Source organism: Sylvia atricapilla, chromosome 3 (assembly GCF_009819655.1).
Source record: "Sylvia atricapilla isolate bSylAtr1 chromosome 3, bSylAtr1.pri, whole genome shotgun sequence".
In the NCBI taxonomy this organism is placed as follows: Eukaryota; Metazoa; Chordata; class Aves; order Passeriformes; family Sylviidae; genus Sylvia; species Sylvia atricapilla.
The window spans coordinates 102009074-102078201 of NC_089142.1; the positions used below are offsets into that span (position 1 = coordinate 102009074).

Consider the following 69128-nt stretch of genomic DNA (forward strand, 5'->3'; position numbering starts at 1 on the left):
CTTGTTAACACCCTAGAGTTACCCAGGAACATGAGTCAGCAATCAGCTCTCTGTCATAGCCCAGTCCAAACTCTGAAAGGCAGAGTTCTCTCTGCTTGGAGATAGTAATGACCAGGAGGGGTGTTTCAGTGAAAATGACCCTTTAGAGGGAGGTTTGCTGCTTTGAGTGATTGGCTTTGATGTGGCAGAACATGAAGCACACAATGTTTTTTTATGTGTGCCTGAAAACTCAACTTTGGCAAATTTGGAGGGGCTATAATATTCTTTACCTGATCAGCTAACACAGATGTATAAATCAATGAGTTTTAGGGTAAGCAACCTCTGGTCTTTTCCCCAGGTAAGCAAGTATATTCCCACAAGCATGCTAACCCGGTTTTGGCCTTGGTAGCAATCAGCTTTTTATGTGTTTTTCCTCTGCAGCTGAGCTGCACTTTCAGTGCTGTACTGTGGTGTGTGCACACAAAGGACACAGCTCTAGGTGAAGGAATGATGATCATGCAAAAAGCTACTGGAGAATGCCAGGTGTCTGACATTTTATGGGCCTGTGGAGTGGTGAAAAAGAGCTTTTCTTACAGCCTTCCTCTGCTTTTTGCTCCTTGCAGTGTTGTCAGCAAACCTCACTGGTTTGGAAGGAGTGGAGATGAGCTGCCAGTTGCTGTTTCTCACTCACACTGGCCTGAAGCCTGTAAACATTCCTGGGGTAACCACAAGCGAATTTTCCACAGCAAAGGCCACTAAAACTGCAGTGCTTGGGGAAAGCTTCAGAATGGGAACTAGGATGGAGTCAGATACTCCATCTGTTTTAGTACCAGTGTCTTGAGCTGAGAAGTGCATGCAATTAATAAATGTAAGTATTTTTATAATTTATTTAATAAATTTGAGTATTAAATTCATTCAATTAATACATTTAATTAATTTTCATTTTTTATATATTTTTTCTTTTCATTTTAATAACAACGAACTAGTTCATGGAGAGGAGTGAACTTAGAACACTGAAGTATAGACTACAAACCTTTGTTTAATAATTTCTGTTAATCAACAGAACAGTCTTTGTAAATTCAACAGTGGAAAAATTAACCTTGTTCACATCCCCTTAGCATCCCTTCAGCCCACCTCCTGGATTTGCTTCTAGTCATTCAGCTGTTGTTCTGCTTTGAGGTACTAAATTAACTTTGAGCTATTGTGTAAGAAAGAAGGAAGTAGGCAGGAATCCCTGTGGTGTGACACTGGGAAAGGACTGAAAAGACACAAACATGCAAGTTCTGCTGTTTGTGGAAACAGACTCTTTTTCTTCCTGTTATGTATGAAGTATTTAAAACGGTCAGTTGGCAGGTACACATTATCTTCAATGGCATGGAAGTACGCATCTTGTACAATCTGGCCCTGAGACTGTCAGCAAGGCAGTCATTTCTCAGTGACAAAAATCTCACTGTGACACAGCTGCAATAGTCAAAATTTCCTTTTCCCCAGTGGACTCTCAGTAGTCTGATCTTTGTTAAATGTCAAGTGTGGGGTTTAATTCTGAGTTTCCTGGCTCTCACGTACCTCCTATTTTAACCAGCTTCAGAAATGACTGCTGGTATAGTTTTATCAGGTGCTAACAATGAGATGCTGATAAAAGGGAGCGTAGTACACACTTAGAGACTTGCCCTAAATACTACAGGCAAACTTAATCTTCTGGCTGATAAGGCAGTTCACAAGAAATAAAGACTACAGTGTGTAGGCTACAGTGGTGGGGGTGCCAGCTCTGCAGGACTTCCTCATTCTGGTGAGGGAAAGGAAGTTTAAAGACTCAGCTGTCCACCTAGTATGACAAATAGGAGCTGCTAAGATGTGTGGTTTTTTTGTAAGTGCCACAGCTTCCTTGGCAGTTCTGTTTGCTGGAGCTCCTTGCTTTTCCAGGAGCCAGTGGTGTTCCCCACTGACAGAGTTTTTCTAGTGGCAGGGACTTGGCATGATCCAGTGGGGTGAAATCACAAAGATGGCTGTTTTCTGCATGCTGTAATATTGCATGTGCTCCCACTGCTAAATAAAGCAGATCTGCTGATGGTTTGCGTTCCACAGCTCAGCTCCAGCTCCAACCCCTGCAAGGAAATGAAGTGCTGCCTTCCAGGTCACAGAAGGCCCCTAGAGAGTGGTGGGGAGTCCTTGGGGACAGATATGACTGCCAAGAGGTAGCCCAGCACTAGAGTAGAGTTCAGGGTTAGTTCCAGCTCAGGGTGTAGCTAGCCTTGCTTGTGCAGTGACCCCAAATGCCCAGGCCTGGCTCAGGAGACACTGTAAGGGCGAGGAAGTCACTGCTGTGCCTGACACAGAGCCAAGGGCTCTCCCTGTGGAGACCTTTCCCACCTCAACTGCCAGAAAAACAAAGCCCTCTTGGCAGTCACGGGACTTCAGATTGATTTTCCTCCTTTTAGTGACTTCCTCCTAAACACATCAGTTTGCCCTGAGTAACTCTGAAGTCCGAAGGCTCTTAGAAAAAACTCCCAGTTTATAGTGAGGTGAGGGGATCCCCACGACCCCAGTCCTGGTTTGGCTGGGTTGCACGTGGCTAATAAATGAGATGGGTACGCTGGATAACTCAGAGATAGGATTTAATGCATAGACCGTAGGGGTGTGGTTAGCCTGGCATTTTATAGGGTTTTACCTGGGGACAGGCATCTAAATTTGGTTACAGGGCAGGGCCTTGACCCTGTAAGTCTAAGGTCTTCAACCAGTGGGGCTTACTCTATTAGCATCTTCCTAAAGTCCCACCTGCCAAGGTCTCAGGTTTATTCCCTCCGTGTAGGGAACCCGGGCTAAGCTTTCATCTGGCTTAGCCAGGTAAGTACCAGTCACATGAGTCTCTCTCACAGCACGAGTGCCACAGAGCGCGGGCAGCTCTCTCTCAGCTCTCTCTCCCCTGGCAGCGTTTCCTCTCACTGCCTGCCCAGACGGTGACTGCGCGGATCCTTGCCCTCTGCCCCGGGATGTCTGCCTGTGCCGCGCACACGCTCTCAGGCGGCACCGCTGTAATTCTCTTTGCTCCAGAAGGATCCAGCACGTGTCCGCGACACTCCCTGCAGCCCCAGTGAACAGTCAGGATGTCTGTGTGTGTCGGTTCTCTGTAAACGTCGTTGTCACCACGCCGATCGCGCCTGGTGCCGAAGCGATGCGATGCCCTCCCTGAGTGTGGCTCACATCCCGCTGCTCAGCTTCCACTCCGCCGCCTGTTCAAGCTCCTCGGTTGGGAGCACACAGACGTCCTCGGTGCATGTCCTTCGGAGGAAGGCTGGCAGCTCATATCCCGCGGGAATCGCCTTGGTTTATTCTCAGCCCGCGCTGTGATGTTTGCAATCTGCAGCCGCACGCTCATTGCAGCTCAAGCCTTGGGCACGCTGCACCTTTGCTGGGCGGCGGTGGAAAGCATCCCATGTTCCAAGGCACGGGATGGCGCCCCTGCCCAACCTCGCCAAAACCTCTCCCCTCTGCATGCAGGGCGATAAGTCCGAGCTAAACGCGCTTTGACCAAAGCCCAGGCGGGAAGGTTTTGGAGTCCACCCGGCGCCACCCGCAGCCCCTCGGGGGCGGGCCCGGGCCCTGCGCAGCCGCCATGGGCGGTATCGCTGCCGCTGTCTCCGGCTTCCTGCCCGTGTGCCGTGCCCGTGTGCCGTGCCCGTGTGCCGTGCCCGTGTGCCGTGCCCGTGTGCCGTGCCCGTGTGCCGTGCCCGTGTGCCGTGCCCGTGTGCCGTGCCCGTGTGCCGTGCCGGTGCTCCTCTCCCGGCAGACCGCTGCTCGGGGCTCTCCGGCCACGCCTGCCCCCAGCCGGGAGGCCTCTGCCCGCTTCCCCTCGCCCTTCGGCGGCCTCGGGCCGGGAGGGCCCTCGCTGGGCACGGCAGCGGCTCTGCGGGCCCGGGGCAGCCCTGCAGCGCTTTTGCCTGTCCCCGTGTTTCCGTTCCTTCTTCCCCGAGCTCGGGCTGCTCTTGGGCCGCTGCAGCGATGTTTCCCCGCGGGAGGCGGTGAGGGGTGCGCTCAGCACGGCCAGGCCGCGGGTGCTCCGGCTTTAACCCGCACCGTGCCCCGTGTCACTCTTGTTGCCGTTCTGAAATAACGCTTGCAGGAAAAGTGGAAAGAAAGGAGGCCGGGAAGAAGAGAACCCCCCTGACCTGCTGAGCAGGGCGGCTGGTAAGACCAGTGCCTCCTCCCATCCTGCTGTATCCATCGCGTCCTGCAGCAGTGCTGCCGGCCGGGCAAGCCTGTGCAGGCTTTTGGGACATTCTTGGTAGCTGTGCAGTGCCACCGGACGAGGCAAAACCGTCCAGTTTCTGCCTGAAAGTATGTCTGTCCTGAAAATCGTCGAGATAATAGCAAAGGAGATAGTGTTTGGGTTTTGTGAGCCTGTGCTGTGCTCTACAGGGTGGGTTTTGTGGCCCTCTGAAAACACATTTCCTGGTTGAGGTTTGACAGAACAGGCTGTTGACATCAGGACCCCCACCTCTAGATAAACCTGGTGGGGAAATACCTGCTCTCCACGGGAAGGAGGGAAGGCTGCCAGCTATTACTTGCTTCTCTGCTTGATGGGTTTTGAATAAACAGCCCACCTGTCAGGTTTTTGTCAAGAAACTCTTGCCTTTACTTCCAGGATGTACCAGCCCCTTTCCTGGAGGTCTCCACTGCTGTCAGAAGGTTCAAGGGCATAACTACATGTGTTCTGCTTCCTAGAAAAAAAATTTTCCTCTGTACCAGACCCAGCAAACAGTGGAATATGTGATGACTGGCTGTTGACACTGGCTAGCATATGCACTTTGAAAGGTCACCCTGTCCATCTGCCACATCAGCTGGTGCAAAGCATCCAACTGGCCTGTTTGTTTCATTCCAGCAGCCTGGGCTTGGCAAACCGTGAAGGAAGATTAAGGGAATCCTGAAGCAGCAACAGACTGTTTGCTCCTGGACTTTGTCCAAGGGGACTGTTTGCACATCAGGTATGGCACAGAGGAATTAGTGAATCTCTTTCATGTATCTGCAGGCCCAGGGCTGAGCCTTTTCTCACAAACACCATCAGTTGTGGTCTCACCATAAGTTTTGGGGATAGGACTAGAGGGAGCTAATCCAGAGGAAAACTGTTTGGTTTTTTTTTAAACTGCTTTGTTTTATCTAAGCCTGATCAAAAGATGGCTGCACTTGTTGTTGGTCCTGTTGTGGCAAGACAAGGGGAGCAGCGCAGGCACCTGGCAGAGACATCCAGGGCCACTGCAGCTCCCATCAGTGCTATCACACCAGCAGCTCCTATTGCTGTAATTTGCCTTTTGCCCCTGGAGAGATAGAATTCATTTGGCTTCTGGTGTGTGTTTTGGGGTTTTTCCAGAGCAATGAAGGGAATAGGTAGTTTAGGTCACTAAAATACTATTCTACCTAAAAGTAGCACACATCATAAACGCAGTACTTGAGGAAAGTTTTCCTTCTCTGTGTTCCTTATGCACAGATCATGTATGTTTTGATGCATGAAGAGCAATAGAGGAGAACTTTCCTTCTGTTGGGGGGAAGATGGTTGTTTTGTACTTTGTTTTGGTTTTAACCTTCCACTGCCCTTTGCCTGGAAGCTTTCTGTGGGTGCACAGACCTTTTCCCTCCAAGGCAAGGCAGCTGCTCTTCTCTGCTATCACAGCCATCATCTCCCCTCTCTTCATTAGTGAGTTGGCCAGCATTTTGCAAAAGTCAGAGGTGTATCTTAGTTCCAAGTTTACTCAGCACAGAAGCACCTAAAGAATTATGTTACTTTTTAAAAAATCTGCCTGGGGGTATTTATTTTTTTCAGTCCTAATGCGTTGTGGGGCTTTCTTTCCCACTTTGGCTGTCACGTTCCTTACTGATAATACCCTCCAGACAAGCATTTGTTGTCTTCATTTTATAGAAAAGAAGATAAATGTGAGCCTGCAGGGTCACACGCCATTGCCTGACCACTAGATCTGGGGCCTGAGGCTGTACTTCTGGGAATCGAGATTTGTTGTGGTCTCCTAGTTATCCTACTTTAGGCTGAGGGCTGTTATCTATGGGACTTGCTGTTGTTCCTTCTTTGCATCTCTAAATTTGTTTTTATTTTCTTAATTAAAGTCTGATTATACTAGAACAGCTCATAAAGCAGTACAAAAATGCCAGATCATTCGTGTTGAACCTCTGCTTAGATTTTCATGCTCTGAAAACCCATCTGAGTGTCATTTCTGCCTGCAGTGTGGGACCATGGAAGGAGAGGAGACGTCACCAAGTCACACCTCAGAGAGCAGCACATTGGACCTCCCCTCTGGCTGTGACCTAGCAGAGCACTTTCTGCCTCCACAGAGCTCTGAAATCAGCCAGGAGCTTTATCCTTCTGGAGATGTTTTTCCCTCTCCACCCACAGGTAACAGCTTCTCCTTCTCTATACGCTCTTTCTTTAGCCAGTGCTTCATCTGTGTGGGCAGTGTGTTGCTTGACTGAGTCACTGCAGGCTGGTACTGGTGCACCTGCCTGTCATAAACCACAATTTTACCAGGGCTGCAGTCTGGTAAATCCAGCTGGGCAGATCCTGTGGGAGCTGTGGATTGATGGAACATGGGAAAGGAGCTCAGAGGATGCTGTCAGCTGCTCATGTTCTGCAATACTCTTCATGTTTCATGTGTTCTCGGACAACTGATAGAGTAGTCCTTCAGACACCAGGAGTAAAGACTGTCTCAAATTGCCATAGTCAGTAGGAAGAGTTTTTAAACTTTTCCTTGTGTTTTTCATGTGCTCCTCATGAACTCAGGATGTGGCCTCGTTACCCCATTATTTTAATAATAATAATTATAACAATAGCTGAGTCTTTGCTTATGCTAATGACAACAGTGTGGTGAAGACTGCGTCAGTTCAACTTTAGTGAGACAGCAGTTTCCTCACTGGAAAGAAGACTGGCTTCTGCAGAAGTGGCGTTTTAGGTCAGCCACTACTCCAGACTCTTAGCATTTATGGTATAAATTATATATCTGGAAAGATAAGGGACAGCTGGCAAGAAATGTGACATCAAAATGTGCTGGCCCAGTGGCACTTCTTGCCATATATTCATGCTGGCTGGAATGAAGGTTCTAGTAATTATATTTAATATTGGGGGGTAGTAAATTCTGGTCAACAAATAATTTATGGAGAGGATTTGTCAGGACACCTGAGCACATGAAAAGTCACTGACAACACTTCTGGTTGCTTTAGAATTTTAAGTAATGTCAAAGTACTTCTCTTTAGATAAAGTGGTTTTCTTTGGCCTGCTTCTGAGAAATTAGCTTGAAATTCAACAGGTGAGTTTCTTTCAATGGGAATTTCACTATTTTTGTGCTAAACAGGTAAGCAATGGGATCTGCCAAGTGATGTTGCCTGATTGTCTGTGCAGTTGCCTTCAGCTTTAGGTATGGGACATCCAGAACTGTAATGGGATCTGCCAGCAGTAAAAACCAAGCCCTGCTTTGGTTTTCCACACAGACCAGGAAGTCACATGTCTTTTCTTAGTAGTGATGGGAACCTTCTGCTGTTAATTTCTGCTGTTAGCCTCTGCTTTAAACCACAACACGTCTCACATGCCATGATCCACGTTGCACTGGAGCAATAGCACATCTGGTTTGAGGTTCTGCTTTATTTTTGTGTGTAAGAGTAGTGACCAGCACTGCAAGGAATGTCCTGAGCCAGCCTTTTCCACTGTCATGGGAGAGGAGGATGGAGAAGCTGCTCTGCTGGTGAGATGGGCTGGGAAGCATTTGCCTGCTCAGGTTTCCCAAGCCCTGTGTCACAGGTATGAAGCAATCCTGGGAGCTGGGAGGCAGTTCCTGGGATGTGTTGCTCAAACACCATTTAGTGTGGCTTAGGGCAAACTGGCTTTGATTGCTGTGTTGGATGGGACACCTGGAATAACTGCAGGAGCACTTGGCAGCCCCAGGAATGTCTGGGGCTTAGTGGAGCAGCACATGAGGAAATGACAGTGCTGGGGAAGGGTTTGTGGTGCCTGTGTGGAGCAGGCAGCTGCAGCTCAGCACCAAGGTATGCTGAGAGGTCACATCCTGCCTCCTGGCTGTCCCCAGCACCTCCTGGTGCCAGTGGGGATTCCAGGTGTGCTGAGGAGAGCAGATGGGGCCCATGAATCCTTCCCTTCTTTGCTTGCTGTGGGGAGTGCTCCCAACTGAAACCACTTAGCAATAATTGTGGGAGGCTCCCTGTGCTCCTGGAGTGAAATAATCCAAGTGTCACAGGATAACCAACTCATGCTCTGAACATCTTGGTTCTTTTCTCCTCATAATAGCCCCTAACAAATATACATACCCACTTAAACCCTCTCTCTTGATGCAACTTCAACATCCCAACCCACTGAGTTTGGTCACTGTGGCAGAAGGGACAGGAAGATGGTGTTAGAAACAGTCAGCCCACGTCAGATATTCTTGGAAAAGCAGCTTCTGCCAAATGTATCCTGGGAGAGGAGCTCCTTTGCTTGTTTTTTTTGTCAGGAGACACTGAGAGCTGCTGTGGCACCCCGTGAGTGAGAGAGGAGTGGCTGTGGGTTGCACCCCACAGTATGACCACCAGATTGGATCCTGGGGCTTGGGCAGGATGGGTGAGGATCTTCCTCAGTGATTCAAAAACATTTCCAAAAGACCCACAGGTCTCTGGGGATGTGGCAGCTTCCTTAGGAATGCAGCTGACTGGCAGGACAGGCTATTTTCTGCCATCTGCAGCATGAGCTGGGCTGAGAATGACTGAAGTCCCCCACCATCCAAATGGTAATGGGCAATTCTTGCTGCCTGAGGCACCAGTGACAGGTTTGAGTAGTCTGGAGAAGCTCCATCACTTTTAATAGCACAGTAGTCATTAGCCATGAGGACAGGGCCTCCTGAAATCAGGCATCCTGAGGCAAGAAAACAGTAGTCCTGTTGGAATATTACTAAATATTTGTGTGGAGATGAGGCTTCTGCTCTTGCAACAGCCATTCAGACCTTTAGCTTATTGTTATGGGGAGTTCCAGGGTCTACGTGGTGGTAGACTGAGAAAATTACATGGGATCAGTAAATACTTCAGTATGCTTCATCTTTTTTTTATCCCATACTAAAAATAATTTTAAAAAATCTAATTGTTTATCATTTTTAATCTACATTACTCAGTTGCACAATATACCAGGAAGACCTTAGCACTTCCTCTGGATTAAGAGAAGTTGCCAGCAAAAATTCCTACTTGGCAGGCAGCACTCAAGTGTATGTGTGGGAAAGCCTTAAATTATTTGGATTAATATTTCATAGGAAGCTAATAAAGATTGTTTCCAAAGAAATAAATCACTGAAAATGTGGCTTTTCATGTAGGGCACTGTAGTAGAGAGTACCAGGGACAGTGGGAAAATACTATTTACCTGGAAAAACTGCAACCTAAGAGAGCACTAGAGAATAAACAACAGATGTGCTCCACAGATTGGTAGAGCACAGGGCTCTGCCCGTGCTCTGCTCAGGCTGAACTGGAAAAATTCTACCGAATTTGGAAGCCATCAATTTTACAGGCAATTGGGATTCCTCTGGAAAAAAGCCAATGTTACCTATTCCCAGTGAATTTGGGTGCCCAGTTTTGTGCTGGGTTGTTGTGTCTTTTTTTAACAGCTGAGGAGTGGTGCTAATGTTGGTGCACGTGTTCTGACTTGTCCTTAAATGCTCTCTCCTCCATGTCCTCTGGCCTGTCAAGTGTTACTTAATCTGTTTTGCAGTAGTGGGTTTATGTTTCCTGAAGAGATCCAGCGTGACTTGTGCTTTTCCTGTCCAGGACTTGTTCCCAAGTGTTGATGCAGAGGCTGAAAATTAAAGGAGTGTGTTTTGTCACATCAGCAGCAACCTTTCAGGGCTGGCTCTTGGGAGGTTCAGGTCAGCCCAGAACTCAGTGCTCATTACTTGGTGTAGAAATTACACCTTGGCTCTCTGAGCTGCCACTGCTGCCAAATTTCCAGAACAGGTTTTTTGTCTGGCTAGGAGCTTTTGTATATCTCTTCCAGAGGTCTGTGTAACTTTGTAAATCCAAAGCGTGTGTGATGTTTTAAATCACTTTCAGACTGAGCTGAAGCTGAGCTAAAAACTCCATAACTGCACTCCAGATTAGATACAGAAACTTCTGATAGTCTGCTTTGCCTGAAAGATATGGCTCACCCTGAGAATATTTTACTTGTTGGTTTGCTCTGAAGGTGAAGAGAAGGGTGCTGTTCAAAGGTGATTTGTGATGTGAGGAGTCTTCTTTGACTGCAGGAAGTTAACATGCAAACCCACTTCATTTTGAGCAACAGAACTAATTATTATTAACCACAGAACACCAGAATTAATTTTGTTTTTAGACCAGTGTTTTGGCTTGAAATTGGTTAAGCACAGTGGCTTTGATGAAGCCTAAGTCCCTGTTTTGGGAATTGCTGGATTTTTACTGGTTTTGGTTTGTTTCCTGCTGCCCTCTAGTGCTCAATGTTCCCCATTTCTGATTCCACCAGCCTGGCAGGCTTAACGCTTCAGAGGGCTGGTGGCTTTTTTTACGTGAGTGTTTTTAATCAAGTACCCTCTCAAATGTGACCAAAATGCTAGATTTTTCTTAGACTCGAGTCTTATCAAGAGGACAAAGAAAGGCAAAATGTTTCAACGCTGTTAATTTTGTATAGTTGATGCGGGGCAGTGGGCTTGAAGTTGTGCAGCTCCACTGAAGTTCTGGGCAGGCCCTTCAGTGGGTGACTCCATGGATCTGGTGAATTTGGCATCATGAACCTTCCAGGCATCTCTCTGTGGTCCGGTTGTGTTGAGTACTGGGTGAAAAGGCAAGGTGGAATTTATGCCCACTGGCATAAAAGGAATACAGGGGAACTGCCCAGCACACGCACCCAAAAATCCCCAAAACTCTGGACACCACTGGGTCAATGTAGGTCTTAGCTCTTGTGTAAATTAATTTTTCAGGGATGTGCTATATAAAGCATCCAGCCAGAAATAAATCCTAGAACAGAAAAAGGCAGTGCTTTATTCTTCACAATCTGAGGAAGCAAACTTGTCCTTTTTGAGGAGAATTATAGCACTGTGCATACATTACTAAGGGAGAAAAAAGTGCCTTGCCTTTTAGACGTTAATGCTTCAGAGTACCTCTGTGTTCTATGAAAGAGAACAGTTTGTATTAAACCATTATAATTAGAAATAAACTGCTGAGAAAATGCTTCAGGAGCAGAGGCAAGGAATTGTACTACTGCACTGAAGTTGTCAGATTGGATTCTGTGTTTCTCTGCATGAAGGGGAGCTTGGGAGTTTGTCCCTTGGGAAGGAGAATTTTTTTTGCTTCTTATTACCCTGCTCTGATTTTGATTGGTAATAAATTAATTAAATTTCCCCAAGCTGAATCTACCGTGATGGTATTTGGTGAGTGCTCTCTCCCTGTCCTTATTTCAACTCATGAGCCTTTTGCTGTATTTCTTTACCCCTGGCCAGTTGTGGAGGGGAGTGTGGCTTAGGGGACATCTGTGGTCACCCCATCAGTGCCAGACAGTGGCTCCTGCCAGGTGTGTAGAGCTCTGTCTGCCCTCTGGTGGGGCTGGGAACTTTTAATATCACCTTGTTCTGCCCCATTTTTTCCTTAGCTTTATCTAAAGTGTCACCCCAGCCTGGACTTTTCAGTTCTCCCATCACAATTATCAGTGTTTGTCCATTGCTGTGACCTAATCCAATTCAGTCTGCAGTAATGTCATTATGGCAGTTGTTCCTAAGGTAGCTGTGAGGCAGCTTTGTGTATGTTTGTGCAAATGTTGTTACATCTTACCAGGCCATGAGCATTAATCATTTAAATGAGAAAGAATTAAATACTATAAATAAATGTCAAGAATTCATTCAGTGGGCAAAAGTGGACAAGAGTTTGTTAAATTCTTTATGAGTCATTTTTCATTCTCTGAAATGCAGATGTGGAGTCCTTTGAAATGGAAAATTATAATTTGGAACAGAAGCTGTCCAAATATGGGTTTTAAGGGGGAATAATAAACAAATTCAGCATCACTGGCAGCCACTACGATGCCATTAAGTATTATGAGAACAAAGAACAATTTCTAAGCTAGTAATAGAAGACCTCAGGAGTTCCTCCTGACCAAGGCACAGACTGATGTCAGGCTGGGGTGGAGATGTTTTTGGGAAGCCAGATGCCACTGTCTCTCTGAAGCTGCAAAATACAGTGCAGATGTGGCTGAAAAGGTGCTCCTTCCTTCGGTTCCTCCTTAGTGGGCTTCCCTGGGCTTCTCCATTCTGTAAATGTCTGTTTGTCAGGTATGTCTGCAAAGTTTCTTCTGTGCTTGAAGCTGCTTTTGTAGTCCTGCTGAGGCTTCTCAAAGCCAAGATCTCTGTTCCTTGCCCCTGGAAGTCAGTGCAAGGGGTCTATGGAGGGACTATGACTCCTGCAGACCCTCCTATAGTGTCCAGGTTAGACTTGTCCCATTTTTCTTTCTGCTTTTAGAAACAGAAGTATCTTTTATAGGAAACAATTTCAATGAAACTCCCAGTTTTCCTGAGCAGCTGGAGAAGAGAAGCTACAAAGCAAATCTTGAGGCCTGTGAGCCAAGGTAGTCATTTTACTAACAAATTGCTCCAATAATGCAGTAATGGCACTTGTGAAACATCCTCATGTGTGCAGGAATTGTTTTGTTTTCTTTGGAGGGTAAGAACTGCTGTGCAGCTGACACACCTCCACAAAATGCTTTATTTTTTTTCCTGGAGAGAAAGTACATGCCATGAATCCTTAGTAATTGAAATAACTCTGGAAAGCTGCAAAGAGCTGTGGCTGTTCCTGTTCCCTGGACGTGTGTTCATGGCATCTTTCCATCAATGTTAAATTCTGTGTGAGGCTCCCAAGATGTTGGCTCCTTCCTTGTCTAACAGAGTTGCTCTTTGCAGCTTGGTGTTATGGTTTTGTTGTAGTGCAGGTGATGCAGGAATGACTCAAGATGATCATTGGGCGTCTGTGCTGAGCAGCCAGCAAGTGGCTAAACGTGGAATTCCTGTGACACCATCGTTATGTAAAAGCAGCATTGCCCTTCCCTGCAGTCTGCAGAACCTGCCTGGGTGTCTCAGCTCCCTCACTTGGGTGTGGGTGGTAAAGATCTGTGAAAGTGCCTTAAAATGGCGATTTAAATAACGGGGGATGTCAGGCTAGGGCAGAAGAAAAGGGTGAATTGGCTTGGAATGCCGTGTTGAGCATGAGCCCAGCCTGTGGCAGCCCTTAGGGATATTTCTTTGTGCTGTGGGGTTAGCACCAGTGCTTGGGGAAAAGAAATACCGTTTGCATTGGCCAGAAATGCAGCTGTGCTCCAGGCAGAGAGCCCAGGTAGATGATGGTACAGAGCTTCCAATAAACTCTGAGCTTCACACATTTGTTCAGATGCTCTGGGACATCGCACCTCCCATCCAGTTGTGAGTGGTGTTTGTGGTTTAGAGGGCAATTTGATGCTCTGCTTATACACAACACATAAATAAGAAATATCACTCCTCAAATCTCTTTAAAAGTTCTTTTTTTTTCTTAACTCTATCAGTAAGATTTCTACTTTTTTTTTTCCCTGACCTGATTCAAAATGTAAGGATTTTGTCTTGTCATTTATCAGAATCAGCTGTCCTGATACACAAAGCACCTTAATTTTGGGCACCAGTGATCAAATATGCACAGCCTGACTTTTATTTTCACAGGGAAACCTTCCTTACATTTAGGTGTCAGTCATTCAAATGTTTTTTCTGCCTGTGACTGTGTGGTAGGACAATCATCTAGAGTTTATTGGACCCAAAAGGCCCTGCACTGGCAGTTGTTGAAATGCAGCAACAGAAAACAAGATACATCTGCCCTGATTGCTGTGGTCCCTTATTGCCTCTGAATTTACTCCCTGAATTTGAAGCTTCTTTAGGAGCTGCTGTGAACTGGCAACAGAAAAACCACATTTCAGGGAATCCCCTGTGCCTAGTGGCAGGGAAGAGAACCAAAAAGTTATAGTGGTGCTGTTTACATGAGAAGCTGTGCTCTCAGGATGCTGCTTAGTGTAGAGGCCAGACCTGCTGCTGTGAAAGGATGCAGATTGCTCCTGCCCAATTTTGCCGTGGCAGGTTTGGAGTGAGCTGAGCAGGAGGCTGTGGGCAGGGTGCCTTTGTGCCATATCCCTGAGTGGAGCTCAGGGGGGATGCAGTGCCAAGGTTGTGGGAGTCCTTGTGGAGTTTTCCCCGGATTTGTCTGCAGTTATTTGGTCCCTGCTCTCAATGTTTGCTGGTTTCCCCTCTGTAACATCTGGCTTGGATGGAGCCCAGTGAAGTGTTCCTGAAGCCTCACAGCTCAGACTTCTTTCACCGTTTACCTATGGGGCATCTGGCACTGAATTTAAATTAGGTCTTTGTCTTAATTCGAGCCTCATTTTTCTTCTCTCTTCCTCTGGTTTACTTCACTGAGCTCACTGGTGTGCAACTGATGAGGCTGCAGCATAAAAATAGTGAGTCATAGCCCCTTAGCAGCAGACTGCAAGTATAAAATACAGCACAGCATCATCATCCGCAAGATTTTTTTGAAACGAAACAACACAGGCCAGTGATTCAGCATCAGTGTGGGTTGCAGTACATAAAGTTTGTCCTGGAGCCTTCCCGCAGCTGGTTTCTTCCCCTTCATTTCATGAAGTTTAACAACCTCTCCACCCCACTGCCCTCCCATTCTTTGTGTTGTGTGGATTCCATAGAAGCTGGGCCTCATGTGCATGCACATCTCTGTGCCTGTGAAGTCTCCTCCCAGACAGGCGGAATGCCCTCAGGATGAGCAGTGCTGCTGCCTTTCCAAGCCTCCATGCTCAGGGTTTCTCTGTGAAGGGTGGTGGCAGGCAGCTGGGTATTTATTGCTGCAAGAAGCACTGGCAAGGAAATGACAATAATATTTTGAACTGTGTGCTGCTTGCTGTTCTTTTCAGCCTGCCCAGGGATTTTTGGCTCTGCTCTGTTGGTGTTCTCTCTGGGTAGAGGTGGAAGCAAGTGAGGGTTGCAGTTTTGCAAGTTCCCTGTACTTTGGAAATCTAGCACTGCCTCTGTCAGAGAGGTTATTTTACTCCAAAAGTTATTTGGGTTTGTGAAGAGGGTATAAGGCCTTTGCATTCCTAGGTGCCTACAGACTGCTTTAAGCAGCTTTAAGTAATAAAATGATGGGTGTTAGTACTAAAGGAAAGCCCAGCTTTGTACAGATTGCAGTGCCTGACACAAAAAAATTTGGGGTTTTGTGTATGTTTTTTTGGTGTTGCTGTTGTGCTTTTTAGTTAGTTTGTTTGTTGGGGTTTTTTGATTTCTTAATCTGAAAACAGGAGACAAAAAGAACCTGAATGACTAAGCATGGGAAAACAAAAATATACTATAATGTCTTCTAGATGAGTGGAGGCTTTGGTACTTTCACAGGGGTTTGTTTTTATACGTGTATTTCTGTCTCAAAGAATGATGCAAACCTTTTCTTTTTTTCTATTTTTAAAATGAAATTTAAGCCAGTAATGATCTCAAGAGGAATCTGAATGTTGGTTCTGCATCTGTTAAATGAAAAGGAAAGGCAGCAGAATCAAAGTCAGTCACTTCTTACACAGCAGGTAATTAGATTATAAAACTCAGTGCCACAGGAAATCATTGAGGCAAAGAGCTCAGCAGTGAAATAAAGGGAACTATGCACTGATCTGGGTGATAAGAGCGAGCTCAGTCAGTAGTTCTGGCTGATACAAATGCTGCTGAGATATTGAGTACATCTGATGGTGTTTCAAGGCTGTGGGGGAGCAGCTGGGCAGTGGAACAGGGAGTGCTGTGGAGATGATGGATGTGGACATCCTGGCCCTGGTAGGCCAGAAACCATGGGAACATAAAATGGGAATGTGAGAGAGGAAGCAAAAAGGAATGTGGTGCTTTATCTTAGCAAAGTCATGTATGACTGCACCTGTAAGATTGTGGTGAAGCAGTATTGCTAAGAAACATTATAATGTGGTTATTGCTTGGCAGTGGAAAATTTTACCTAAAGCTGTGAGAGTATATAAAGTGAGCTCTGGAATCATTAAAATGGCTTCTTACATGCAAACAGTGGAGTTTCATCTCTACTAATCACCAGCAGAGGTTTTTATTAATGAATTGCTGGCTGATTCCCAGTGTCAGCTCACACCCACATATCCCCACCACGACACTGCCACTTAAACAGACCACAAGTGGAGGGGACATGGCAGGCTAGAAACTGATCTAATCCTGCCTGGCACCTCCTTCCTTTCCCCTTTAGAAAAGAGTATTCCTGTTCTACAAGTGGCAAGGCTGGTACCAATGCTTCACTAGGTACAGCTCTTGCCCTCACTAGACTGTACCTCTGAAAATAAATCCTTGGATAAGATGCCCAGAGTCAGGAGCAGGAGGGGATTGTTGGACTAGAAAAGCAGCCAAGGCAGAGTTGAAGGAGGGGACAAACCTTTTTGGGGTCTACAGCGTGGGTTGTATTTGTGTATGTGTAAATTTTACAGTGGCATTTTACTTTATTAATGAATAACTCTCAGATAAACCAAAAGTACAGTAACTTGTACAGACCTCAGGAGTTATCCTTAATATGCTGACCCAATGCCTAGCCCAAGTCCTTCTTTACTATTGATAATAAAAATTTCTTTTGAATTCAATTATTGAAGCAGTTATTGTCTATTAAGATTGCAAAGAGATGTATCATCTCTACTTTTGGTTGTGTTGCAGCACGAGTGGGATCTGTTTCATGGTATCTCACCATTGAGTTGCAATTTCTTGGAAGGATGAGCATTCTGCTGAAGTGCTGAATTGAAGCAGAACCTGATTTGCAGAGCTACCATCTGCATTTTCAGCTGAATTTAACATTGCTCTACATTGCTGCTGCTCTGGATGTCTAATGAGGTTATTTCTAGGTTAATTTTTCTCCTGGTGCAGCCTTAATTAAAATGTAATGAAGGCAGCAGAAGTTGCAAAAGAAAATAAGTGGAGAAGATCCATTTGGTGCTACACCAGTGCTTTGTGGTAGGATGTTTGGTACAGCTGCTAATTATTATTTTGTGTGAGGCACTTGGCCAGTAGCATTTATGTGTGTGTGTGTGAATGATGTGCAGAGCCTGTGACAGCATTCCAGGAGTGAAGGTAACTCCAGTGCCTGAGACACTGAGTTTGTGCCAGTGGCTTTCATGCCTGGGTTGGATTGAATGGAAGGAAGTATTAGGATTCTTAAGCCCAGCGATCTTGGAGTATAAAGGGAAATATATTGTGGAGAAATCACCAACTGCTATTAGCTTTTAACAGCCTGCTGGTAGTTAATGGAGACAGTGATTTATTTCTGATTTAACTCCAGCTGGTTTTTTGTTTTGTTTTGTTTTTTGGGGGGTTTTTTTGGGTTTGTTTTTTGATTTTTGGTGTTTTTGTTTTTTTGGTTTTTTTTAAGAATCATTCTTTTGCAGAAAATTAAAGCAAAAATGAGGTTGGTAGTGATGTGATACTCAGACTGAAGGCATCATGCTCCACAATTAGCAACTGTGAGCTGATAACCGACCAGGGTGAGTTAGACCCTGTGTGGTGAAAGAGGGTGGTCGTGTGTTGGCAAATGAGATTCTTCATGCAGAAAACAAAATGCTGGCTTTGCCTGTGCTGTTCCCACACACTGCACAAAATAGTCAATCCCCTAAATTCTCCAGGACTTCTCTTTTATTGGCAATACCTGCCAATGAAATATTTGCAGATGAACCTTTGGTTATGGATTAATTAACTGCTATCTTTACAGCTGCTTAAGAGTTAGAATGAGGGGATATAAAACCTGATGGTGTCTTTCAGGCAGTAATCCATCTTTTAAAAGTGCATGAGGCTTGTTTTAATACTTCAGTCTAATGACCTTATTTGTTACATGCTTTGTTTGCCAAAATATTTCTCCCTCTGTCACAGAACAAAGGCACTGTGCTGTTTGTAGATGCCAGTGCCCAGCTGTGTGTTGAAGTGTGGAACCCTGTGCTTGCTGGGCTTATACCGATGGTTCCCCCTCTCTTGATCCTCCTGTCAAGTAAACAAACCACTTTAACCACTTCTTAATATGATTTCAGAAGGGAATCCTTCAGAGAGGGTCTGGCAGGAGTCTCTCACCTGTTGACTACAACCAGGATTTGCCTTTCCAAAGCAGTAGTAAATGAATGTGTAGGGATCAAACTGAGCTGAATGCCCTTGCCATGGAACAAAGCACATTATTTCATGGCTGTGCAATTGGAGCTAGAGCCAGATTTGGCCTCCTTGGAAATACTACAATTCTGTGTGCCACAGCATCCTGCTCATCTCAGTTCCTGTGGGTTCTTGGGGCAGGTATTAAGGCAGGAGTAATCCTCAAAACAGTTGGATGGCCAAATTTGAGGGAAGACAGAAGGCTTCCTTTGCTTTAGCAGTCTCAGTGAAGGTATTTACTTGAACCTCCCAAGCTTTGTGCAGCCCTGCCTGGCAATATTTGGGCCCTCCCTTTCTCCTCACCTCTCAAACAGAGCTCAGGAGCTTTTCTCAGCCAGTAAGTCATTATCTTGCTGCAGCAATCTGCTTCCCTCACTTGATTATTGCATGAGAAAACAATCAGGCTTGGCTGCTGCTTTGGAAGCTGTTACATCTGGTAATGTGTCTGGAGTTTTCCTTTTGCAAAACACTGCTGATTGGCAATTTGAAAACAGTTATTTCTGGGACCAGTGGGTTCCTGTGGATTTTTCTTCAGGACACCATAGTATCCCTGATGGCTCTTGCTGTAGTGACAAATGAAGCGACAGAAGTGACTGATTTAACTCTTGGCTGTCTTCTTCTATAACACTTTTCCCATCCTTGTTCTCCCTCAGCGAGTGTTTGTGGGAGCGTCTCTGGCCTCATTAACATTCATGTGAATATTCCCTAAAGCTCAGTGCAGTCTTTAAAGCATGTCCCTGTCCAAAATGTGCTTTGGTGCATATTAAAGGCAAAAAAAACTAAGACAAAAGCAGGGCAGCAAACCTTGGTCCAAAGAGCTCTCTTGAGGAGGGCAGGTGCATCAAAAGTAGCTGCAATTTCTGTGGCTTCTTACTCTCTGGACAGCTCCTGAAATCCTACTACTCATGGCCCTTGATGTGAGGGATAATAGTTAATTCAGGGGATTAATTGGAATAAATCAATAAAACCTGAGGCACTTTTTCTATCTCTCCAGAGCTCCAGACACTAAATGCACTGCAGATAGAGGGATGTGATGCTTGGACAAGGGTTGAAGCCTTGCTCTAGTCACCAGTGACCTGGGAAATGGCATTGGGAAAGTTAACATGGAGATGTTGGCATCTCTTGCTGAACACTTTCCCAAGTGTGGATTTAGAGTATTTCAGAATATTGTTACCTAGGTGTTCTGCTCCTGGGGTGATACTGCACAATGAAACAGCACATTAGCTGTAAGGGAGTGTTTTATTAAAATACTTCTTCGCTTGTTTCCTGGCAAGAAGCTTTCCAAATATTCTCCCTTTCAGATGTGCTCAATAATCTGTTCATCTTTTTTCACAGTATTTTTAATATTTTTACAAAACTGGCGAGTGTTTGGGTTTTGGTTATTTTTTTAAAGGAAATTAAATTCTGTTTTCAGCTAGGGGCTTTTCATTAGACTGAGTCTGCAGCATGTGTCTCTAGCATCAGTATCAGCCTGATACTGGGCTATAATTGACTTTTTGCATTCTGTCTGAGCAGAGTTCTCCTCAAAACCTAAGATGTGAGGGAAAAAGTGATTTGTGCAGATGGTCTTCATAAAACAAAGATTATATCTGGAGCTGTCACAGAATTGCTCTTACAGATGCATCTGCTGCAAATAATTACCTCTCTTGAGCCCAGTAAGTTAATCAGTGTCTTCTGTTTGTGTCTGCAGTGAAAACAATTAAAAGCTCATTTCCTGGTTTTTAGGTAAACTTAGAGATTCTCTGAGTTTTAGGGGTAATTAGATTTGTTTTGATGTGTATCACAGTCCAAAGTTCCTGTTGGACAACTAGCTGTCTGTAATACCATTTACTTGCAGCCAGGATGTAATTTCTTTTCAATCACTTTTTTTTTTTTTCCTTGGGATGGTTTCTGCTAAAGAGTTCAAAATCCTTTTGTCTCCTCTCATGTAAGTTGCATTGAAAAAGCTTAGGGCTCATTGTATAATCATAAGAAACCTGTATTGTCTGTTTTGTTCACTATGAGTGGATTTAAACAACTTTTCCCGTGCCTCCTTTTCCTCATGGCTTGGCAGGAGCATGAATTGTTGAGCCAAATTGTTGAAAAAAAAAAAAGGCTCAAAAAAACCTCCCAAGGTGTTTTAAGCTCTGTAGTACGTGGTAGTGATGGTAGACTCCTAAAAAAGAGGTGACAAGAGCACACCCCACGATATTAACCTTGCCTGCCTCCTTTAGGATGGCTTCACTTTGCTCTTAGATTTTGGCATTGGATCACAAGTGCTGTGTCACTAAAATCCACCTTTTGTCTGCACCTCTGTGTGAATCCCTTAATCTCTGAACCGTGGCTACGCTGTGCTGCAGCAGACTGGCCTCTCCTTTTTTTTGTTCTAAAGTCAGAGTGACAGCAGCTGCAGAGAGGGCAGCAGACAGATATATTTGTTTTATTTTAATTCGCAGTGAACCTTTGTTTTATCCTGATTCAGTTGCTTACTCAAGGGCACCAGGTTTTCTGTGTGTGTGCCCTTTATGCATTAAACATTTTTCCAGCTCAAGGCAACATCAGATATATTTCCCATTGTCTTTCAAGAGTCACGACTAAACTTCAGCAGTGAATGTGGCCAAGGGGAAGTGGAAGAATGTAGAAGTGGGAAGTGGATTTGTCTGTACAATGGAGGGAATAAAAAACTCCTGTGCTGTAAACATAGAGGCTTTAAAACCTCAGAGCTGAGGGGTCTCCTGAATATCAGCTTTATTTTCTGACAGCTGTTCCTGACTTAGTTTAATTAATGGTAAATGCACATAGACACCATTTTTGTAATTTAATGATGTTCAAGTCCGAGTCACTTTTGAATATGAGCATTTTCTGGTACGCTCTTGTATGTGCAGCTGCCCCTTCTCTGAGGGGCTCAGGTGTATGTTCTGTGCAGAAGTGTCCTCTTGCAGAGGTGCTGAGCCTTTCTGATGGCTTGTGAGGAAATTAAAGAGATTAAAGTAGCAAATTGTCAAGGCAGTGGAACACAAATGAACTGCTTATGTCCTCACATTGCCCACATGTGATCTAAAAACAAACCTATTCAGTAGCCTTTGAAGACAAATCCCAAAATTTGAGCTGAAAATGTTCACTGAAGCCTTTCTTTCAGAATTCCATTTTATTTAGAGATAAAACAGATGTATTTGTTACAGTCACGGAATCCAACCTATTTTAATTACCTGCTCTTTAGGCCTTTTAAAACAAACTTCCTGAGCTGGTCATGAACTTCTTGAGATTTAAAAAAAGTTAAAAGAAAATTACCCCGAGGTGTGATCTAAATTATGTGAGCTGTCAAATCCCACCCACCAGCCAGTGTCAAATAAGATCCAGGAGATCTGAGCTTGTACTGGGACACAGATGGCAGGGGATCTCCAACTAGGATATAGGAATTGCCCAGTGGTAAACTTCCCTTTTTATTTGAAAAATGGACTCTACCTTGACTGTTAAAGATCTGTTTCATCTCGTACACATATTACACAATGTTATCATTAAATTTAATCATTACACAATTTTATGACTGAATAAAAACATAAATTCTCAGGCATTCATTATGTTAAATATTTGCTTTTTCCTTTGAATAGGTGAATGGCCATATTAATATGGTTAATACTATTAATTCTGTTTGTATTAATGTTTACCAGGAGTGCTAATCTGTATTATTAATTCACTGACATTTTTGGATGTGGTTGCACCTGTGTTCTCATCTGGATGACAGACGAACAATGGGAATTGCCAAATGCCCCAATTCCATCAGTTGCTTCATATTTAAAAAAAAAAAAGAGCTGTGGAGTTTTGGGAGTCTGATCATAAATTCTGGACTTGCTGGTGTTTCCTCATATCTACTTCTGCAGTCTCTCTAGCCCTTACTCAGAGAACAAATTCTAAACAAACACAAGCATTACTCATCTCCCTGCTCTGTAAAAGTCATACAAAGACTCCCACATCACCTTGAAAAATAGTTGGAGAGTGGTTCTTTCGTATTTGTAAATTATCAAAATATTTATACCTGCAAATATCAGATGGGTTAAGTTTTTAATGGTTTTCCTTCTTTCCCTACCTTGCTACTTGTGTGACTGTTTTTGAATGAAGTATTTTCAGTTAGGCAATCTTAGGGTGTCAGGTGGGTGAAAAATGTTTCATTTAATAAAGGAACAGTGTAGTTCTCCTAGCTTGCTCTGGTTTACCTGTCCTTTTATTCACCTTATTTTGCAGGAATGAAATTATTTTTCTCTTCCCAAGTATTTGGTTGCAGTAACTATCACTAACCACACTTCGTCAGTAGTTGAAGGAGTTGCTAAAGAGCTCTGAGCAAGTGCTTCACACACAGCACCAGGCTCTTTCCTGATGAAGTGCCCTCCTACGAGAGACATCCTGTGTGATAATAATATGGGATGGACAACGTAAGGTTTGTTTTATTTTGTTTGCTTGGTAAACAGGAGTTATCTCACTTGCCTTCACAGTTTACCCAGAGCTGTGTCCGCAGTTAATTCAAGTGAAATGTTTGATTTGGGGCAGAGCTGAGAGGTTTGGGTGCACCCAGATCTGCTCATGCCTAAGAAGTTTTCACAAAAAGCAGGACTAATAGGCTGTGGAGTCAGGTAAAAGGGTGTAAACAAGTCTGCAGTGACTGAAACCTTTTGCTGTTTGCCCTTTCTTGCCAAGGTGGGAAATGCCTGCCTTGCCAAGCCTTCCTTGTGACTGCCTGAGAGGACAAAGTCAGAAGATGGGCATGGAGACTTGCCTGCTCAGTGCTTTTTCTTCTTTATAGCTTTTGAAGTCATACTCCTTGTCAAGGACCTGCTCCCTTCTGCTCTGTACCTAGGTTTTCTCAGTCCCTTCAGAAGCACTGAGTATCTCAGAGGGAGTTGTGTTTAACAGAGTTTTCACCTTCCTCTGCCTTACTTGACTCAGTTCTCTACCGCTTCTCATTTTTGAGCATTTTTCCTTCCCCACAGCAGCTGTTTTACAATAAATCATCTGTGGTACTCAGGCATCAACTCCACATCAGGATTCAGGTCTCCAAGAGCAGGCCTTCCCATGAGGATGAGCACTGTCAGCACTACAGCTCATAACTCTTCTCTTCTCAGAAGTATTTATAAGTTTTATAAAGTCATACTCCTTGTCAAGGACTTTCTCCCTTCTGCTCAGTACTTCAGGTTTTCTCAGTCCCTTCAGAAGCACAGAGTATCACAGCCATGGCACCATCTAGAAAAAGTTGGGTAGGCAAGTGCAGCCCTCAGGGTTCACTCCTAATATCCTTCTTAGCTTATCACCATTTCCAAATTCACTTTTCAGGTGCTTGGTTTATTAGCCATGGAGCAATTCCTGCAGAAAGCTGGTTGGTTAAATGGCAAAACAATTCTGTTCAGAGCCCAATTTTCTCTCAAGCTACTTCTGATGGAAGAGATTTTCTGTGATTCCCAAAACAGCATGGGGATAATTAAGCAAAAGCCCTTATGGTTCTCAAACCTCCAGCATTTGTGAGTAGTCTATAAATGTGCCCATTGCTCTAGTCCAATTTCTGTTCATTGCCTGAATTTTAGTGATACTGCAGCAAAACTAGATGGCTCAAATATTTATTCAATATATACCTTTAAAGCAGCAAGCCAAAATGTCACAGACTAGTGATGAGAAAATGTCTCCCAAGTTATTAAACTTGTATATCTTGTTTGCTTTTCATTGTAGTCTGTGCAGTTTGCATTTTCTGTCTCTTGAAAATTTCCTTGATGACTGTTTGATGTATCTGACACTGATTTTTTTTCAGTGTCAGGCTATTTCATTTATTAGCCTGTGCAAAGCTGGTAGGTGGAGATTGGTATCTTGCTTCCATTCTTATTTTTGAGTCCGTTCTTTTTTCATTTTTAATCAGTGTCTGGTGCACAGGCTCCTGCTGGCCATGCCGAAGAAGGAAACCCCAAGCTGTGTGATCTCACAGCCCCCATGGCTGGAGAGGATGTGGGGCTGCTCTTTTCTGGACATCTCTGCACAGCCTGTTCAGTGCTCACAGCCAATATCAGGCCTGCAGGGACACTGGGAAAATGCCTCTTTCTGCCTTCAGATTTCCACCAGGATGTCAGTAGTTGTCTTTGCCTTTGTACCTGCTGTTTACCTGTGCTTTTTGAGATTGTTTGCAGTTTTTATTCTTGTATTCCTGCTAAAAGAAGAGCAAGCCTTTCTGTGTTTGTCTGAGGTGCAGCGTATTTCTAGGAGCATGACACAGACAAGAATCGTGGTTTCAAAGCCATCTTATTGCAAGTAAATTCAGGAAACTATCTCTGCAAATGTTCTTCTGTTGTCCTTTGTGAAAGATCAGTCCTGACTGGAGGTAAAGACCTTTGGTCTGGAGAGGTACAGCTGCACACATTCAGCTGTTTCACTCCCATCTAGAGGGAATCAGGCCATCTCTGAGCATTTCTTGCAGTATTCTGCTTCTGCCCTTAGATAAAAATGAAAGATCAGGATCTTAAAATCTGATAACCATAATGTACTCTCTTGTTCTTCTGCTGGAGAACTTGCAGTGATCTGCCTCTGAAGAGTTAGTAAAGTTAAAGCTTAGATGGCATTGTTTTCCACAGAGCTAAAATCTCTGTGTCGTCTTTTAAATTTGGTATGAGAGCGTCTGTGTAGTCAGCACTCCTGAAAATCAATGTACCAATCTGAGATCTGAACCTAAGTTGGTACAAAGTTTAACATATTCACACAAAGGCACCTAGGAGACACACAAGTCTGTAGGTTGCAGGGGTGAAAAATTGAGAGGAAGTTGTATTTAACAGAGTTTTCACCTTCTTCTGCCTTACTTGACTCACTCTCTACCTCTTCTTATTTTTGAGCATTTTCCCTTCTCCACAGCAGCTGTTTTACAATATGTCATCTATGGTACCCAGGCATCAACTCCACATCAGGATTCAGGTCTCCAAGAGCAGGACTTCCCATGAGGATGAGCAATACCAGCACTACAGCTTGTAACTCTTCTCTTCTCAGAAGTATTTACAAGTTGTATAAATTCACCTACGAGACAAGAGGGATGCTTGAAAAATACCTTGTTTTGCAGAATTTTCTTGGTCAAGAAACTGCATTTCTGCCTATGACTCTCAGCTCACTGATGTCCACATGTGTGCAGGGCTGAAATGCCTGAGAATCTCTGTAGTGTGACCTCTGTGTGTGTTTGTGGGTGTTCAGATTAATGAGTTGGACTTTCAAGTGTTGTGATGGCAAGGGAAGGGAGAGTACACTGACCAACCTCTCACCCCAGCTCGTTTTCCAAGTTCACACAATCTGGAAATGAAGCAAATATTTTGCTGAATTCTATATAATGCATCAATCTTCTAGTCTGTTCTTCTTACTAAAGAAACACTGTCATGGCAGGCTCTTCCCCTTGTATTTTAGCTGTATGAATAGCATCATTTCCTGTTTTTCCAGGCAAACTGTCATAAACATCACTCTCCAAGGAGATGCAGAAGGTGGAATGTTTGTAAACTGATGGTGAGACTGGAGCAGTTTATCTCCAGTGAGAGCTGCCTGCTTATTCTTGCCAAAGGCATTAGCTGGAGATTATTGGTCCTCTTGTTTCCTGAAAATGTGTGACTGAATGAGAGACAAAGTATTTAGTGTATAAAGAAAGGATATTGCTTTGGGTTTTCTTTTCAATAATTGCACGTAAGAGAGATGCTTCCTCAATAATACTTGTAATCTAGGGCTGTTTCCTGTCACTGCCAGTGGCCATTACTGACTATTTCAGAATAAGTGGCAGTTTTCCTCTTTTTATGTCAGCCTCATCCTCAAAATGGTGTTTACAGCTTTCAATGTACTGCCTGTTGGGCCCCATTCTTGCCTCTATTAAAGGATTTGTTAAAGCCCTGAAAAATGGGATTTAATAACGCTCCCAGATTTTTTTTTTTTTTCTGCTAGCCTGGTCTATGATCGCTATTACTTATCCAGATAGATTTTCAACTTTACTTTTAATTTCAGCTCACAACTTTATCAGTTCTGAATGACCACATCAGCAAAATGTCTAAAAATTCAGTATCTTTCCTTTGTGAGCCTTGCCAAAAGCAGGAAGGATTTCTCCTTGTTTGTTTTTCACCTCAGAACCACGAAGAGTATTGTCTTCAGAGCCTCTTCCTCTCTAGGAGAGGAGTCCTTGGGTGACTCGAGTTCCCAAGGGTCTTAGTTCTTGGCTGAAGAGGTGGGCCCAGCAAAATCCTTTTCTGAATTCTGGAGTTTCATCCCTCTTAGTAAATTACGGTTCCTTTGGAAAATGCTTCTTGGGTCAGAACGAGCTAACTCTGCAGATTCATCTAGGGAGAAATGAGAATAGACGAGACTGGAATTGACAATTGCTAGGCTGGGAAAAATATATAAACTGAAATAGTTGTCATTTGCTTCACCTGTGCAATGTAACTAAAGGGAGAAAGCTGCTTCAGGATCTATAGAACACAGATTTCCTCCATAAAAATTTTAAAAATGTTAAACAGTGAAAATCAGGTAGGCAAGATTGTTTCTCACCTGTTTGAAGCTTTTATTCTGAAATAGGATGAGTTTAAAGACAAATATGATCTGGGGCTAAATTAGAGCCTTCCATAAATTAAAAAAAAAAAAAATACTGCAAGTCACAGATTCAAAGAAGGAAAAATCCCTCATTTTACTAAAAAATCCTCCTGCTCACAGGAAGAAAATCTGATTCAAATGGTGAGTCTTCCCTGTGGGCAGAGCAGTGCTGACAAGGGACTTGGCATGTGTGGACAGTTCTGATCTTCAGCAGCAGAGAAGGCTGAGGCTTGGCTTGGGGCTGCTGCTGTTGGATTCTGTCTGTCAGAGCTTGGAAGCCCATTGGGGTGTTGGGCTGTGGGTAAGGAGAGGGTGCTCCAGCACAGCACTGTCTGTGCACGTGAGCTTGCACATTGCTGTTCTTACAGTCACTTCCCCGTGCTCTCCTAATGCCTAATTAACAGCTGAGCAATTAGCTCCAGAAGCCTTAGCGGAGTTTCCTCTGGGAAATTGGTGCCTTTACACAGACACGGTGAGTCAGGCTGAGTTCTCAAGGCTTTGTATATAACAGGAAAGCAGCAGATAATTGGAGTTTAATAAAGCCCCTGGATGCCCTCATCTGCTGGATAATAACTTCAATTGACAGTTGATATTTTCAGCTATGTAAATTTTTAAAAAATCGTTATTTATGTTTCAAAGAAGGTTTCCCCTAAATAATAGGATCTTTAACCTTAGATCTTAAGCAGTGTTTGAGACAAATAGGGTGCTTAAGGTTTCTTACTGCCGTGAGAATCATATAAATTAAACCACTCTAAGCATACCTGTTTGAAGAGTTCTTGAATTTGCTGTTTGTATTTTTTAGAATAATTAGGAGCTCCAAGGGAAGGAGTTACCTGGTGAAAATAACATCTCAGGCACGCCAGTGTTAGGTTGCTGCCCATCCCTTCCAAGACACCTGTGATCTTTGCAGTGGCACAAGTCCCTGTGTGCTGCTGCACTTACAGCAGCTGCTCACAGACAGTTTCATCCAAAGCCCACTGCTCTGGGGCCTGGCTGAGGATGTATCATCACCCTCAGGCTCTTGGGGCACAGCTCTAAGTGATGCTGGTTATGTTCTGCTCCTGCTTCTGCCCATCCCTACTGCCCTGGCCTGTGGGGCCTGGTTGCTTAGAGACAGCTCTGTGAGGTGGCAGTGGTGTTTATCTCCTGGCCTTCAGCAGATAAGGAGTGTTAATTTGTAGTTCATATTGTAGCTGATTTTCTCTGTGGTTTATTAAATCCAGAGTGTTTAAGCTGTGTGTTCTCAGAGAGCTTTCACTGAGCTGAGGTTCCCAGCTGAATTAAAAGCTGGGCTCAGCAGGCGTTGGGTGTGAGCAGGGCAGGGTTTAATACCAGAGTGACATTTGGAAGAGTGTCTAGGGGAATGCTCTGTGCTTGCATGCTGCCTTTCAAGAGCACTTTACCATTTGCCAGCCTTTTTATTTTCCTTGAATTTCAGATTCCTGAGGGGGTTAGACTGAAAGGGAAGAGTTTTTCTGCTTCCCTAAAATAACTGCTTACGTCTCATTCCACGCAAATTGAAGCCCCCCCCCCAACTTTTCACACCACAAATGTGCAGCAGAAAGAGGAGAAAAAGCAGAGCCTGACTCAGTACTGGGCCATATCCAGTGCTATTCCTCTGTCACTGTCTCCCTTTTCTACTCCAATCCCCAAATTCCTCCCCTTTTTGCTGCTGCCTTTTGCCCACCCTCCTTTTCAGCAGGTCTCCTGTCAGAGCAGAGGGCATTAGCAGAGCTCTTGGCCAGCACTCAGACACAGCCACATGTGCCACTCCTGTGGGCTGGGGGATGCACAATCCAGCTGCTTATGTCATGTGTAAAGCAGAGTCTCACAGATCCCATCCTGTGAGCTGCAGATGACAAAGCTGCTTTGTGTGGCACCAGGGAGACAGCAAAGTAGCAAGGCTTATTATATTCTTATTTTCACTTTCAGTTCACAATTTAAATACCCACAAGGAACAAATTTGCTTTGCTCATAACAGTCTTTTTGAATGATAATGTCGTTGGAAATTTCATTTTGCCTTTGCCCAAGAAGACAACAGCTGTTTTCTGCAAGGCAGAGAAATTGTAATCTCTACAATGATTCAATACTGTGCACCAAAGGCTTTAGGGTCTGTCATTTACTCAATGTGATAAGTGTTTGTGCAGTATTTAGAAGATTGATGCTTATTTTCTTCATACTTGTCTTTTTGGTGCTACTCCAATTCAAATGTGGTGATAAAAATCCTACAGTGGAAGTGTCTTTCAGCTCATGTAAAGGAATGTGATCAGCAGTTCACACATGGGTTTTTAACTGTTGTAATCAGAGGAAATGTTCTTAATGCAAGCAAGGGCAATAAAATTTGATCCTCAGATGTGCAGATTTGCAGTTTCTGAGTACTCAGGTGAGTGATTCCTGGCAGGCTAAAGTGCTTTGTGGGATTGGGGTAGAAAGAGCTCCTGCCAAATTCTCCTAAAATTTCTTCTTTCTTCCCTGAGCAGAGAGGAATTGCATTCCCATGATGGTACATGCACTCCCACTGGAAAGCAGCCAGGTGGAAAGAAAAAAAAAACCCACAAAAATATTTTTTCTATGCATCAAGTATCTCAAGTGCTCAGTGCATGTAGGGAGTTCAGCTGTGACATGGGGCCTGTTCTCACCTCCTGTGTACATGGATTCATCCCTGAACTCATGGGAATTGGCACAGCTTTGGTGCCAGCTGGGAGCTCTGCTCTATCCAAGTAGAATCACCTCTCCTCAAGCTTTCCCATGCCATGTGGACATGTCTGATGGAGAGGGAAGAAGGGAATTGCTCCTTGCCCTTTCCCATGCCATGTGGACATGTCTGATGGAGAGGGAAGAAGGGAATTGCTCCTTGCCCTTTCCCATGCCATGTGGACATGTCTGATGGAGAGGGAAGAAGGGAATTGCTCCTTGCCCTTTCTCATGCCATGTGGACATGTCTGATGGAGAGGGAAGAAGGGAATTGCTCCTTGCCCTTTCCCATGCCATGTGGACATGTCTGATGGAGAGGGAAGAAGGGAATTGCTCCTTGCCCTTTCCCATGCCATGTGGACATGTCTGATGGAGAGGGAAGAAGGGAATTGCTCCTTGCCCTTTCCCATGCCATGTGGACATGTCTGATGGAGAGGGAAGAAGGGAATTGCTCCTTGCCCTTTCCCATGCCATGTGGACATGTCTGATGGAGAGGGAAGAAGGGAATTGCTCCTTGCCCTTTCCCATGCCATGTGGACATGTCTGATGGAGAGGGAAGAAGGGAATTGCTCCTTGCCCTTTCCCATGCCATGTGGACATGTCTGATGGAGAGGGAAGAAGGGAATTGCTCCTTGCCCTTTCTCATGCCATGTGCACGTCTGATGGAGAAGGAAGAAGGGGTTTTCTAAGAGCAGGGTGAGGGCTGTAGCAGCTCTCAGGGATGGCATCTGCGTTTACTTGTAGCTCTTCATGACAACCACATCCCCTTCCTTGGGGATGATTGCAGTCACCCCAGGCAGATCCTGACAGGCTGGTGGGCTAAAGAAATAATGCAATCTGTGAGAGCTTCACTGTGCTTGAACACAGTTCTGCAGAAACTCAAACAGCTGCTTTTTCTGTAAGTGCAAATAATAATATTGCTGTGTTGTTGCCTCACTGAAAGTGGCTCAGGTTCAAAGCAGGGGTTGGTTATGTGCTTCAGGCAGTAGGGTTATGTGCTTGGACCAGATGGAGCTTTTAAATTTTCATCAGCAGGTTTATAAACACAAGAATATCCTTTTATCTGTGCCCAGCTCTTTTACTAATTAGCTGCAAATGCTGAACTTCAGTTAGCATGGAGTGGAGGAACAGATGAAATAATACACATCTTTACTCATGATTACCCATCATGTGAGAATGAAATAGACATTAATAATTGTTTTAGGTTTTTTAGGGCTTTTCTGTTGGTGCTTTTTCCCCCCCTTTCGCACTCGGTTGTATAAATGAGTGAAAATAGCTAAAAATAATGAGCCAGATTGTCTGGTGATGAAATTTTTTTGCAGGCAAAGAGTGAGAGTTTTCAGCCTTGCTCATCTTTGCCTTGACTCCTGTAGGTGTTGGGCCAAGCCAACACAAGGGTGTGTGACAGCTGTGTTGTTAAGTTCATCATGGAAGGATTTTACAAAGGCGTTTATAAAACTACATTTTCTGCTGCTGAGATGTGGCCCGAGAGGTCTAGGCTTTGAAGCAGCACTGCTGTGTGTTATGACAGAAAAATCCCAGCTTTTCTGAGGGGTGCAGGTGCATAGAGAGGTAAAGGGATTGATGAGTTGAATGCTGCCTTTGCCTTTAACAGCATGTTTGCTGCCCTACAACGAGTGCTCTGTGTGTGCCCCAGCTGAGAAGCTCTTTGTGGAGCCTGCAGGCATCCAGCTACTCTTCTTGTTCCCTGTGGTTCATAAATCATTCAGGAGATTTGCACCTTTCAACAGCAGCAGCAGCTCTTTAGAGGGCATCGAGGAAGGATCTCTGCCTTAACTGATAACTTGTAGGCAGGAAAAGGTCCGGGTGTATTTTCAGACATCAGTCTTGGCACACAGTTTGAGAATGTGTTGGGAAATTGTCAGGAAAGCTGAGGAAAAGCACCACTTTATGACGTAGGGGTTGGTTCTGGGAATTCTGCATCCAGCTTTTCATGTCATAGAATCACAGAGTGCTATGGGGTGAGAATGGACCTTAAAGACTACGTAGTCCCAACCCTCTGCCATGGACAGGGGCACCACCCCTAGGTCAGGGTGCTCAGGGCCTTATCCAACCTGCCTTTGAGCACTCCCAGGGCTGGGCATCCATCCCTGTTGGCTGTCTTGCCTTAAGAAGATTTTGTTGGAAAAGTAATCCACTAAGAGGATAGGACTTACTGTTGGGAAATGAACCACTAACTGAAAGAGGGCTGTTCTCACAAAAATGATAATGGAATATGTTCTGAGTAATCAAACCCCTGAGACACCCACTGTCTATCTTTGGTAGCTTGAGCTTCAGCATAAGGATGTCAGCTTTATGGGCCATACTGACCTTGGAACAGAATGCAGTAGAATCTCTGAAGTTGGAAAAAACTTTAAAATCCTTGAGTCCAACCATAAACCTCAGGCTGCCAAGTCCACCACTGAACCATGTTCCCAAGTGCCACATCTTCGTGTTTAACACCTCCAGAGATGGTGACTCAACCACTTCCCTGGGCAGCCTGTTCCAGTGCTTGACAACCCTTTCTGTGAAGAAATCTGTCCTAATATCCAGACTGAGGTGGTAGGAGAAAGGCAAAGCAGCATTGCTGAAGTCTCCCCTGACGACAGGAAACCAACAGAATTTTTCATTTCCCAAGCCATTCAGGCTTGGTAAGTGGAGCTGGAGGCAGCTGTTGCTCTGTCACAAAATGTGGCTGTAAGCAGGAGACAGCAAAAAGCCAGCAGGACACAGGGGGCTGCAGTTGCCACAGGAGTCCAAGTGCCACTTGATTGAATTCTCAGAGATGCATGAGGCTTCAGTTCTCACTTAAGGGTTACTGAGGAAAAATGGACCTGTTCTCTGATCTGCCGTTCTCATGCCATGGCTCACTGTGAAAAGGAGGCCATCAAGCTTTTCTTTGTGCTGCATTGGAAGTGACACATTGCAAGGGGAGGGAAAGTTCTATTTAAAATTGCAAAATCAGAGATGAAGTGCAATTGAGGAGAAAGATCAAAGACAGGAAGTGGGGACAGGAAGAAAGAGATGAGGTACAGCGTGGCTGCACAGACAGCCTAATTTCATGTTAATGAATCCCTGCTTAGGAAGGGAAGGGTGGCTCTTTGTGTACCAGTAGGGAAAAACATTCTTCTGCCACCACACTGAGACACCCTTTGAACGTGCTCTCCTACCAAAATGAAGGGCTGCACCCTGCTTCACATTTCACAGAATTAGCAAAGACCAAGCTGCTTTCTGCCTGCCCGCATCCTGCTTATGTAACTTGCAGATGAGGCTGTGCAACCTCTGGCTGAGCCCTGGAAAATTTCCTTGTCGGTGAGTCAGGTGCTTGGCAAACTGGTGCAGTGGGCTCTGAGGTGAGATTGCACTCACAGGCACTACCTGGCTACCAGAGCACAATTCAAGGTCTCTTTTTGGAACTGCTTCCTCCTAGAAGCTCCCTGATCATCCTGCTCTTGTCACTGCCAAGTGTCCCTGTTGTGCTGTATTAATTAGTGCAAAGCATCACCCTTGATTGCTTTAAAGCAGGAGAAAAGCACAGCCCTGACTGTTATCCAGAGATGTGGGTCAGAAAAAAGGAGAAGAGCCAGGCAAGAATGAGTCCTTGGCCTTTGCATTCATTTTATCCATAGAAATTCCACCAGGATTGTGGGGAGAGCTTTTAGTGCAGTGGGGCTGCAAAGGTGGGATTTCATGGGGAAACCCAGAGTCCCCCTTCGCAATCCTCTTTCTAACACTCCACACGTTTTCAGAACAGTGTTGGTTTGGAGGATGTGAATCTGCCTGAAAGCTGGAGGTCAGGGCTGCACATTGGTCTATAGGAGTAAAATTGAGAACTGTGAAAAGTAAGAATTAGACCCAGGGACAAGGGAAAAAACTGAAACAGATGCAGAACTGTGTCAGCTGCAAACCAGACTTCCTTGTGGGACAGCTGTCATCTCCAGGAGCAGCAGATCCCAATTTCCACTCTTTGGAAGTGTAACTGAGAGGAGACAGGAGATCTGTACCACCAAGTAGGTCCAGTCGCTTCAGTGTCAAGGCTGGGACACCTGTGAGGTGCCCAGATCTGCCCATCTTACACCAATCTGTGCAGGAGGGCCCTGGGGCAGCCCAGCTGTGTTCAGAGCAGCACTTGCTTTGCTCATGCAAAGAGCCTGTTTGCCAAACTGCAGTGGGAGAGGGACAGAAAAAGACTTTGCCACAGGAATGACCCGGTGACTAATGAGTTTCATTGATCCTCTGCTTGCAGGAGAGAGCAATTCATCATCTGCAGCTCCTGCAGGCTCCTCTGCTGAAGGCTCTGAGGGAGCAAACGTGAGATGTTACCCAAAAGCAGGGCTGTGTGAGCCCTCTGAACCTAATGACTCTGTGTTCTCATGGATGTTTGAACATGATGGTGCAGAAAATCCCAGCATCAGGGACTCTCTGGATGGCTTCTACAAAATGCATTGCAGAAAGCAGCCACACAGAGAGGATCCAACCTACGAGGCTGCCTCACGGTGTCTGTCACAGAAGATTTCAGAGCTGGAGCAAAAGGAGGGGACAAAATATGTGTCACGTTGTCTGCAAATGGCCCAGTTGGTCTTGAACAGAGATGGATGTAAGATCTTTCCAAACCACCCCCCTTCTGCTTGCTTTTCAAAGCCAGCTGAAGGGGAAGTGTTGTTTGAGAACAGGAGGAGGATACCTGGGCTCTCAGATGACATCCTGCAGTTCCTCTTGAAACAAACACAGGAGCAACGTAGCCCTGATGGGTCACAGGAGAAGTGAGCAGAACACTGTTTGTTCCTGTCATCAAAGCTTTGCTTCCACTCCAGAAAGAGAAGACTTTCCTAGACATTGTCCTCCCAGCACCACCCTCAGGAGCAGCTGCCCCATGGAGAGGTTCACCCACAGCACGCCTGGCTCTCTGAAGGGCAGCACTGCATCAGGAGCATCCCTGTACCTGCTTGGGACGTGGGGACTAATTGGGATTAATTGGTGACTAATCATGCAGTATTTGTTGCTGGGACATCAAACATGATTTATATCTACCAGGCTTTTAAACTGGCCTGCATCCTTCCCCCAGGTTAACAGGGATCCAGCCCAAACGCAGCCCCTGGCTGGGCATGGCTGTCCGAAAGTGCTGCTGGCTGTAACTGACTGTTGGGGTGACCTTGGCAGGGTGTGCCCCAGCTCCACAGAGGGAAAGTTGAGATTTTGTTGTGTACATTTGCCTCCACAGGGTGCTTGTTAGCTGTGTGTTTTTACCTACAGATACATTACCCCACGGTTCATGATTGCAATGCCGGGTGAGTTTTTCTAACCGAAAAAGTGTGTATGTGCATGAGAAAGAGAGAATACAGCTCTGGGTGTGTTCTCTGACAGTGCTTCTGTCCTGTTTACCTCCCTCCCAAACAACCTTCAGTTCCTTTCTGACTTTCATGGTGGTGCTAATGAGATCCCAGGGGGAATGTTCCCTTTAAAATGAAAGGGATCTCTCTGAACCCAAAGAGGCTGATGTCAGTCAGCAGCAGAGCGATGAGCCCACACACAGCCACTCAGAGGTTTCTCTCCTGGCTGGATTGCTGCTTTGTAGCTTTACTGCCTCTGCCGGGCAGATAAATGTCTTTGTGCCTGTTTTCCACCCACTGGCCTGTCCCCTGGAAGAGCAGTTTGCTGTGGTGATGTTGTTTGCTGACTGGGGAGGCCGTTCTCCAGCGTGGGTGTGAACAGGGAGGCACAGAGTGCCAGAGGAAGGGATGTGCTTAAGGTGACAGCAGAGGGGGGAAGGGAAGGGAAGGGAAGGGAAGGGAAGGGAAGGGAAGGGAAGGGAAGGGAAGGGAAGGGAAGGGAAGGGAAGGGAAGGGAAGGGAAGGGAAGGGAAGGGAAGGGAAGGGAAGGGAAGGGAAGGGAAGGGAAGGGAAGGGAAGGGAAGGGAAGGGAAGGGAAGGGAAGGGAAGGGAAGGGAAGGGTGAGTGGGGTCTCAAAGATCACCATCAGTGTAGTCACTCCAAGCGCAGTGCTCACACCAGTTTTGGTGTTTGATATCCAGTGTTTGCCAGCCCAGCTGCTGAGACCTCTCCTCACTCCCTGTCCAAACTGGGCAGATCTCAGAGCGGGTGTTTGTGTTCCCGCCTGTTCCATTCCTCCTGCAGTCCCCTATTCCTGCCTTGCTGCCCCTGGCAGTTTGGCACAGCTGCTGTGCTCTGCAGGTGTTTCCAGCAAAGGCAATGGAAACTTGGCTGCTGCCTTCAGTCAGAGCAAGAGGAAGCCCAGCTGGCTGCAAGTTGTGGCCAAAGTCTTAGTTCTTGGTGTAATCTCTCTTTACAAATAGATTTATATTGGAAGTGCCTGGGTTTAGTTTTCTGTCCTTGAGTCATCATGGAACCAATACATTTGGCTTTGTGCTGATCCTGCTGGGTGTGTTGCTTGCTTGTTTTATGGCCCAGGTGTTGTACAGGTGCTGAAAGGACACACAGAATATTGGAGCAGACCTTCAGCTGCTCCCCCAGCATTAATCAAGTTAATGGTGCTAGGGGGGGAAAAAAAGAGTTGAGGATGCAGCAGCATTTCTCTGGTAGCAAACACACCCACAGGTACTTGTGTATCAAAATCCAAATGAAAGCCTCCTGCTGCCAAAAGCTCTAGAGAATGGGAATGTCAGCTAGTTTAGCCACAGAAACAGCTGGAAAAAGCAAACATGCTCCTGAGTGGGCTCTGTTGACAGATGCAGGGAGATACTGCTGAGGTTGTACAGGGAAGAAGGAAGGTCTTCAGTGTGAATCACACATCGTTGATTTTAAATTTTGCCAGTGTTCCTGCTGTTCCACACAGTTAAATTAGCTGCTGTGCAAAACCTCTGAACTGCCATTTTAAGGGAAATAAACTCCCATGAAGAGAGAGATGGAGAAATCAGAGGTCTGCATCTGAATCTGTTTAGTTGCTGTATTTGGCTTTTTGATGAATTGGTCAGTGCTTAGGGTTACCTCTAAAACTATCTGGTCTCCTATTCAGACTTTAAAAAAACCTATTTTAATGAAAAAAGAGCCAAAGATATGCAATTTCCACAAAGAAAGCTTGCAGAAAAATAGGAAGTTCCTTCTTCTCAGGGGAGTCCTGCTGCTACTGATGTTTGAAATGTCCCTACCGGGTTTTGATGGAAGAGGAAAGAAGCTTGGAATGACAAAATAGAGAAAAGGTGACTACTGAAAGGGTGTGAAGAGAGATGCTGGCAGAGGAGAGCATGAAACTCTTCAATTTTAAGGACCAACGTAGGCAGAGCAGACTGGATGCAGCTGAAAAATTTGGATTATGACTCATATCTACAGATCTTGGCTGGCATCTTGCAGAGAACATGGTAATGCTGAAACATGCAGTCTTTTGAGAAGTTTGCACCCCTGAGAATCAGGAGGGCTGCAGTTCTTCTGTGCACTGCTTACTTCCAGTGGATCATGGATATCCATGGACTATCTCTGGCTTCTTCAAGGTAAAAAGACAGTCCTTGTGCATGGCAAGTACCAAGAGTGGTACAAATCCCTGACAGAAATGTCCCCTTTTCTGTCCATTTCCCCCCAGCCTGTGCAATAACCTGAGAAACTGGGTTTATTCTTGAGAGGTGAAGTGCCTCCCTCTCTCCCTGGCTTGCACTTGGCTTAGCTTTGACACTTGTGTGGTGTCAGCTCACCCTGTCTCCTCAGCTTGTTGGCCTCCCCAGCACTGGGGTTCTCACCTCTCTTCATCCCCTGTGTGTGGGGGCTGCTTTAGCAAAGGCTTTTGGGCCTTACACTGCAGAAAAAGCTCAAGAGGTTTTTTTCCTTCTCTTTGTTTAAGGCTCACAGCTGAAGAGCAGCTCTCTGAGCCAAACTTAGAGCAACACCTGAAAACCTCCAGCACCTTTCAGGGCTCTGGATGTACAAGATCCCACAAGATCCTCAAGCAAAGTGTGTAAGTGAAGTAAGAGATGGGGAATCAGTCCCACAGGGTAAGATGAGCAGGGCCAAAATTAATCCCCAGTTGCCAAGCAGGAGGAACACAGGACATGGTGAGGACTTGACGTGGCCCAGGGGTTTCCCTGCTGCACAGCCCAGATCCAAATCCCACCCAAGGTCTATTAGAGGTGTCTGTGCTGTGGGTTGATGTTGTGTTTTATCTCCTTTTTGCCAGAGTTGGGATTAAATGCTCGAGATGGTATTTCTTGTTCAGACTCAGAAGTTTATTAATTCTTATCTATGTTACGGTCTCACAAGCTGTGAGTTCTACAGCACTTCAAGCTAACCAAGTAAAAAGGGGCCTTATATCTCTCTCTACAAGGGCTTTTAAGGATGAATTGTCCAATTATGAAATGACACCGAAATTATTTTTACTTTTAACCCAAGAACCAACCACCCCTGGCCCACAATGTGGATTTTTCTACCCAATTACAAAACACCACCCAGAGCCATGGAGAAGAAGGTGAAAAAGGAGGACTCAGCCTCTGCCCTAAAACCTCCACCTTGCTTTATATCTATTACTATATTCTAAACCCTTCAACTCTGAGTTTCCCACCCTGTGATATCCCACACTTCTCTCCAAACTCCACACCCACAATCCCAGCGCTGTCACTCAATTTTGGAGCCTTTTCCACGGGCTCGGGTCAATGCAGTGTTTGCCTGGGGGTCAGTGCCTGTGAGCACAGAAAGGCTGGAATTCTCAGTGCCTAGGGCTCCAGCAGTTTGGGTGTTTTGCCCCTCAGCTGGAGCAGCATCTCCAGTGTCCCAGAGGTGCACTGTGCCCCTGGAGTGGGCTCAGCCTAGGATAGGTCTGGCAGGCTGACAGTGCTGCCTCACTTCCCTTACACCAATGCCTGATCCAGTCTCTTTTGTCATCCTTGCCCTGTCCTCCTGCTGTTAAGCCATTCCCTGGGCTGGGAGCTGCTCCAGGACGTTTGGTATCAATGGCCTCTCTGCTGCTTACTCCGACAGCATTTTTATTTTCCCTCCCACACGGCTGCTGGTGGGAGGTGCTGATTCATGCCGAGACCTACCCTGCCAGTCCTGGAGCCCAAAGGCAGCCAGGGAGAGCTGAGCTCCTGCCACAGGTGCTGAAACAGGCCCTGAATTTACACCAGCAGGGGATTTTCCTCCAGGAGTTGAAGGTGCTTTGGTACGCCTGCATAAATCAGGACATATGGTTGTTAAAACTGGTATATGACAGGCAGTATACATCCTGGATAAATGTGGCCATTTCATTACTGAGCACTGGTGGTTTTGTGTGGGGCATATGTTTTACCACAACACAGGAGTTCAATTTAAAAATACCCTGTTCTGTAGGCTTTCCCTAATGACTATTTTCCCCTACACTTCGATTAGGCAACAACATATGCCAGCATTTCTTCCTTAAAAGTAAAACCTGGCACACAGCACACGGAGCATGAAATAATAAGATGTGATTAAAGCAGTAGCTGGAGCTAAGCAAAGCCAGAAAACGTGTGGCTGAAAGGTCAAACCTTTTTTTAAATTGCCTTTGCAATGGCCTGTTTGTTTGCAGGTGCTGGCACTCGGCAGGGAAAATCTTATAATGAAAGAACAACTGTCAGAGAACATTTCACCGTCAGTTCAAGCCAAACAAACTTTCCCTTGCATTGGAAGGTAGGTTCTTGTCGTGGGGAATGTCAGTCAGCCTGAGGGCAGGGATCACTTTCCAGTGTTACCAGCATTGCTGTGAGAGATGAGGCAGGAATGGTGCTAAAATCAGCACCTCCCGGCCAGAGGTGCGGCCAGAGGAGCAGCACGGTTCTGTAATTAAGGGTACTGAGGTGAGGATGCTGTGCCCTGCGGCGCATTTTCAGTGTGATCTCCACCAATTAGTTTTGCCAGCAGCTTGTTTTGGCTGTCTGAGAGCTTCAGAGGAAGAGGGAAAGGGCAGAGCATTTACACCCACGTCTCTAACAGCAATTCCCCTCCAAAGCCTGCAATTAGAGGTTCAAACAATAACAGAGATTTTGCATCTGTGGGCCAGGCCCCCCTGGTTAAGAAGCGTGTTCTCTGAGGCCAGCTTTGTTTTTGCATCTTTCCCCATGGCTGGTCCATGGTGTTGGAATTCTGGAGACCTGGATTTGGGGATTTTAGTGTGTAGTAATGTGTGTGAGTCAAGATGGAGGATTTTGGGTGTTGTCTGAGTCCTTCTTCTTCACCTTCTTTTTGGGTTTGGGTAGTTTTCTGTAACTGGATGAAAAAGATTTGCATTGTGGACCTTGGGTGGTCAATTATTGGGTCAAAACCATAAATAATATAGAGGTGTCACCTCGTTATGGGGGGATTATCACTTAAATAACTTGAGAAGAGTTAGAAGCTCTCCATTTCACCTCGTTTCCCTAGCTTGTTAGTTAGACTCAGAGCGCGTGAGTCTGTAAATAGAAAAGAAATAATAAACCTTCAAGTCAAAATCTACATTTCATGTGTGTTATTCATCCTGACCTTGGCAGAGAAAAAGAAACCAGAACCGTAACACCTGAGACAAGCTGAGCAGCCCATGATGAATGTGTGAGGGCAGACAAGTCCCTTGGCTGGCTCTGTCTCTGGGAGTGTTAATGCTGCCTGGCTGCTCTTCAGGAATAGACTGGTTGCACGTGAATTACTGAGGAAAAAAATATCCTTCTGGGATGAGGAGACAGACTGGGAGAGTCTTTCCAAAGGCAGCAGTGAGTTAGGCCAAAAATGCAGCGGTGTGCTGGACAAGACTGATTCCTGTGCCACTTCCTCCTGTTCCCATTTCCAGGGGCTGCCTCTGCAGCTGATTTTTCCCAAAAAAATCAGGGCATGACACCCTGCAGGCTCAGTGTGCCTCACCTGAGTGCTGGCAAAGCACCTCCCATATCCAGGGTAGCAGAGTCTCTTCCAAAGTCTCTTTTCCTACTTTTCCTGTTTGGATCTCCTTCCCACCATCAGGGTTACCAGACAAATTTACACAGCTGCAGCATCTTCCTGGTGTTTTTATTTCCCAGGGCTGCCTTTAAGCTTCAGCCTTTTAGGCTTTGTTGGTAAGCACACAGCATTTCACACAAAGGGCCTAAAAGTCTTCACATCAGGGTGTGCAGAAGGAAAGAGGATTTTGTAAGGGGAAGAGATGCTAGTGAAATATCCTCCTGCATTTTGTAGGGTTTGTTCTCACTTTCCCAGGCTTTTTTTGCAGTGGGATTTTGTTTTTTGTGCCTGTGGCAATTCAAGAAAAGGTGATGGAAAATGTCTTGGGTGATTTTTGCTGTGTGAATGCTGCTGTCATAAAATAGATCTCTCAACACTGTAATTTCAGTCTGCAATTATGTGCAAGGACATAATTGGATTTTTTTTTCAGTATGTTCATTGTTCAGTAATAAAAACTTTATTCTGAAGTCATTACAGTGTTGCAGAAATCTATATGTTTTTTATGTTACAAAATGGAAATTTGCCTCTGAAATTTCCATGACACTGTCAACCACAGAGCAAGTATTGTTCTTACCAAACAGAACCCTTGCTGAGAGTCAAAGTGCTATAAATATTTAAAGGAATTAATTACTAAATAAGCCAGAGTAGTGCCCCAGTCTTTAAATATTAAATGGAACATACAGGGTTGACAAAAAGCAGGCAGGAACACTGAATGGGGCGATTTAATGGCCTAAATGTAATTATTTGCAGTGCAAAGGCAACTATTAAAGTGATTTTTGCTTAATGACAAGCAGTACTCAAAATACGAGGGCTTAAGTCCATGTTTTGTTTGCTGAAAGAAATTTCTCTGTTCTTTTATATTCTACTTCAGAGGCCCCAAAGTTCACTAAGGAGGTTAATTAACCAATTTGAGTGAAAAAAGGGCAGGGGGTGTTGGCAGGGGTTGTTTCATGATGGGTTTTCTTTGGGGCAGCTCCTGGGTGTGCAGCTCAGCCGTGCCCAGCCTGCAGGGTGAGATCCTCCAGCATCTCCAGCTGCTCTCTGGCCATCAGCTGCCTGGGAACTGCGGGAGCCCTGGGCCCTGAGAATTCCAGCCTTTCTGTGCTCACAGGCACTGACCCCCAGGCAAACACTGCATTGACCTGAGCCCGTGGAAAAGGCTCCAAAACTGAGTGACAGCACTGGGACTGTGGGTGTGGAGTTTGGATAGAAGTGTGGGATATCACAGGGTGGGAAACTCAGAGCTGAAGGGTTTAGAATACAGTAATAGATATAAAGCAAGGTGGAGGTTTTAGGGCAGAGGCTGAGTCCTCCTTTTTCACCTTCTTCTCCATGGCTCTGGGTGGTGTTTTGTAATTGGGTAGAAAAATCCACATTGTGGGCCAGGGGTGGTTGGTTCTTGGGTTAAAAGTAAAAATAATTTCGGTGTCATTTCATAATTGGACAATTCATCCTTAAAAGCCCTTGTAAAGAAAGAGATGGGGGCCTTTTTACTTTGTTAGCTAGAACTCAGAACTCACAGCCTGTAAGACTGTAACATAAATAAGAATTAATAAACATCTGAGTCCTAACACAAACACCGTCTCTCGAGCATTTAATCCCAACTCTGGCCAAAAAGAAGATAAAAAGCAACAGGGAACTCCAGTCCTGAGGGATGCTAATCCCCCAAAGGGCAGCCCAGAGAGATGTGTTGGCAGCTTTTGGGCACTGTCCATTGTCCAGGACTCCGGCTCTGGTCAGGAGGGTGTTGGGGTGCCCGGGGCTGTGGATGTTCTGCTGTTGTCAGCAACAACAATGTTGTTCTGTTGTTTCTGTTGTTTCTGTTGTCAGCAAGGCAATTTGGTGATAGCTGAGGCTGGGAGAAAGTTTAGTCATAGCCAAATCTGTAAAGCCGTGAGGAATTGTGTCAGGGCTTCATGTGCCCCTGCCCAAGGTCCAAAAGCTGCTTTTGAGCTTCATGACCAGTTATCTACAGTGATCAGTTTTGACTTGGGGTCCAGCAGATCATTTTCTGACAGACAACCAGGTGAGAAGTGACAGCGCAGAAAAAAATGAAGTCTTAGACTAAAAATCCCAGTGGTGCCCACATTATTAGGTAAAATCCAAGTTTCCCTTCTAGGAGAAGAGGTGCCCGTTGTTTCCCATTGGTGTCATCTTTCTCATGGACACATTTACCAGTGGAATTGCAGGAGCTGAAGTTGCATTTACTGCCTGGAGCAGGCAATGGCAGGGAGTTGCTCCTGGGGAAGGACCTAGGAAGTGGTACCTCATGCTGACTTTTGTACCCTAGGCCCCAAAGTATGCTATATATTTATTTACTTACTTCTTATTTTAAACTTCTTTTTCTACTGCAGCCTGATCAAGTTTTCTGCCATCTGAGCTGACAAACTGAGAGAAGGATGTCTGGGGAAGAAGAGAGGTAGGTAGTGTGAGCAAATGGGAAAATGTTCCACAGAAAACCTGGAATGTTGGAGAAATGGTTGTGTTCTCTCACCTCTGTTTTGGGTTGGCTTTGTTTTGGGTTTGGTGGTTTCTTTTCTGTCCTTCTGTAGCCTGTGAGTGTATCCAGAAGCCCTGAGGATTTGTATCAGGTCGCACTGGGCTTTCTTCCAGAGGACCACAGCAGAGTCTGTGCATGTATTTTTCATATCTCTTAACAGTTATGTGACATGCCTTGTAGGCTTATTTTAAACCTCTTTTCAGTTTTCATATAATATTTGACCTCATTTCTGTGGAATAGATACATCACTGAAAAACAGGAGCTAGAAGGATCCTGCAGGGAAGAGAGGAGGTTTACAAGTGAAGAAAATCTGCTTTTTTAAAAATGAAGACTAAGAAAGACAATTCAAGAAGAATTGGACTGAACTTTTAAGGTTCTTAAGCAAAATGTAAAATCATTGGATTTTTTAATGATGAAAGTCTTTTGACTTTAACTAAAGACTAGAACTCAGTTTGTAGCAGCTAGGGCATATGGCATGAAGTGTCAGTCACACCTACAGTGTGAGGTGCCATATAAATACAGAAAAGAAATAAAAAGAGATTTGCCCATGCTACATAAGTCACCCATTGGTACCACGTGCTAAAGCCACAGGTGTCATATTCCAGTCATGTTTCATTTTTGTGCAAGGATGACCCAAAAATGGATCAGCTGTGCAGCTCCATCATCCCTTATGTTGCATTGAGCACTGTATGTGGGCAAGGTTTCTGAAAGGATTTTGGTTTAGTGGAACTGGATGGATGGTGGCCTCTAGGTGAATTCTCTTTCTCCGGACCCATCTTCTTCACGCCTCCTGAATGAAAGAGATGAGTTTGTTTCTGAAATGGGCTGTATTTTCGTGCCATGAAAACTAATTGGCATCCAAGAATGAAGATAATCCCCACTAGCACATCTAATTAGAAGAGCAATCCTCATATTCCTTATGCAATCTCCTCTCAATTTAGAAGGAACTCAGGCACAGAAATTTGCTTGTCATCCTTTGAAGTTCCAGCTTCTAGCACAAGCAAATGTGTGGTTTTTTTCAGCATTTGTATTTGAGAGAATCCCCCAGGATAAATAGTGTTTATTCATAGAGCAATAGATTGCCACAACACTGGGAGGATGTCACTGCAGTCAGAGTCCTGACACAGCTGAGAAAGGAGGTTGGGGCGTGCCACTCACAGCTGATCAAATGAAATGTGTCACTTACTGCAGTAATCCTGATTCAGTGCAGTCACAGCTCTCTCCTGATCTGCAGAGAAACTCACCCCAGCTGATACCTGCCTGGAAAAGCCCAGGTGAAGTGACACTGCTCTGAAAATCGAGGCTGACTTAATTAACTGCTGGCAATGCTTGGCTGCTCTGGTTTTCCAGTGGTGGCAGAAAAATCTGTGGGATCCTGGTGTGGAATGCTACCCTGAAGACAGAGTTGGATACACTCCAACAGTTCTGTCCCTGCTCCTGTCAGGGACCTCCTGCAGCACTTGTAAATCTTTGTAACCTCGAACCTGATGGAATCTGAAGGTGTGAAGGTGCTCCCAGGTACACCCTGCTGTAACTGATGGCAAAACATGCAAATTATGGACCCGCGGGAGCAAAGAACACATAAAAGGCAAATGTTTCCCTTGAATGTCTCCTGAGTAGCTGAAGAGGCTGAGGCCAGGCTGAGTCCTCATTCACACAGGGGGGCCTTGGAGGCAGGGAAGTTTGACAGTCTTTTGAAACATGCTCTTGGCTTCCCAAAGCCAAGGCTGGGCACTTCCAAAGAAACATGTACCCGTGGAGATGGGGCTGGCATGGGGCAGTACAGGCCCAGCAAGCAGGAGGGGAGATTGGGAGATGCTGCAGATGGTTTGTTTTCCACGGTGGCCAGGTTCTGTTCTTTTGCAAAAATTGTGAACTGAATGTAGTGTGAATAAGGTGCCTGGCTTTTTCTCCTGGTGTCTCCTGAAACAGGCTTAAAATGGACCTGGAATTCCTGCTTCCCTTGTGCACCGGTGGTGAGTTTGATTGGAACGCTGTGCCTGTGTCCTGTTTTCTGTCTTTAGGGGCTGCGTGGTTGCAGCAGGCTGCCATTGTTAATGGACAATAGAATGGCACACAGGATGAGAACAGAGGGAACTGCCAACGTGATGTATGGGTGCATTGTCCTCCAGGAGCACTGGCAATTAGAGGGCCATCTGCTTGCCTCTGAGGACAGACAAAAGACAAAACTGAAAATACATGTAAAATGGGAGATGGTCCTCTGCGGGTTAATGAAAACCAAAAGGAGCTCTGCTCTTTGCCTGGCTCCGAAGGGAACACGGTGGAACGTTCAGACTTCCTCTATGGAGACCTCGTTTTAACTTGTCATTTGAGCTTTTTAATTCCACTAAGGGCTAATTGGGACAGCGGGGGCTGTTGAAGGAAACGATGTAAAACTTGATCTGTGTGCGCTTCCTCCGGCTCCCCAGAGCATCATCACAGTAAATAAGAGCTTTGCCTGTGGAGATGGATGCTGGGGGCAAAGACTGCCCTGGTAGAACTCTCGGGGAATACTGAGTGTCATTCCCTCCCCAGGTGACATGAGCACTGGGATTTCTCGTTCTCTGGGTCCGGGTGTCCTGGACAGGGGGTGCGAGGATGCTGTGAGAGAAGAGGAAGGGACAAAAGCCTTCCAGGAAGAAAAGGCTGCAGCAGCAGCACCTGGAGAGCCTTTGGTGGGAAAGGAAGGTGGAAGCGCCGCGGTGATTCCTTGTGGAAGCTGTTTAGAAGGGACGGGGCTACCTCGCCTCCTCCCTTAGGCATCCTCTGACGGTGGGAAAGGATGACAAGGATGACACCGCATCCTCTGAGCTGCAGAAAGAGGCAGGGAAGCCGCGCTTTGCCCCTTCTCTGAGGCGCGGGGCTCTCGGAAGGGCTGCGGTAGTTGCCGAGGAAGGGAAGAAAGTTGCCGTGCTCCGGAGGGGAGGGGAGGGGGCGGCCGGGGCCGGTGCCGGGGGCGGCACAGCCATGGGCTCGCAGTGACGCAGCTCCCCGGGGCCCCCCGCCCGTCTCCTCCGCCCCCGCTCCCCTTTTAAACCGCGCCGGAGCCGCCGAGCGCAGCCCAGCCCAGCCGAACCGAGCCGAGCATGGGGCCGCGGGCGCTGCTCGCCCTGCTGGCCGCCCTGGCAGGTGAGCGGGGAGCGGGCACATCCCTCTGGGAACGGCCCCGGAGGGCTGGAGGGATGGACGGGCTCGCTCCGGGGTCACCCCTCGGGAAGGGGCGCTGGGGCCGGGGCGCGGGGATGGCGCTGGGCGAGAGCTCCGCGGCTGCTCCGCCTTTATTTTTATCCTGGTGCAGCATCTTCGCACAAAGACTTGTCGCTGCCGTCTCCTTCCGAGAGTGCTGCTGGGTTTCTGCCAAGCGCCTCTGCAGGCTTAACTAACGGGATTTATTAATTTTTTTTTTTGCACGCGGCATTAAATACTAAAACCCCGCGGTGAAGTGAAGCTTAAACACAATGGGATGAGGTGGTGGCTTGGCTCTGTGGTGTTTTATGCATACTTACATCATTGCTTGACAGAGTCGGTGTCGTTCTGGGCTGAGTGTTTTGGCTTTAGGTCTGTTAGAAGTCTCCACACTTCTGGGACTTGTCCTGACACTGTGAGGAAGTTGAGTGCCTTCAAGTGCCTTTGTTGGAGTCAAAGAGGGAGGGTGGAATCCGGGGGTGAAAGACCCCCAACACAGAGAAGCTCATCACACTTACACCATAGGTTCTATGGGGGTTTATTACCAAATGGTTTTTTCCTGCTTATGCCATCAGACAGATCAGCTACTTCTTTACATCCTTTGTGGCCGTCGTGCTTTCAGGTGTTGAATTGGTTAAACGTTAACTTCAAGAACTTTCTGGTACTCCTGCAAATCAATATGCCTAAATTTCAGTGATCCTGCCTGGGAAGCCACTGTGACATTTTGATGAGGAATGACACTGCACTGAGTCATCTGCACTGATGAGACAAAGCCATGTGGGGATTTCATTAGGGACCCACCTGAAGATCTGTTCTAACCTTGGAGATGTGAACAAAAACCGTGTGAATTTGTCCTGCATTTATTATATTTTTTTTCGTGAGGTTCGTCAACTCTCAGCACTTAGGCAAAATTAAATCATCTGCTCATAACTGCCTGGGCAGACTTGGTTCAGGAGGGTAAAGCAGAGCCAGGGTTTAGCTTTATTTAATGGGGCTGTGGTTTGTTTTTGGAGGTGCTCTGGAACCTCACAGTGCTCCCCTCTGCTGTGTCCCTGTGAGCCAAAGGGTGGCTGCCCTGCTGTCCCTGCAGGGTGGTGGCTCTCCCCTCCTGGGCACACCTGGACAGGGAGGCAGCCGTGTTGGCCAGCACCTTCAGCTGCCTGCTGGCCCCACGTGGGCTGGCACTGCTGAAATTGGGCATTGCTGGCTCCCCACTGCCTGCCTGGCTCAGCCCTGCCCCAGCAGCTGCCTCAGTGTGGTATTTCAGGCTCTGGCATGGATTGGAGGCTCATCCTGTTTCTCTAGGCAGGTTAATATGACACATGTCCGATGCCATTTGGTTCTCCTGACGCTGTTATGATGCTTCCTCTTTATTCACGCTGCCTTTTCACTGTTAACCTTTTGAAGGAGACAGCAAAGGCAGTGGGTACAACCTGCCTTTGTCTCCCTGTGCCCCTGGCAGCACTCAGGGGGTGGCCTGGAGTAAGACAAGATGTGCAGGAGTTTGTGTGCTCTGTGCTTTATCTCGTCACTCACAGGAGATGCTCTGTGGCTGCGTCATTAAAAGGACAAATTCAGATGTTTGCTCAGGGGCTGGAGGAGCAGAGGAGCCTCCCCAAAAAGAGGCAGGGAAGGGGCTCATACCTGTGCTTTCATATGAGGGGAGACTGGGATCGGCTCCTGCTGTAGGAGCAGCATCCCCAGCACCGGTGGGATTGAGAGAATGTCTTTTTAAGAACAGCACTTCGTTTTTAGTGGCAGGGGCTTTGTCTCCTGCCCCCACGTGTGTCCATCCTGCTCCTCGGTGCACAGAGCAGAGTGATAATTATCTGCTTAATGAGTGAAGGAAGCCGGAGCCTGCCTCAGTGGGCACTGAACAGCAGAGCTGCGGAGAGGGTTGGCTCAGTGCAGCACCAGCTCCCCTCACACAGCTCCTGGCACTCCGGGAATGCTGGGGGAGGGAAGCAGTGCTATTTTAGGGGAATCCCTTCTGTGCTCTCCTTGTGTGGGTTCCCTTCTCTGCTGGCACTTGCAGACACAGGGAAGGGCTGGGGGCTGCAGAAGCACATTCCTACATCTGTGTTTGGGGGAGAGCACAGAAATATCAGCAGTTATTATCGTATTGTTATTGTATTGCACTCTGAGTCAGTGCTCCAGGGGATGTCTGCTTCCCCTGCCAGCACACAGAATAAAGGTTGTGTTGCTTTAAATAGTGCAGGGCTACCTGCTCCTGCCTTCCTTGGGGCAGTGTTCATCCTCCTGATGGTGAGAGGTAAAACTGACCTCCTTTATCTGCATGATGTGCTGTGTGTTCATCCATTTCAGGAGGTGTCTCACTGACCCAGCCACAGAGAGGTCATGGCTGTGTTTAGGACTCTCCTGACCCCTGGAAGGAGTTCAGAGCTGCACCCCAAGCTGTGTTTGGGTGATTCTGCCCCGTGTGGGAGGCCTGCAGAGCCAGGATTCAGCAGGCTCACACTCCTGTGGCTGGCACAGGTGTTTAACCTCACTCCTGCAAATCTCCAGGTGGATGGGAATTGCCACAGTTTATTAATAACACACAGCAGCCGAGCTCATTAACCAGCTGGAGACATTGCAGCAGGGAGGGCAGAATAAGGCAGCACAGAGGTTTTATTGGCAGCAGCTTCTTTCCAAAAGCAAATTCCTTGGCCCAGGTACAGGAGGACAGGTGTAAGGAGGAGGTGTGAGTTATCCCACGTGTCCTCAGGGCAGGGACAGAGAGGGATGGCTTGTGCCGCTTCCTTCCAGAGTAGTTTTCCACTGAGATTGGAGGGGCTTTGGTTTATTTATTGGAATGATAACGGACCACTCAGGGAATGGAAATTTTCCTGTGCCTTCTGGCTCTCTGCATCCTTCCAGGAGTCACCTCCAAGTGAGACACCATTTCTCCAGCAGAAATTGCTGCTTTGAAGTCCTGAAGAATGCTCTGCTGTTGGCAGGAGGTGCACCCAGAGCTTCTTCAGGAAGCCAGAAGATTCTTGGGGTGCAAACAGGCCTTGCTTGTTGGGTTTGAGTTACTATTTTTAGCCATCAAACAGGTGCAACTACGTCAGGACCTGATTTGAAGTAAAGTTCCATTTTGGAATTTCTTTGGTGTTGCATTTTTTGTGGGTGGGCTTATTCTCGGTGTGTTTTATTTTAGTGCTGCAAGTGTTACCGTGCCTCTTCTCTCGATTTCTCATGGCTTTTCCATCCAAATAAGGAAAGGTTTCATGTGGAATCTGCCTGGTTTACTTGACTGCCAACCCAAAACTCGGGCTATCTCACCAGACCAATTTGACTGAAGACTCCTATCAGTGATGCTTATATTAATGAGTCTCTAATAATTGGGTTTTCTTCCAGGTGCCAGCACGGTTCCAGTGGAAAAAGATCACACTGAAGAAATGGTGAGTAGCTGCTTGTCAAACCGACCTCAGAAAAATATCACTGATGTGTTCTCCATTGCTTTAAACTCTCAGGACAAGGCTTCATTTTTTTTTCCTAAGTGTGTAATTAAATAAATGCCATCAGCTGCTCCCAGCCCCTTCACCCTGACCCCAGAGGCCCTGCACTGGTTACTGTGATCATTTAGATCAGCAAACACCTGGTAATAACCAAAAGGAGTTAAAAGACAAATGGCTCCATGAATGTTTCATGGTCTCCTCACAGACGGTCAGCCTGAGGCTCCTCTACCCCCAGCAGAGAGGAACACTTGTTCTCACCAACAGCTTCAGCACCTGAAAATCATCTTATTCTGAGGAGATGCTTAGAATTAGAGCACACTGTGGGACTCCCCTAAATCTATCCTCCTTCTTTGCTTCCACACAATCCAGTTGAATGTTCAGTGCTGAAAACCAGGCAGGACATGGAGCACACACAAGTTAAAAAGACAACAGAGAGGTGTTTTAGTGCCTTGGCAGTCCAAACTGCCTTTGGACAGATCCCACAGGATAATCCTCATCCTTTCAATGTGTCTGTTTATTTCCTAGGGGGTGTTACCACATATTGTTTGACTCTCTTTTGCACTGAGCAGGGTATTGAATATTTAAGAAGCTACAAAAGAAGCCCGTTACCTCTGCAAACAAAAGGGGAGATAAAAAGAGATTGGATCTCTTCCTACTGGTAGAGGAGTGAGGGGCAAAGCCCAAATGCACAGGGTTACTCAAAATTCATTAGTAGTGGCCTGAACTCTAATCTCAAACAGATTCAGTAGCCAGAACTCCAGTCTCAAAGAGGCTTTTCTGCCAGCTGGGTCAGAAGCCAAGTTTCCATCTTTGCCCTGAGGGTTTTCTGTGCTGTTGTGTCTCCTGCAGGTGACCCGGTGCATAGTGGAGGTTCTGTCCAACGCTCTGTCCAAGCCAAATGCTCCCCCCATTAATCCTGAGTGCAGAGAAATCCTGAGGAGGAGTAAGTACAGAATTATCTGACCTTGGGGGAGGAGTTTGGTGCATGGTTTCTCTCTGGTGGACTGTTACTTCAGCCTGGGTGAAATTGGTGAATCCACATTTCAGTGCCAGAATTCAGGTTTCCTTCTGTCTCAGGGAACAAACAGCCTGAGCTGGGAATTGTCTGGGATTCTTGGCTGACCCTTGTACCTCTGCCCTTGAACCATCTGGAGGGTCTCAGAGGACTTGACAAACTCTTTAGGTGGCCCGAGAAGATGAAAAAGAACTATTGCAAAGCATCAGCTTTCTTTGTTTTGTGGGGGGTTTTTTCAGTCAATTTAAAAAAACTTCCAAATTTGCTAAAAAAACCCCAAACACATCCCTGGTGTTTTTGGGGTTGTCTTTTTATTGGGAACAAGCTTCTGTGTTGGGCCAGGTCTGACATAGAAAGAACTGAACACAGCTCCATATCCCATTGATTTTAATGGGAATGAGAGCTGGCTTGATTCAATACTAAAAATGTGATCACAAAAAAAAAAAAAAGCCAAAGAAGGAAAATTATTCCAGAAATTCCAGGGGAACTTGTAAAATGCCTAATTAAGTGGAGTTAATTAGGTAGTTAATCCTTTTCCAGGCAAGCATACAAAATAGTAGCAAACTAATTATATTAAAAGCAGAATTAAGAAATCAATTCTGTCCAGATTTCCTTGGTACTTTGGGAAGCCAGTCACCTCTTTGAAATAACACTTCAGTGGAGGGTTGGATTATTCCATGGTGCTGCTTTTGCTCTTGTAGGTGATAAAAATGACCGAGAGAGAAGTGAAAACCAACAGCCTGAAGTGAGGCATCCCAAAGAGGCAGCAGAGACCCAAAACCGCCCTGCTGGGAGCGTGGAGCAAGAACAAAGGCAGGCAGAAGGGGACTCCAAGAACTACCTGGAAGGAGGTGATGAGGAGAAACTTGCTGGTGAGGGAGGTAAAAGCAAGGAAGAGGAGGCTGGACACCACACACCTGCTCAGGAGGAGATACTCCACACAGAAGAGAAAAAGCACTACCAGGAAACAGGGAGGGAGGAGGAAAGCAAAGAGGGCAGGTGTTGTGAGGACGTGGAGGCTGCTGTTGTCACCAAGAAGTCCCACTCTGAGGGTGTGAGTGTGGAGGAGTTCCGTGCTGGGAGCAAGCAGAGCCCCAGGGGCCACTGGCAGCTGGAGGAGGGAATAATGCAGAGCCCCTCCAAAGAAACTGGGGAGGGTGAAGAGGGAGAGGAGGAAAGGAGGGAGAAGTACCAGCAGGAGGCTCAGGAACGTGGTTTCTCCCACCAGCAGGAGCGGGAAGAGTCTGAGGAGAGTGAAGAAAGAGAGGAGAGAAAGGAGCCCTACAAAGCCAAAGGTTCTCATGGGAAGCACCGAGCAGGGGACTCCAGTGAAGAGAAGAGGGGCCACAGTGGTGAGAGGGGCTCACAGCCAGGACAGGCCAGTCTCTGGGAGGAGTGGAAGCACCAGCAGAAGCAGCAGGAGGAGTCTGAGGAGAAGGGAGGCTCTCCTGGGAGGTCTGAGGAGCTGCAGGAGGAGGAGAGGCCTGCAGAGCAGGGCAGTGAGGAGCACAGGGACAGCTGGCAGCACAGCCAGGAGAGCAGGGAAGAGCAGAGGCATCAGCACAGTGAGGAGAGGAGACAGCACGAGGGGTCTCCCCATCCTCAGGGGAGGATGTTCCATGAAAACGAGGAAGAGCTGGACAGGTACCTCAGCAAGGAGAGGCAGCGCCGTGTGGGAGGGAAATCCCACCTGTGGAACAAGGAAAGGGAAGGCTCCCACAAGGGACAGGCCAGGAGGCACCACAGCACTGAGGACAGCCTGGAGGAGGAGGAGGTGCAAAAGAAGCATCACAGCAGTGGCCAGATGGATTATGATGATGAGGAGATATTTGCAGACAGAGAAGAGTACAGAGGCCATGTCCCTGCAGAGAAAGAGAAGAGAACTGCAGCGTCCTACAGGCCTTTCTACCCACTGCTGTGGTGGAAAAGTCAACACTTGGACAAAAGGGACAGTGCAGGGGAGCAGCTCCTGGAGGGCAGGGAGGAAGGCAGGCCTGGCCTGGGTGAGAAGAGCCTTTTCCCTGACTACAGTGACTATGAGTGGTGGTCAGAGAAGCAAATCCAGAGTGCTCTGAAGCACAGACGCAGCGAGAAGAGAAATCCCAGCAAGACAAACAGATATGATGTGGAAAGGCAGTACAAGAAGATGGATCAGCTTGCACAACTCCTGAACTACAGGAAGAAGTCAGCTGAGCTCCCAGAGCTCTACAGCTCTGGAGAAGACCTCAAGAAACGTCACGTGGCTGGGAATGACAGAAGGAGCCCAAGGCAGAGGCCCCTGACAGAAGAGGAGGTAAGTGCACAGCAGCTTCTCGGAGAAGTTGGGGGAAGAACACTTCAAATCCATTCCCAAGGCAGCTGGGAAACTCTGCCTAGAAAAACACAACCAACATTAAGTCACATTTTGAGAGAGGATCGTCAGTGATTTAAAAACTTGTTTCTTGAACAGTGGAACTTTGAGTTTGCTGACCTACCGCAGGACATGGTTTGTGGGATAAAGACACAGCTCCTGTCTGCTGCAAGGCAGGGAGGGAAAAATTTTATTCCTCTTTGGGCCCTCGAGGCTCTGCAGAGTAACAAAACCAAGGTGCTGTTGCAGCAGGAGCAGAACTGACAGCACCAGCTGGGCTGTTTAAAACAGAGCTGAGAAGTGAGTTGGGGGTTTAGAGGGAAATCAGCTGCCCACGGCCATCCCAGCTGGAATTGCAGAGCAGAACCCTCATTGCACCTCTAAGTCCGATTCCTGTGCGTAGTTCACACCTAATGAATCCTCTTTTTTTTGTTGTTGGACTTGCTCCAGTATCCAGGAAAACTGAGCCTGCTCCCATCAGCCACATCCTCCTGTGTGTGTCACTGTGTCTGTGCAGGTGCAGGCTGGGCACTGATTAACACAGGTGTTAATTAGTGTTAACAAGTCATCACGGTACAGAACTGGCTGCACAAAGCTTCTGCTCTCTGTGCCCTGGCTGTGGCACCTCAGGGGACAGCACCTGCAGCAGTGACAGGCCAGGAGGCCACCTCTGGGGAATGGTGCTTTAGATCTAAAAAGGCCAGGCTTCATTAATTAGAATTAAAATTTTGATGCTTTCCTCAGCCTCATTTCAGTCCAAAGCAGGTAATTTCACCAAGCTCCCAAGAATGAGCTGTTCATACCTGCTCTGCTCAGGGACTGGGAAGTGGCAGGGCAGAACCTGCCTTAGAAATGGGCTTTTCTCTCCTTCCCGTGGAACAGAACATTTGCCAGTGTTAATAAATAACGATGTGTAAAAGGCCGTCTGTGTTTTCACAGGAAAAGCAGCTGGAAAACTTGGCCACCATGGATCTGGAGCTGCAGAACATCGCAGAGAAGATCAGGAGCCTGAGGAGAGGCTGAAGGTGTGCTGGCAATCAATGCCTGTGCTCTGTGGTAAATTCACTGCCACTGGATCCTTGTTTGCCCCAAGCCCAGGAAATTCTATCCACTGTCCACTCTCGTGTAGTGATTTCCACAGCTGAAAGTGTCTTTCATTTGCTGTTATGCTCCTGAATGGCATGAGTTTTAGTAACATAACCTCTCCTGTGGGCAGGTATTTTTAATATGCTTTTGGAGATAATTGTGTTAGTGTTCTTCAGGAATATATTTGTCTGAGTTTGCAATAATAAAAACCATTGATCTTGGACCAAACCTCCTTCTGGTTCATGTGGCAATCTTAAATGTTTTAAAAGTTCCAAGGAGCCCATCTGTGCATTTTTATTTGCATGAGAGGGAAGAAGGAATCTGACATCTCAATAATGATTTATTTCTTGTTTCCATCCTCATTTTACAAGGATTATGGCACGTTTGAAAACTGGGATTCAGTGTTGAGACTGTGTCAGTGGCACTGCTGGTGAAATGGAGCCAGTTTGATCCAAATTAACTCCTTATTTTTTCAACACTGTTTATTTCTCAAACCGATCGATGCAAATATGTTTTCCCATGTTATTGTTTTTATTGTCACAGTATCTAGGATAAGCAGCTGATGGTGAAATCCACATCCTCTCCTTTTATGGGTTGTTCACATGAGGAGGAGAAGAAAAGAGAGAAGAGAAACTTCCCAAAAAGTAGAGAAACAACCCTGGGAAGTTTACAGTAAGCAGAGGTAGATAAAGCTTGAAGCTGTAGTGTAGCTGTTCTCCCAAGAGAAACCTTTAACTGCTTCTCTCCATGAAATACAACCTCTGCTTTGAGCTAATGCTGCCCTGAAAGAGCATCACTCTTCTCCACACACTGGATTTTACAGCTTTATCAAGTCTCAGCACTTGAGCCCAAAGCTCCAGGTCCTGTGCACGCAGTCCAGACACTGATGAGGGCAGAGCAAAGCCTACGCTGGAGCTTTATTTCCAAAAAGAAGGAAAAGTAAGGAAAAGAAGAGCAATCTCTTTAGGGAAAACACCCTTTAGTAGTTTAATTGGAATGGCAAATGCAAAGTTAAAAAAAATGAATTAAAAAACCCCCCAACATCTGAAAGATCCAACAGTAGAATAAATAAATATACATACAGCAGTTCTCAAAATAGGAATATCTTAAAAAGATACAGCAACTCTCAGAAAATGCCTCAGAAGATGACAGACAATACTGACACCGTTTAAATATTTAGTAGTTTAATTTAAGAACATGCACTTTCTCCTCTTTATTTATTTCAGGAAAATATGGAGTCATGCTGTAAGCATGGGGCCATCTCTATTATTAGATTTCTTTTTTTTATTGTTCCTTTGGAAAAGTGTGATTTTTGCTGTTCATTCTACTGTCTTCAATTGCTGAACAGAGCAGAGTCCTGTGTCCCAAGTGGGAGCAGAGCAGCACGTGGAATCCTGAGGAGAATCCTCTGCTGCCTTGCTGGGAGAATGGAAAACCAAGTGGGATGTGTTTAAAAAAAACCCCTCATGTTCAGATTTGGCAACAGACAGACAGAATGCCTGCACTGAGCCTTGGTCTTCTCCTGCTCTTCTCTCCTCCTTGAAGCTCCTGTGAGTTCAGTGGGGTGTTTGCTCCCCTTGGCATTCAGATGCTGGGAAATGCTGAGGAGCAGCTCCTCCCTGCCCTGCAGTTCTCTGACAGCTGCAAAGCCCTGGGCTGCCCACAGCACACAGAGGACTTGGCATTTCACTGAACTCCTGAGATCTAACCCACACTGTCACTTCTCCAAGCGTTAACAGGGAAGGTCTTGAAGTTTGCACCTTTTAGATGATGGCTCCTCCACCTTCAGTGCCTCTGAGTTGCTGCAGTCAGCACTGCCCCTCTCCAGGAGCACAGTGATTCCAGACAGGAGGTACCCTCCACCTCCACTCATGGTCAGCTTCGGGTGGCTGCGATCTGGCAGGACCTTGAAAACAAATAAACAACAACAAAACACACACCTGAAAAAACCCACAGCATGTGGAGTCATTTCAGGGTAGGATGTAGATTTTTTTTCCCAGCCATAACAACAAACAAAAAATTTAAAATACTATTTTAAAATTTATTATTTAAAAATAATAAATACACAAAAGTGTATTTATTATTAAAAATAAATACACTTTGGGAAGTGTATTTATTTTTATCTGCAGGGGAGAATCCAGTTGTAGAAATCTGTAATAATGTTACTTCTTCATGACATTGCCCAAAAGTACAAAGCCAAGGTTTGAGACCCATGAAAGTGCTCAGGAGTGAGGTGCTCTGCAAGAAACCACAGCTGTTGTGCAAAGCAGCCTGAGGATTCTGTGATTTCACAGCACTGAGCCTTCCCTGCCAGCCACATCACACTTTTCTGTGCCTCCTCCCTGTGTCCAGGACACTGCAGAGCTGTTCTCACTGCAGCTGCACACAGGACTCCTGCTCAGGAATTACTAACCCTGCCACTGCCCTACAAATACTTCAACAAGTGTTTAATAAAATGCAAGAAAGTTGAGTCTTTTTCCATTGGAAATTGCTCCAGTGAAGCATTAAAGCTCCTCAGAGCACCCACTGCTCTTGGGTGGAGCCAATGGCTGAGGTTACACATTGGGTCAGACAGTCCAAGCTCCCCCCGTTTTCAGGGAATGTTTTGCTGCCAGGAATTGCCCTGCTTTGGGCAGATCCTCACCTGGTAGTTCCTCAGCCAGCTCTCAGACAGCTTCAGGTTGATGACTCCACCTCTTTCTCTCAGCTTGGTGTAACATTCTAACAGTGGCTTAGGAAAGAGCAGAGAGGAGGTCACACAGCAGAACTGGCACCACACTGAACTGCAGCAGCTGAAGGAACAGCCTGATTTACCTCTTTGTATTGGCAGTAGACAACAAAAGGCCTCGAAGGAGCAACAAATTCCAATAAAGAAAGTAACAAGGGTGTGGGATGAAACTTGCTGGCTACAATTAAGCTGCAAAAAAAGTTTCATGCACGTTAATTTTCTGCTGCTGGAAACCTACTCAGCCAGTGACATTTCCTCCTGCTTAGCACAGCAATCAATTACAGCCTGGAAGTGTCTCATCAGCATGTTTTCATTGCTCTGACAACTCCCCAAATGGAAAAACCAATCAAGACTTCCTACTGGCCTCATTAAGAGGCTGAAGCATTGCTCCCCAAGGTGCAGAATATTAAAAGCATTGCAGGAGCACTCCCTTCAGCTGTGTCAGGCTCCACACGAGTTCTCACCATCTAAGAAATGGCCTGTTGCTTGCTCTGTATTTTCCAAACACAATTTCAGTTTTGCGACTGCCAAATGTTGCTTAGAATGTGACCTCAGTTGTGACTCTTTAGACTGAGTATTCATTTAATAATTTTATATAAAAAGAATATTTAAAGACAGAACAAATCCTTACTAGGCACGACTTAAAATCTTTTAAAAAGAAACTGTGTCCTAAAAGCTTCATATTTTATCTCCATGCTCATTCTAACATCACACAATAACTTGGATCTACAGCTGGTTGAGATTCTCTGTCACTATCTCCAGTTTTAATAAAAAAAAAAAAAATCACTTCTGAACTGCAAGAAATGGTTGATAATTAGTGAAATGGTTATGAAGTTGTGCTGGTGCAGAAAGAACAGGCTAATTCAACTCCTCCTTCACAGTGCACAGAGCCTGCTGAGATGCCTCATCCATTTACATTTGTTCTCCAGGGGAATGTGCAGCACTGGGGCAGAGTTAAACAAAATTGATGCTCAATGGTGTAAATACAACAGAGACAGGGAGGTGAGATGGTTCTTTTCCAGTTGTTCCCACTTGGGTTTTTTGCCAGCCATGGCCTTGCAGACCATTTATTTCCAATGGAAAACTCAGAATTGTGCTCCAGAATGAGCCCAGCAGTGCCTTGGAAGGTTTGGAATGCTGCCCTGGCACTGCCAGGGACTCCAGGAAGGGAAGTGAGGGCTCAGAGATTGGGGAAAATCCAGTGCTGCATTTTCAGATGGCAGCACAGATTGCTGCCAGCAGGAGCCTGGCCAGGCACAGGATGGATGCAGGGGGTGAGGAAGGACAGGAAGAGGCAGAGGGAAGGAGATGCTCTAATTCTGGCATGTCCATGAGCAATTTTCTGCTTCCACAGTGCCAGGAAAATGGAACAGTCTATCTCTAAAGTCTTCTTTAAAAGAACACCAAACCCCCAGTGAATATCTTCCTTTTTCCCCTCAGTGGCCTGACATCAGACCTCAACTCTCATAAAAGGAACGGAACAAACAGATCCAGTCCAAACAATGTTTTATCACCCAACAGCACAGAGGGTGTAAATTTAACTGAAATTGTATCTTCTACATTCAGTCATAAAAACTGTTAAATTCAGGACCTGAAGATTTAAATTCAAATTTCTCCTGAAGTTGGTACCCACTTTTATCTAATGAACAGTTTTTCTTTACTCTGCCAGGGAGTCACAGTCTTTCTCCCCACCTCCATTGTTGAGCACCTTTTTTCCCTGTCCTTTCCCTGTTCCTCTCCTGCAAAAAATCCCCAAACCCTCCTTTTTCCTGTCTGTTTCTGCTCAGGTACAGAGTGGTTAATTTGAAATCAAGTATTCCATGCCAAGTAAATGTGCAGTAAAATTTATCCAAGCAGAACAGCTTCATTCCCAGTGAACCAATATTCTTTGGAGGAAAAAAAATTAATAGGAATGTCATTAACTAAATTAATGTTACCTGGTTAACTTGAATCCCTTCAGCATTTGCTAAGAACACAGGGAAAAAGTCACACCCACCAAATGCTCTTACACCATTCTGGAGCTCAGTTTCTAGGAACATATTGATTGTATTTGTTTTAAATTTATGATATTAAATCTGTGTGCTGAATTGTTCCTGGGGAATAACTGATCCTGGCTAAAGCAGGTAAAATAAAGTTATGTGGTGGGGTTTTTTTCCTGTGTAAAAAGGAAATGAGTTTCTTAAAATATAATAACCAAAACAAACCACCCCAGAACAATAAATTTAGTTCCACTTTAATGAACTCAGGTTCTACTTTGCCAATTAGAATCCTGTGATTTTTTGGCAGTCACTTTGAATTACATTCTACCTGAATTCTGGTTTTCTTTGGATAGATTTTTAAACATTTTTTAGTATTTCCTTGTATTTAGTTAACTTGTAGATCATTTCAAACCATTTAAATGAAAGAAAAAAATCTCCAGCAGTGCCTTCTGTGCCCTCAGTTCTCTGCTCCATCCCATGGCCCCCAGGGTCTGGGTTATTTAATATCACTAACTTGGGAAGATTATTCCCAAACTGTGACAGACTCACCCATCAGCATTCTTCTCTCTCAGCAAAGCTGCAGCTTCTTTCAGCTTTTTCCTTCTCTCCCACTGTTTAATTTGCTTTTCTCGAACCTTTGAACAACAAAACAAACAGTTGGCACATTAAACTGCTAATTATTATTTATCAAATCATTATTGCCTGGACTGCATTTTCTTTTTTTTTTTTCCTAATCTTAATGTAAGACAAAAGACAACTCCCAGAGTTCCTGACTAAGCTGCTAATTCAGACAGCACAATTTTATGTGCACAGCCATAAAACTGAACTGGAACAGCCACAATAAACATTCTTACATTGTCTTTATTTTCTTTTTCCTTGTTCTCTTTACATTCCACATCTCCAGCAGCGATGTCCACGGCGTCCTGCTCTTCTGCTGGGCTGATCTCCATGGGTGCCTCAGCAGCAGGTTCCTCTGTCTCCTGCTGCTTCTCCTCACTCAGGCCATTGCTCTCCTCTTGCAGCAGGGCACTCTCCTCAGCCTCTGCCCTGAGTGTCCCACACAGGAGATTCTGCACTTGGCTCAGAGGAAACTCGTGGAGATTATCAAAAAAAGCTTTGGGGAATCCAAAACAGCTGGTGGCAGCTCTGACAGGGCCTCCTCCTGGGTACATCTGAATGATGGAGCCGTAGCCTGTGGGAGGAAAAGAATAAATTAACCCATTAAAAAGCCAGAATTCTTAAAATCTTTTTCTTAAAATTCTTTCTAAGATGTTGAAATGAAGGCTCCGTTTAAGAAAAAGGAAGTAAACTGCCTGCTCTTAATCAAACCATCAAAATGAGGAAGCTGTGGAAATATGCCTCAAGGTAGAAAACCTTCATTGAAAGGACAAGTTACTGAAATGCAGGAGGTTTGTTTTTTTTTTTTTTTTCCATGTGGAAAAAATTCAAAAAAAATTTTCCCATAAAACTCCATAAATATTTGTTTCATACACAAATACTCCATGATATGATATTCCATATAAGGGAGCATTTGTGTAGTAAACATGTATTTAGGATTAGCTTAGAACATATAAGCAGTGACCAATTGCTAGAAAAGGCTAATTTAATAAAGAATTAAAGGCAAAATTGATACGCTTTCTGTTACTTATTTAAGGAGTTGCTTGGCTAAAACCCAAAAGTGAATTTAAAGAGCTTTATCAGGCAAAGAATTTCTTCAATAAAGAAGAAAGGAAAGAGCTAAAGGAAGAGTTGTGAGATGTTAAACACCCAAAAAGTAACTTTTCAATAGTTCATGAAATTGTATCTTATTTACTCCCCGTGGCCCAAAAGTTGCTGAAACAAAACCAAGACACATTAAATCTGGTGCAGTAAACAAGAGGAACAGCAACATTTCCAGTGCTGTCAGGATTCCAGTGGCATTGTTCCTGTTTTCTGCCATTCACTTCCCTGGAATTCCAGGCGTCTGGGAAGAATCTCCACACAAACTCCTCACAGCTTTTTCTAAACTCAGTGTGAAGAGAGGACCTAAGACAGATCTACACACAAGGCTATTAATTGAATCAAAATTAGTTCTATAAACAATTATATCTATTGTAATTCTCAATTTCTTTATGGTATTGAAAAAAAATAACTCCAACTGATGCAAGCGCTTTCCCCAGCGGGAAAACCCAAGTTTCTGCTGGAATGCTGGAGGTGTGCAGCCCAGCTTTCCAAAGGGAGCACTCTGGAGCCCTGCCTTTCAGCAGGTGTGTTTCCCATGGCCCACACACAGGTGTGTGCAGGGCTGGGGTGCAGCTCACCCCCCATTCTCTCCATCACAGCCCCCAGCACCAGCCCTGCACAGGTTTCCATCACTATCATCTTGTTGCCAGCATGGATGTTTCCCAGAGTCAGCATCTGAGCCAGGGTGTCGTATCTCAGGTGGCTGGAAGACAAGAGGGATTGAACAAATATCAGTTTAATTAGACATGCTGCCTTACTAGCCCAGGAACCTGCCAAAAAAAAACAGCTGGATTACAGGTAGATAAAAAAAACCCAACCCATCAGTGACCTTCATTGCCAGCACACAAACAACTTCTAATTAAACATCTGATCATGAAGTTCTAGGAAACATAAATTATTTACTATATGTGAAGTTCATATATAATGAAGTTTTTCTGATAATGAAGAACTGGAGCCAGCAGGAAAGAAGCCAGGAAAAGCAAAAGCAGGACAAGCAGGTGGGTGCACATATCAGAGTGGACATCCTGTGCTGTGCCACTCAGAGAAAGTGCTTTTTTAATCTTGGTTTTGTCTCTGACATGTCAGCTTTGTAAAGAACAAATGGTAAGGATGCATTTCCTGATGCAATAATGAATCCCTTGTGGTTTTCACCTGTTTTGCAAGAGCAGCACCTGCAGCCCAGCACCAAAACCCTTGTAGGGACAGCTGCACAAATTACAACTTACAACTCATCTTTAATAGTAAAAGCAGTGACAGAGATGGTGGAAGGAGAAGGAAAAAGGGTTGAGAAGCCTTAAATAACATATATTTGAAGATTTAAAATCTCAGCATCTTCGATCTACTATTCCTACATTAAAACGATGTATCAGCCCACCCTTAATACCTGTAATAATGTATCTCTTAGGTGAGTGAAAATCAAACAGGGACACATCTCTCTAGTCATGGCCTCCTCTGACTAACTCCAAAGTGACCCACAGGTTTTTAAATAAACCCTGGAGATTCTCACTGAGGATTCTGAATCCCTGAATTTGAATTTTCACAACTACAGCTGTAGTTATGAAATGCTTAAGCAGCTAGAAAATAAAAAGGAAAGGTCTTGAAATGACACGTGTCTTTTGGATAATTAGAAAAAGATGTTAAAGCATGTAAGAAAGAGAAGGAAGGTGAGTTTTGTACACTTTGGTCCAGTGCAGGTATTTTAAAAGTATTAAAGGACCTTTCTGTTATCATTTGAAAAAAGAAACTTAATGAAAACTCACTTAATTTTTCCAGGTTCCCTTGCATAATACATGGTTGAAAGGATGCGAGTGGATGGTTTCACAATTGTAATAATTGCCTCATACCTGTAAAAAAACCCACAGGAATGGTCTTAATCTCAACAATTTAGGGAATTAGAGTATTAGAGTATTTTTCACATTTTTTAGAGTATTAGAGTATTTTTCACATTTTTAAATCCACTTACTTTTTTTTCTTCTTCTTTATGTATTTATCTTGAGCAAATTCTGTTTTGTCTCTGAATGTTGTACTGTTCTCTATTAACTGCTGAACTATTTCCTTGGAAGAGACAATTCAGTTTTGTTACAGCTAGCATTGGTTTCTCATTCACTTAACAGACAGCATTCTTTTAAACAAACACTGAACATATTTTCTTGCAGTAGAGGCATGTATACCATGAACTTCTCCTGACACTGATGGGTAGCAATTCAATCACATGGTTTTGCATAAAAATCCTAGAACTGAAAATGATTATCCTGGAATATTCAGTAATATTTTGTTTAATCCAACTCTCTCTTTGGGTCTGATTCCAGCATTCCTGAGGGTCTCTTTTCTCCCTGTTTCATGGAGTTCCTCCCCTCTGCTCTGGTTAATCACTTTCAGCCTCATAAATTTTTTTAGCCTCACAATTTTTTTGGTACTACTGTACCAAACTCCTTAGCATTTATTACTTCTTGCAATACTCCTCCTGATTTTTTTCCTTCTCTAGCTCCCAGGTCTTCCTATAATCCCAGTTTGGGTTTCCTGGCCTCTTTGGTCCCCTTTGCCAACCCAATTCTTTCTCCTGCTTTCAGATTCCAGCTGGGGAAATCTTTGGAACCTCCAGCAAAACCAAACTAATCCATCAGGACTCTCCTTGCTCCATGCCAGCAACACAAGAACAAAAATGCTATTTTTGGGTCTGTGATCCAAGTAGTTTACCTGCTAAAATTATGGGTTCTATCAAACATGGAGGGGACAAATGAAAAAAAAGGATTATTTTCAATTTGGACACTGCAGCTCCCCTTGTGCTTTAAAAACCTGCTCAAAAAATAGAGTGGGGCAAGTGCTCCTCACTTCCTATTGCTGTTTCTCAGGCCATTATTCCTTCCAACATTTAACATCTGTTATTAATGATTTGAAACAGAATCTCTTCCTTTTTTTGCTTTATTCTAGGAAAAAAATAAATTCAGTGTCTTGTTTGTTCAGGTTGCTTTGTAGGAGGGTTTTTAATGTTCCAGTAAAATTTACAGTGAGGAAACGGGGAAGTACCCTGCATCACCGAGACATGCCATTCACAAACAGGAATTCAGATTTCAACAGACATTTAGGGAGGAATGATGATGTAGCTTAAAATGAATATTCAGAAATATAAAATGAATATTTCATTCCAGAAAGCAGAGTTAATAAAAGCACAGAAGAAAATAAAAGAGTTAATAAAAGCACAGCACAGACATGGTGAGGAAAGCCAGAGGGATCTTCTGCCATGGCCAGTGAAAACAAAGCCCACCAAAGCTGATTAACACATTCTCCTCCAAGAGATAACACAGCCAGCAGCACAACCATGGAAATAGAAGAACCATCCCAAACTCCCTGGAGCCAGCAGGCAAAAGCAAAAAAACTGCTCCAAAAGAGCAATCAGGAGAGGAACTTGGTGTAAGCAGGAGCAATTCCCTGGTTTTATTAAAAAGGGTGAACCAAAGACGAGAGAGGATTTTGCCTCACAGCACCTGCAGGACAGAGCTGGCTGAATGCTTTAGTAACAATTTAGGATGGCTTAAAGAAGCCTGGCTTTATGAAAGGTGCAGGCTTAAATGCCAAGCCCTTTTCCAAGGGAACAGAACTGGTTTTTTGGGGATACTCTCAGTTTTCCAGGTCGAGATAAAGCAGCAGCAGCACCCCTGTCTGGCAGGCACTGCCTACAGGCACATTTGTGTTACTTGTTAAGGTTTTTGTTCGGCCATAATCTTTTCCTACGCCTTGGACAGTTTGATCATTGCATAATTCCAATACCTCTGTAATACAGAAATAGTGTTTTGAACCTTATCCACAAGCAAAACCAAATGGTGATTATGTGAGCTCTACTTTTTTTTATCTGTTATGACTTTTGAGGCCATAAACATTTATTCTTTACTCTCCTCTGACAAAGTTGCCAACCTCACATAAAGTTTTCCCTGAAAACAGCCTCAGCATTTTTGTAAAACCAAAAAATTGACCAGAAGAACAAAGAAAAAGCACCGAAATCAATGCACAGATAAAAGAATAACCTTTTTTTCAGGAACTAAAACAGAACCATCAAGGTAGCACAGAAATGACACCAAAACCTTTATTTTTACCTGTCCTTTAATACCCTTGTCCTTCAAAGCCTTTATGTCATCATGAGTGAGTTTTTGAGACTTCCCATCGTCAACTATGTTACGATTGTCTGTCCCTGCTTCCTTTGCTTCTAAAGGAAAAGGACACAGACTTGTCAAAGCTACCTCCAAAAAAGTGGGAGAAACACAGGACTTTAGTGTCACAGAAAAGCAGATTTCTCGTGGTTAAACACACATTTTTTCATGGCCTTGCAAAGTGCAGCCTAAGCAAGGAAATGTAATAGGTGAGGTAAAAACTTGTTGTGAATAAAATCACCCAGGCTAAGGTTCAAATCTTCTCCCACATTAAAAAGATGATTTGTTGCAGGAGTGATGAAACCCCTGATCAAGACAAACCCTTGCACTTTTATGACAGAAAGAACATAAGCAGCATGAAGTTCACAAATGATTAATAGAAAGCTTTCCCAATTTCTCTGGTATCATTAGAGAGACAAATCAATCTGAAATAGTTCTCCCAACTGCCAATCCTCTGGGATACCTGTGGTCGTCTCTTCCACCTCTTGCTTTGGCTGGAGGTTTCCACCACTGGTCACTTCAAACGTGGTTCCATAAATGTGTCCAATGGCATTATCCAGGTAGAACCATTGCTTCTCAAAAATGATTTTTCTGAAAGAAAAGTGAGTAACACTTAAAGCATTCTTTTCACTGTACCTGAAACCCACTATTCTTGAGCCTAAACAATAGCTTTATGTATGACTTTTTCACCTATATCCCCGAGGAAAAGCAGGACAAGCACAAAGAGTGAAATTAACCACAAAACCCACATTAAACTGGTCAGAAAAAGAACAAAGACCTGAAACAGACCATATACCAGGAACCTCTTTTTTCAGTTCAAAAGAACCTTCAAGGCTATGGCACTTTTCAGCATCATTTTTTGACAGAGAAGATCAGAAAGATATTAAATCCAAGCTGGGTCACGCAGAGTAGTAACAAAAAGATGAGCCTGGTCCTGTATTTTGCAAAGTTCCTTCGAAATAACATTTGCCACAAGACTGTTGTTGTGGAGAAAACAGACAGCAGAGTGTGTCTTGTAATCCTGGAAATTCTTCATTAATAAAAAATATTAAAATTTACCACCCCTTTCATTTGGTAGCACCAAGGCAAATCAAAACCCAGGATGCACAAAGCCTTTAACTTTCAGGCTGACCAACAAGGGCTGCCTTGCCATCCCTGGAAACACCAGTCTTGGCAAATACAACAGGTACCAGCATCTAAAGCCACATCCACATTCAAGTCAAAACTTGCCAATACAAGCCCTAATTATGCAAATTATACTCATCACTAATTCTGAACTGCAGAATTTTCAAACCAGTCTTGTTCAAGCATAACACCTTTGGATCTCCACCCTAATGAATCAGATATCTGGTATCAGATACCTGTTACCAGCTTCTACACACTGCTCTGTAAAATCGCTGCCAGGGGAAGAGCCCAGGCTGTGTCCAGCGATTTCGGCATTCCCTGCCGGGCTGCAGGCGCTCTCCTGCTAGGCCAGATTTCTCTCTGGGAGAAATAAACGGGAGATTTTTCATGGCACCCTTTGCGCAGCAGGAATTCTCCACAATCCTCCTCCAGCCGTACAGCGCTGAGCACGCTCGGGACAATTAACAATCCCAATTAGCACGGCACGGAAATCACCACGGCCACCTCTTCAACCGGCATCAGCTGGACACCGACAACGCCGAAACCCTCTTAAATCTCTTTCAAAGTCTTACCAAAACGCGGCCAGGACATCTGCCGGGTTTAAGGGAGGGGGTTTGCCACAGGAACCGAGGCAACATTAAAACCTCTCCCAGGAGCCTCGCCTGGCGCGGCGGGACCGGGATGGGGACCGGGACCCGCCTCCCTCGGCCGGGGCCCGCCACAGGCGCACCGGGGATGGCGCCGGCGCCGGGCACGAAGCTCGGCCGAGGCTCCGAGCGGCGCCGGGAGCCTCCCGCGCTGCGCTCACCTGCGGCGCAGCACCGACACGGCTTTGAAGACGTCGCCCCGCTTGAGCACGGCGCAGTCTCCCTCGCGGATGCGCGGGCTCGGGCCGCGCTCCATGGCCGCCGCTCGCGCCGGGGCAGTGCGCAGGCGCCGGGCCGGCCGCGCGTGCGCACCGCGGGCGGCGGGAAGGCGCCCTGAGGCGGCGCGGCCACGGCCCGCACGGAGCCGCCGTCTGCAGTGGGGCCGCTTCTCTGGGAGGCGGCGCTGGTTTAAATTCAGTATCGCCTGGGGAAAATTCTTTCCCCAGCCTCGGATTGCCGTGGGAGATGAGCAGGGAGTTCAGAGGCAGGGGATGCGCCCGGGGCAGAGGCTTCCAGGGGTGGCGAGGAGGATGGAGAGGAGGATGGAGAGGAGGAGGAGGATGGCGAGGCAGAGGACAGAAGGGAGAGCCCAAAAGGATGCCCGAACCCGGTGAGCCAGCCATGTGCTTGTCCCTTATGTGCTTTCTGAAGCCATTGTCCTGTTCTTTAAAAAGAGCTGTGCCAGGCAGTTACAGCACAGTTTGTTTGTCTCCCGTGGTCAAAAGAATCACTGAGAATAAAAGTTGCAAAATTGCGCTATCCATGTTCTTTCAATCCGCGTTATTTTTTTTTTTTTTTATTTCCTCCCTCCAGCAAAATCTCGACTAGTCCAATCAACGATGGACCAATTTATTCCCTATAAAGGCTGGAAACTTTATTTCTCTGAAGGTATCTTTAGACCAAACTTTCATGCAGCAAGTATTTGAATGAATTTTTTTCTAAAATTAGTTACATGTAGTGTTAATAGAGCTATAAGTTCAATAAAGTTATAAGTTCAATATAAGAACCAAAGCTTCATACATAAAAACAAAAATACAATAAAGGCTTCACTTCTTGTGATACACTAACTTTTGTGATCATTACTGGGACACTGTGGAGATTTATCATCTTCCTTAGTTTTGCAATGCAGAAAAACAATGGAAGAAAAATTACCTGTTTATGTATTTTATGAAGTGGGAAGGATTATTTTCTGTCACTAACGTGGTGTGTTTCTAATTAGTTTACAATGACAAGTCTCCTTTTGTCCAGAAGACTCAAGCCTTTGAAAAGTTCTTCATGCAGCGTATTGAGCTTTATGACAAGGTAAAAAAACATATGAAAACACATAAAAAGCCAAACATATCCCACCCCAACGACCTGTTGTTGATACAATGACACTACAAATTTTTAGCAGGGTTTTTTTCTATCAAAAGTAACTCCATCAGAGACCTGAACCATTTAGGACGTGATTTGGTTGTTTTGCTTCTGATTTGAAGTGTGTTTTATGGTTTATCTGTTTCCCAGGATGAAATAGAAAGAAAAGGAAGCATCCTCGTGGATTATAAGGAGCTCATCCAGGACAGAGAGCTGACTAAATCCATACCAAACATATCTGCTGAGCTCAGGGATATGCCTCAGAAAATACTGCAGTGCATGGGGCTGGCCATTCATCAGGTAAACACCAGGCTCTGATACATGGAAGCAGAACCCTCACAACAAGAAAGAATCTGTGACACTTAGAGGCAATTATGTTACAAATTCCACATCTCTTGTGTTTTTCTGTCTTGGGGGAAATCACTGTTTATTTAAAACTCAGATCCTTCTATCTCTCCCCTTCCTGTGTGACCAACAAAACCGCATTTTGAGTTGCATCTTTGCTTCGGTCGTGGTGCATTTTGCTTCTTCATCACTGGAGAAATCGGCTAAATGTAGTTCTGACTCCTTTGTCTCTCGCTTTTGGGAGCTCTGACTCCTGTGGACATCTGTTGCCCCCAGGTGCTCACCAAGGACCTGGAGAGACATGCAGCAGAGCTGCAGGTGCAGGAGGGATTGCCCCTGGATGGGGAGCCCATCATAAACGTGCCTCTCATCCATGCCAGGTAAGGCCTGCTGGGCACTTCTTCCCCAAGGAAAAGAGTTCTTTCCCTGTTTGTTTCCTGGTTAATCCCTGCCATTGTCCAGGCATGGTGAAGGTTTACATGTTTATGGGAAAACTGTGAAGCTTTTCCAGAAAGGACACCCTACATTTTGCTTTTTTCCTTCACCATGACTTCATGTCCTTGTGAAGAAGAAAGTGAAACAAGACCTCCTTATAAGCTGAACAAACAGCTTGAACTAGAAAAATTTGTTAGTAGAGAAGTGGCTTAGAAGAAGAACAATTATTCTTCAAAACATGTATTGGTTAAAAGCAGAATTATTGAAATTTCTGTTGACTGGAGAAGCTAATGAAACAAGTCCTTAGAATTTTTTTCTTTATCAGAACTAATAGCATCTCATACTTCGAGGGTCTGAGGGAACTGGGTGTGTAAGCTCTATTGGAGTTCAAATTACTATTTAAAAAAGTATTTTCTTTTTAATTATTGTTTTTAACTCCCTGCTGGTGGTGGCAGAGCTGTAATCAAACTTAATAAAACTTTGGCCCTTCTGTGTGGGAGTCTTTATCTGAAACTGTGGAAAGAGACAGTTATGGATGACCCTAAAGTGTTGCTAGGCCAGAGGTGTCACTGCATAAACAAACTACTGTTTGAGGTCAATTCATGTGAAGAATACTGAATATTCTGCTGCTTCCTGGAGCAGGAATCAAAGGCTGTGCCACGGGTGCACTGAAAAAAACACTTTGTTTTTTTCTGGATACCGTTTTTAATTGGGAGGAGGAATTTTTATTATCTGT

General features: G+C 45.3%; 4 protein-coding genes across 5 annotated transcripts in view; 3 read left to right on the forward strand and 1 right to left on the reverse strand.

Annotated features, from left to right (window-relative positions):
• The first annotated feature begins 3757 nt into the window (after window positions 1-3757).
• On the forward strand, window positions 3758-34795 carry SHLD1 (shieldin complex subunit 1). Its single transcript, XM_066316427.1, has 5 exons — window positions 3758-4005; window positions 4100-4164; window positions 4859-4961; window positions 6208-6376; window positions 33679-34795. The coding sequence occupies exons 4-5, from the start codon at window positions 6217-6219 to the stop codon at window positions 34197-34199; spliced, it is 681 nt and encodes a 226-aa protein (XP_066172524.1). The 5' UTR covers window positions 3758-4005; window positions 4100-4164; window positions 4859-4961; window positions 6208-6216; the 3' UTR covers window positions 34200-34795.
• Window positions 34796-42669: 7874 nt separating this feature from the next.
• On the forward strand, window positions 42670-54141 carry CHGB (chromogranin B). 2 transcript variants are annotated; one of them, XM_066316429.1, is made up of 5 exons: window positions 42670-42731; window positions 49362-49405; window positions 50312-50405; window positions 51179-52770; window positions 53767-54141. In XM_066316429.1, the coding sequence occupies exons 2-5, from the start codon at window positions 49403-49405 to the stop codon at window positions 53848-53850; spliced, it is 1773 nt and encodes a 590-aa protein (XP_066172526.1). In that variant the 5' UTR covers window positions 42670-42731; window positions 49362-49402; the 3' UTR covers window positions 53851-54141. The 2 variants fall into 2 exon arrangements, with proteins under 2 accessions (XP_066172526.1, XP_066172525.1); XM_066316428.1 differs by lacking the exon at window positions 42670-42731 and adding an exon at window positions 45851-45941.
• Window positions 54142-54624: 483 nt separating this feature from the next.
• Window positions 54625-66521, reverse strand: TRMT6 (tRNA methyltransferase 6 non-catalytic subunit). The gene is made up of 11 exons (XM_066316448.1): window positions 66421-66521; window positions 64951-65078; window positions 64434-64543; window positions 62306-62397; window positions 62103-62186; window positions 60921-61045; window positions 59475-59812; window positions 59170-59255; window positions 56728-56830; window positions 56558-56644; window positions 54625-55819 (listed from the first exon to the last, which is right to left on the reverse strand). Exons 1-11 carry the CDS (start codon window positions 66513-66515, stop codon window positions 55646-55648), a joined length of 1422 nt encoding a protein of 473 aa, XP_066172545.1. The 5' UTR covers window positions 66516-66521; the 3' UTR covers window positions 54625-55645.
• A 167-nt stretch (window positions 66522-66688) lies between these two features.
• The window catches only part of MCM8 (minichromosome maintenance 8 homologous recombination repair factor), a 341212-nt gene continuing 338772 nt past the window's right edge, over window positions 66689-69128 (forward strand). Inside the window, exons 1-5 of the mRNA XM_066316443.1 lie at window positions 66689-66869; window positions 67073-67147; window positions 67479-67561; window positions 67763-67912; window positions 68234-68337. Of these exons, the coding sequence (XP_066172540.1) occupies window positions 66725-66869; window positions 67073-67147; window positions 67479-67561; window positions 67763-67912; window positions 68234-68337 (557 nt within the window). The 5' untranslated portion in view covers window positions 66689-66724. The remainder of the gene's footprint in view (window positions 66870-67072; window positions 67148-67478; window positions 67562-67762; window positions 67913-68233; window positions 68338-69128) is intronic.

Bases quoted from the DNA above. Each gene is read 5' to 3' on its own strand.
- SHLD1 (XM_066316427.1), top strand. From the start codon at position 6,217: ATGGAAGGAGAGGAGACGTCACCAAGTCACACCTCAGAGAGCAGCACA. The intron at 6,377-33,678 runs GTAACAGCTTCT...CTCTGCTTGCAG, and splicing joins TTTTCCCTCTCCACCCACAG to GAGAGAGCAATTCATCATCT.
- TRMT6 (XM_066316448.1), bottom strand. From the start codon at position 66,515: ATGGAGCGCGGCCCGAGCCCGCGCATCCGCGAGGGAGACTGCGCCGTG. The intron at 62,187-62,305 runs GTAAGTGGATTT...GTTTTTTTACAG, and splicing joins ATAAAGAAGAAGAAAAAAAA to GTATGAGGCAATTATTACAA. The intron at 55,820-56,557 runs GTGAGGATCTGC...TTTGTTTTCAAG, and splicing joins GCTGGCTGAGGAACTACCAG to GTCCTGCCAGATCGCAGCCA.
- CHGB (XM_066316428.1), top strand. From the start codon at position 45,899: ATGGGGCCGCGGGCGCTGCTCGCCCTGCTGGCCGCCCTGGCAG. The intron at 49,406-50,311 runs GTGAGTAGCTGC...TGTCTCCTGCAG, and splicing joins AAGATCACACTGAAGAAATG to GTGACCCGGTGCATAGTGGA. The intron at 50,406-51,178 runs GTAAGTACAGAA...TTGCTCTTGTAG, and splicing joins CAGAGAAATCCTGAGGAGGA to GTGATAAAAATGACCGAGAG.